The sequence below is a fragment of the Budorcas taxicolor genome, chromosome 13 (genome assembly GCF_023091745.1).
Source record: "Budorcas taxicolor isolate Tak-1 chromosome 13, Takin1.1, whole genome shotgun sequence".
NCBI lineage: Eukaryota > Metazoa > Chordata > Mammalia > Artiodactyla > Bovidae > Budorcas > Budorcas taxicolor.
This window is the reverse complement of record NC_068922.1, coordinates 12,534,141-12,605,255: the sequence shown is the minus strand read 5'-3', so window position 1 is coordinate 12,605,255 and position 71,115 is coordinate 12,534,141. Positions and strand designations below refer to the sequence as shown.

The window sequence follows — 71,115 nt, the reverse complement described above, 5'->3', positions numbered from 1 at the left end:
GTCATCCTGGCGCTCTGCTCACTCGTGGTGGACTCCTTCAGGGAATAGTAGATGATGTTGGCCAGGCTGTATTCCTGGTAATTCCGCAGCACATCAGCATCAATGTCATCGTAGATACTCATGCTCTCTGTTGAAATGCAAAGACTGATTTAATCAAGAAGCTTCCTGGTGCAAAAATCCTTTATGATCACAGAGAAGTCAATGTAAGACTGGTTAAAAGACACCGTTCTAAAAGCTTCATCTATTTTCATACTATAGATTATAGCAGATTTTCAGTAAAACATGATGTGTAAACAAAGCACTTGGTATTCTACTTGAAATGCTTAACTTCATAAAACCCAAGAGGCCGACATTTAAAGTAACAGCCCTACATTTCACGGGTATAAAGCCTCTGGAGAGCATCTAGCAGAGTGCCCTGGACTAAGCCAGCAGACAGTCCGGGACCGTGTTTTTCAATAGAGAAATTAATGAGAGACATGAGACTTGCATAGTGTGATATAAAAATCCCAACTCAACCATGTGGTTATTGGAGAAATCTGACAGTGTCAGGACAACGAGAGAGGAGAGTTTTTCTGAGAATATGAGTAGAAGAGTTAAGAGTCTGCTCTGCATTTCAGCAATTAGGCAGCAGAAATTTAGCAGCGCATTCAAAAAGTCTTCATTAGGGTAAAGTGAGACAGGGCTGCATTCTGTTGACTTAAGATGCAGAGGATCGTGTAACTCCTATTTTATATACCTTGAAGAAATAAAGTAACACAGCCAATTAAAAATGATGTGCTACTGACTGGTAGAAGCGCCTCAATTTTAGAGACATTATAAAGTGTACCTCTTAGAATAGAAGAAATATAATATATAGGAGAGGAAAATGAAATTGGTTCCTGAGTATTATTTCTAGAATGCTTCACTGAGCAATGATGACTTTCATATATAATGTTGGCCCCCAATGGATATTTATTTATACAATGAATGTTTTATGGTTTCATGGAAGCTGTTAATAGATGGTGATAGAAACAGCTCAACATTTTTGTTACTGCTGAAAAAAACCCACCGTGACAAATACTGTTTTCCTCAATCTGCAAATCTCTCATTTCACAGGAAAAATACTTGTCATACAAAATAAACTTACCAGCACTTGAAATGGTGTCAAGGGAAAAGATGGGCTTTTCTTCTGTCTTGTAGGAGATGACAGACCTAGAAATGGTAAAAACTAATGTAAATTCCAAGCTTATAATTTCACACTATTAAGGAGACATTCACTCAACTGAAAAAAATCTGAACATAAAAAAGCCTGGATTTCAACATTTTTCTTGCCTGAATCGGTTAAAGATGATAGACCCTTCATCAAATTCATATCCAGAATTTAACAGCTCAAGGGCAATGACTGATGCATCCCCAAAGGTAGGGGGTCTCCTCCCCACTTCTTTGAATGTCACCAGAAACTGGTCAGAATGAGTCCTATGAGAAAACGAAGAGATCACATGAAGCAGCTGAAAGGAATACTTCTGCATAGGGAACAAGGCAAAAATACTCTGAATCAAGTGTTTTTTGAGTGGAGATATTTATTTTGGAGTGTTTTTTCAGTGGTGTTCACTGAATTAAGGTGCCCCCTACCTTATTGTGATCACCCGTCCTTCAGCGCCTGCCCAAAGCTGAGGACTCACAATCAGCCTTTTTCGCCTTCTCTCTCTCTCTGCCTTTACTCCTCTCCTGACAATTCTAATTAACTGTTATTCATTTCTGGCATTTCCAGGCCATGACAACTCCTCAGAGTCCTCATTAAAAAAAAAAAAAAGAAAAAAAGCCTTGAGCTTCTGACACTCCTACTGTATTCCATTTATGGTTTGGAAGAAGGAGAAGCAAATGACAAGTAAAAAACAAGGGAAATCTACACATTCTAAGATATCCTGGAACAAAACTCGAAACAAAACAAAGCTTCTCCATGTGTATAAAATGGCAACCAAAAAGACACCTTGCTTAAATAAACTATCAAAGAAACTGCCCTTTACTCACGCCTGCAGCCTTCTACATAAACAAAAATAAACAATATATATTTATATTACCTGTGAAGTATACTCCTGATTTTATCACCAACTCCAATAATCTTAACTTCTTTCCCGGCTGCTGCAAGGCTGGCCGCCTCGCTTTTCATCTGTTTAGCAACCGAGGAGTGAATAGCACCACAGAGCCCTCGGTCCGAGGACACACCGATGATGAGGTGCTTCTTCTTGTCTTCAGGAGTCTTAATATCAGCCTTTTCATACAGAGCTTCAAAAAAAAAAAGGTGTAATTACACTAAATACAGCAATAACCCCTAACTCACAAAATGATGCCTTTACTTATCAAGTATCTTTGCACTTATTTACAAAGAGGCTGAAAATCATAACGGTCTAAATCTCTGTTAAGAGGTCTCTAGACACCAAGTTATCTTAAGTACTGACTAAAAGAATTCACTAGTACAATCAAACAGCTTGTAAAGAGGCCAGACTTAGAGAAGCGACAACTTATCTAGACTTACCAAATTTTTAAATAATTAAAATCTTCAGAGTACAACCAAGAAAGCAAAGAGTAAATATTTACTGAACTATTCATATAATCTGCACAGCGAGCTTTTATGAAAACTGACATTAACATAATGGATACCATTTTACTTTGGGTGTTACTTTTAACAGCCTCACTTTGTTGGCCTGATCTTCGAAGCAGCAGAAGCCAAGAGGGATTCAAATAGGGTTCAATACACGTGGATTTTACTGGGAAAATGCCTGAGAGAAGACACGGGAAGGTCAGAAGAGCCATCACATCGCGATGCCTGTCTGACTAGTGGGAAGAAAGGTGAGGCGGCAGCTTCCTGGCCTGCAGAGCAGTTGAAGGCAAGCTCAGCAAGGCTGCCAGAGAGCCCCAGGCCTCCACAGAACATGCAGCTGAGCACCCCACCTGTCAGGAGGAGCTCGTGGGAAGCATGTCTCAGGTGCAAACACGGGATGGTTTCAGCAGCTCTCTCTCTAGTTGCAAACTGCATCCTCATGGCTGCCACATGCCCCCACTTCAACCAAATTCCTATTACCCTTCTTCAGTTAGAGCAGGACTCTCAAATGTCAATACCTGAGAACCCTCCATAAAAGGCGGAGAAAGGTACATACTCAACTCCAAAGTTCAGGGAAGTGAAGAGAATACTCCTTTCAAGTCTCTTTTTATCTTTTATATTGTACAGCATAAATATAAAATTCCTATTCAAAGTTATCAAATATTTTAAAGATTAGCCATTTAATATCCAGCAGACAGCATTTTTTCAGTTTGAAGGACTTAGAAGTTGACTGGCAGCCTTGACTTGAATTTTTAATATTATACCACAAATATTCTAATCAGATATTCAAGTCAATTTCTTCATTAAGCCTGGCAGAGAACAAGACTCATAAGAGTAAACAGCTGGTGTTGTTAAAAATGGCTAAAACCTAACGGGACAAGTCTCTGCTATACTGCTAAGTGAAACTAAACACAGTATCTTTATTTTTAAAAAAATCTTTATTGATTTTTGTTATAATATTGTTTCTGTCCAATGTTTTGGTTTCTTGGCCATGAGGCATTGGGATCTAAGCTCTCTGACCAGGGACTGAACATACACCCCTTGCACAGAAGGTAAAGTCTTAACCACTGGACTGCCAGGGAGGTCCCAATATGGCCTTTTCAAACCAAGAAGTCATTTCAACTGAAGCATGGAACACTATCATTTTCTCATACAAAACTTTCGTTAGCAGTATGAATGCATGCTCAAGAAATATGAACTCGAGAAAACTCCTGCAGAAAGTAATTTCGATCTAACAGATTAATACAGATAATACAGATGTATCTTTTTTCTTCCTTTACAGCTGATCTTTCAACACTCTGTCCATATACTCAGTCATACCCCTGACTGTTCAAATTCCACTGCAGGGAACCCCCACCCCAACCTGCAGTCCTAGAAGATCACATCACATTGTAACAGGATAAAATCAAGCATCTGAGTCTGATGCACTAAACCCCACGTTCTTTTGATGGAATATTTAATAATCTAGGAACAATCTGATTTCAGAGTACTTTAAAAGGGAGGTGAACACATACAGTGACGAATAAGAGACAGGCTCGGAGGCCAAGCCACGCAGGTAAAGTCACAACTGTACTGGACTTGGGTTTTCTCCTCTGCAAAGCTGGGGCTCCAACAGTGCCCGCCCGCACAGGGCTGCCACGATCGTGAGTGCTTGTAGGTGCTCAGGACCGCGATCTCTAGCTTAAAAGGTCTTTGTAATCTGACTGCACACCCCTCTTACCCAAGGACCCCACTCCATACACTCGGGCCGGTTTCAGCTCCCTCTCAGCTCGGGCGTATTTCGCTGCTGCTACCATTTTCATAGACTTGGTAATTTTCTGGATGTTTTTGATTGATTTTAGTCGCCTGGTAACTGAAAAACAGAAGTGCTGTGTTAAGATAAAGGAATTGTGATTTCACTTGTGAATTTATGGAAATATTTTCCTCAACCGCAAGGCAGAATAACTAGCAGCTAGACCATCTGGCAAACGAGGCTTAATATTAGAGTTAACAGTAGAGCACCAGTAAGTCAGACCTCGCGCTATCTGGACAGCAAGCAAAACCAGCAACGGAACAGTAAATTATGCACGTAAAGCATTAAATGGTACTGAAAACGGCTTTCACCCAAGAACAAGCCCCGTGCCATTTTACACACCACACAGAGTGCAGGTTTTTCTATTTATCATCATTCTACAGGCAACAGAAGCACAGCCACCACGTGTTCCCCCACAGCGGTTTTTTCAACGCCACAGACACACGACGTAGACTCACTGTCCGTTTTAACCAAGTACGTAAATGGGCTAAAGCAGCACACTTTCCAAAGTATTATTTGGCAAAATTTAGTTTTTCTTAATTCACATATTGAGATAAAAGTACTTACTGTCTTTCAAAGTTGCCATATTTCGAACTTGGATCCTGAAAATAAAGATGGCAAAATTTTTTTTTTAATTTTTTGGGAAAAAGCTCCAGAAACTTCTAAAGTTAATATATGGACTTAAAGAGTGGCCCATAAAGAAACAATCTATCAAATATAAGAGTCTGAATATATATGGATATATGACTGAAGCGACTAAGCCGCAGCATAAACCCCCTAATACGGATATCAAGCCCTGTTTCAAAGGTCTCATTCTAGTTGCCCTAACATAAAGCTTCCACTGAGGTCACATGGCATTCACACAGGCTCTATTTCCCACTCCATGTCTTAGCCTATATTGTTTCCATGACAGACAAGTCCTTCCCCTTGTCAGGCTATCCAGTTATTCTTAAACTCAAGGTCAGCCACTTCTAAAAATGATTGCTCAGTTCCCAAGGAAGCTCCTACTTTCTCATTTCACCAATGAATAACCTAACACTTTAGGGTCAATCATACATTCTAACATGACCACATGTGTCAAAGTAGAATTTAAAAACCAGTTCTTAACTGTTCCAACTCAATCCAGTGAGCTTTTATGGAGCAGATCCTCTGCTCCAGGACTTGGTCTCTGACCACAAGAAGCACACTATTATCTCATAGACAAGATCCATGCAAACTTAAGATCAACATAAATTTTACACTACATATTTTTCTAGTCTTTAAAGCGCTAACACGTAAAAGTCAAAAATAGTGAGTTAAAGATAAATATGAGAGGCTCTTTCCCTTGCTGGTGAAGACAACATGTTATCGAACATACACCATCTTTCAGCTCTTCAATCCACCAAGCACCTGTTGGCCTGGAAAGCGCCAAGGGACTGAGGGATCTATACACTGCACAAAGGAGGGCCTTGGGGCACTCCTGGGAACTGTATGCAGTTTTGAGGCTGGAGACACGGCTTGCGTTATAAGTTTAAATATTATTTTATAGGTAGTGGGGAAATGATGAAACTTTAATTGTTCACTAAAGTCCTCAGATGGCAAGGAAAAGCACAGAATGATACTGAATCTTGATGACACAGAGGCCACAGGGGCAGCTGCTTGCAGTTTCCAGACAAGAGAAGGCAAGAGCCTGGACTGAGAGGCTGGCAAAACAATGGGACCCTAGATCTGAGAGCAAGCGGACCTAAAGGTTTCTAACTTAATGACCTGAGTGGACAGTGTTGTCATTTAACCAAGACAGAAAAGCTAGGTAGGGGGGATTCTCACTTGTGATAATGAGTTTTGAATGTGATATTGTACAAAATACTATGGGACCAGGTGGAAATGTGCTCCGGGTCTTTGGAAAATATGAGGTATTTTGAGATTAGAGGCAGATTTATAACTATCAACAGATATGATGGTTGATGCCAAAAAAAAATTTTAATAGAAAAACGAAATAAAAAGAGCTGATCTGAGCTCTCTTTAGGGAGAGCTTGCTCTACTGAATATAGTTTTTGCAAATGAAAAGATAAAGAAAGTTCTCAATCAGCTGTGTGTCCCAGAAAACTGTCTCATGTCCTGAGAAATCGTCAGGAGATTATCCAAGAAACCGGAAAGTTATCTAGTACAATGGAGGGCAAATTGCACAGATAGTGGACTGCCATGATCTCCTATGATCACATGGCAGTGTGAGAAAAACCGAAGGAGCCAGTACAGGATGGGGTCTGCGAGACTCACTGCAGACAGCTTGAAAGAATTTTAAGGAGCGTATAACGCTAACATAAAAATTAAGGAAGCAGCAGCATCCACTAATTCCTAAGGAAAAGAAAATTATGAAGTATCTGCGATTTGAATACTGAATGCCTGGGTGAAAAAGTCCAACCCCTGGCTCTCCACCAAATGACTTCCAGATCTTTACTACCACCCACGACCCATCGTCATTAGGCTTCTACCTTCTCACATTAGTTTATATAGATAAAACATGCATGTACAAATTCATTTTCATTTTTCAGTGGATACATCTGGGTCCTCACAAGCATTTCTCCCTCTACCCTCACTTCTTTACAAATACTCATTTAATCCTCACACCAATCCAATTAATGGGGCACTACATTACCCCCATCTAACAGATGAGGGAATGGTAGACACTGAGTCACCTGCACAAGGCCACACAGCAAGGCAGTCAGGACTCAAACCTGAGGGGAGTCAAGACCCCAACCCAGGCAGTCTGGCACCACTCCATCTGGCATACTACACACTGCTGCCTCATGCTTCTTACATTTAAAAGTAAGTATCTGCTATCTCAGTTTCAGATGAAGACCTGCCTTCTCTCCCCTGAAACGCCTTCTCCCTTCCTTTTCAACATCTACATTTCCACTTATGGCCATTGGTTTCCTAATATAAAATAGTTCCTCCATCTTAGAGAAGGCGGAACATTGAGAAATAGAAACATATCTTCCCTCTGACACAGAAAAATCAGAAACTCCCTCCCCAACCAAATTTCTTATTTCCATTTTCTTAAATGAGCTTTTAAAAAAAGGTCTAATTTTAAAAAATGTAGTTGTCATTTTACTGACACCCTAAACAATTAAAATAGTTTTAACTTACCAGTTAATATTAGTATGCTAACGTCTCTGGAACAATGACAAACTGCACATTAACCAAAACAGAACCCTGGTTCTATAAAGGCAAAGGTGTACTTCCTTTTCAGATTAATTCTGTGGAGTACGAAACATTAAGACGGCTTTAATTGCTGAATTCAAAAGGCGATTACAGTGACTAGGAAATGGCAGGAGCGAAACAGACACCAGGCACCCAGAGTGATGGAATATGTGTATCCAGAAAAAGGAAGAGGACAGAGTCTGCTCTCCAAGGTGGAACACTGATGTCTGATGAATATTCACAACCTATTTGATGAAGGTCAGGACTTCCACATGTATTTGCTGACTGGGGTTCCAGTTTAAGTTCCCTGCCCCCCACAGTAGTTATCTTAGACAGAACGTGAAAGTGAAGTCGCTCAGTCACAACCGACTCTTTGTGACCCCATGGACCTACCACGCTCCTCCATCCATGGGATTTTCCAGGCAAAAATACTGGAGTGGGTTGCCATTTCCTTCTCCATCTCAGAGAGCACACTCAAATGATCCTTTACTAAAGGATCCTCAAATGATCTTAACAGGTTTTAAAAAGTGATTTTGTACAGTTAAAGGTAAAATATTTTGTACTCATTTCAGAAACTGTCCATTTTTAAAAGATCAACTTGGCTGACTTAAAGTTCTAAAAATATTTACAGGTTACATTCATGCACAGCAAGATGGGAAGGAAGGAAGGAAAGAAGGAAGGAAGGAGAGTTGACATTTGCAGACCACTGCTGCATGTCAGACACACTGTCCTACAAATTTCATCAGGACCACGTCTGTCTGTTCTTCACATCTTAGCACTTTGCCCAGTGTCAACTTGGTGCCGGGCAAGCACCCAACCAATGTGTGCCAAGTGATGAAGAAATGGGGCAACCTATGAGTGAGATTCCAACTAAGCTGACTCCTTCATCCCCATGAATACTCTTTTCAACATTAGGGGAAAGAAAATTTGACTTCCAGGGCAAACCCACTAACATCTGTGTGTAGGTTTTTCACATCAAATTTAATTACTTCATTACCCTGAAATTATCAGTTCTTTGCTTAATGAAAACATACCTATTTTAATTAATGCATTAGAGTCCCTTCTCATAAATGAGGATACACACATCTAGTGCTGTGGCTTCTTAGAATTCTCCTATACTGTAAAACCAAGTAATTGCTAAAACACACAGTCGACAGCTAACAATCCCCTTAGCACCCTATCTGCAATCCTTCCAGACTGCCTAGCTTCAAAACATTTCATCCTATTACAGAGCACCACTACAAACCAACATTTATCTGCCTATTGCCAGGCCTTCTAACATGCCTTCTTCTGGAGATGGAGGAGAAACCAATGTTTATTAAAATCCTTAAAACTTGCATAGCAATGAACAGATAACGCTAAGTCCGTCTATCTCCTCCTCCTCGGGACCTTATGATGATGTCATGACCTTGCAGGGCTACTGTTTCGGCACAACGGTTTCGAGATAGTTAAGGTATCTTTCCCTTCCTCGCCTTAATATTTTTAAGGTCCCTTTTGCAGCCCACGAGGGCACTTATTTCATTCACCAGGGCCCAGCAAGGCGCCTGCTGCAGAATCGGTGCTCAACACGGGCTGGGAGTCAATGCCCTCTGCACCGCAGGGTTTCAAACGGCGTCAAGGACAAAAGCACACCTTAACCTTCCGCTGAACCTTCCCTGGGGCCCTTCCCAGCCCCCGCCCTCCAAAGGCCTCCCCGAAGCCGGTCGCCTGGCGAGCAGCAGAGGCTTCCGAAGCGTCTCATTAGTCGCTGAGGAGATCCAAGGCCGCTCTACAATTGACTGGGCCCAAGGTCCACTACCGAGGTCCCTGACGACCACTCCTCTCGGCCCTCACCCCGCCCCGGCCCGTCTCAGGAGAAGAGGCGCGACGTCGCCGTCTCCGCTGCCCTCGCGCGCCCTTCTCTGTTCCGAGCGCCTCTTGCAGCCGGGCTGTCCGGGCCTCCGCGGGACCCGGGCCTGGCCAGCCCTGAGACCCCGGTTCCGTCCCACTCGCCTCCCCACTCGCTTCCCCTACCCGAGCCTTCCCATCCCTCTCGTCCCCGCTCCGACCTGCCATTACCATTGTGGCTGCACGGTCCAGGCCGAGAGGCCAGCAACGCCCGCCCGAGAGAACATGGTGGCGCCGGCCCCGGTGAAGGTCGGTCAGACAGGCCTCACTGCGCATGCGCGGAAACTGCGTTATGTGCCCCGCCCACCCCGGTCTCCCTGAATCTCGCTTCTTCCCGCCGGACTGAAGGAAGCCTCGCGATTGTCCGGCGCTCAGCTTCCCGAGGCCCCGCCTCCTTCCGACTGGCTGGTGGTATTTGTCCCTCCCACTCCCGCTTGCCCTGTTCCGCTTCCGGTCGTCTAGGCGCTGGCCCCGGAAGGTTGTTGTGGTGGTCGCGATGGGGAAGTCAGATTTTCTCACCCCGAAGGCTATCGCCAACAGGATCAAGTCCAAGGGGCTTCAGAAGTTGCGCTGGTATTGCCAGATGTGCCAGAAGCAGTGCCGGGACGAGGTAAGCGGGCGCGGGGTGGCCCCGCGCGCACCCCCGCGCCTCTCCGGCGGGACCCCACTGGGGATGCAGGCTGAGGTGCCAGACGCCGCGGCGACCGCCTGGGTCTCCCGCCCCGAGGCGTGGGGGCTGCGCAGGGCGAGCCCGAGACTCCACTCAGTAGGGCTGTCCTTCCCTTCACCCCCCCCGTCCTGGCGGAGAAGCCGGCTTTGGACACCTCCTTCCTCCTCAGTCTGATCACCCCCAAAGGAATAAAGAATGAAAAGGTTATAACCCTCAAAGGAATAAAGAATGAAAAGGTTATAACCCCAAAAGTAATAAAGAATGAAAAGGTTATAACCCCAAAAGGAATAAAGAATGAAAAGGTTTTGCAGCCCCCTTGAGAAGCGACGTCAGTCCGGCTGTCACGAAATGCGGGATGAGCCGTGCGGCGCTGGACGCCCTGGAATAACACCCGTCTCAGACTTTGCTTGGCTGTTAGACATAATCAGGGTACACACTAAGCCCTTGCAAGCTAGTCACTTAACAAACCTTTGTCTAGCGCCTGCGACGTGCCAGGTCTGGGATGTGTTCTGCGGGTGAGATATGGACTCTGGAGTCAGAACCAGGAGGCGGAGCTGTGTTCCCTTATAAGTTACTTGCTTTCTCTCCACCTGTTTACTTATCTGAAAAGTGAGACTAGTAATTGTCCGTTCTTGTGAGACTGTTTGAGTTTTAAATGAGTAAATTATGTGCAAAGTGGCTGAGGGGCAGATATTGAGAAGCTTTGTAGACTGTGCTCTGGAGCAGTTTTTTCCCATTATTTAGGTGGATGATAAAGGCACCTGGAAAAATTGACAGCAGGCTAGTGATGGGATCCTATTTTTCTCTGGATGTTGAATTGGGTAGTAAAGGAAGAACAGTGGACACTTGGAATAATGTAATCCAGTGTTTCTGCAAGTGAGGGATGAGATACTTTAGATGGGACTCACGTTGAATGACACTGATGTCATTTCTCTTTGGTTCTCTTTACTACTACTCACGGTAAAATTCTCACACAGAAAACTAGTACAGGGAAATCCGTATACCCTTTACCCAGATTTAACATTTGAAGTATTTTGCTGTGTCCTTTTCCCTGAAATATTTTAAAGTAAATTACAAACATGAGGATATTTCACTTCTAAATGTTTAAGTCAGTTCAGTTCAGTTGCTTAGTCATGTCCAACTCTTTGCAGCCCCATGGACTGCAGCACGCCAGGCCTCCTTGTCCATCACCAACTCCCAAACTTTACTCAAACTCATGTCCATTGAGTCGGTGATGCCATCCAACCATCTCATCCTGTGTCGTCCCCTTCTGCCTTCAATCTTTCCCAGCATCAGGGTCTTTTCAAATGAGTCAGATCTTCCCATCAGGTGGCCAGAGCATTGGCGTTTCAGCTTCAGCATCAGTCCTTCCAATGAATATTCAAGACTGATTTCCTTTAGGATGGACTGGTTGGATCTCCTTGCAGTCCAAGGGACTCTCAAGACTCTTCTCCAACTTCACAGTTCAAAAGCATCAATTCTTTGGCTTTCTTTACAGTCCAACTCTCACATCCATACACGACTACTAGAAAAAGAATAGCTTTGACTAGACAGACCTTTGTTGGCAAGGTCTGCTTTTTAATATGCTGTCTAGGTTGGTCATAACTTTTCTTCCAAGGAGTAAGCATCTTTTAATTTCATGGCTGCAGTCACCATCTGCAGTGATTTTGGAGCCCCTCAAAATAAAGTCAGCCACTGTTTCCACTGTTTGCCCATCTATTTGCCATGAAGTGAAGGGACCAGATGCCATGATCTTCGTTTTTTCAATGTTGAGTTTTTAAGTCAGCTTTTTCACTCTCTTTCACTTTCATCAAAGGGTTCTTTAGTTCTTCGCTTTGTGCGAAGGGTAATGTCATCTGCATAAGGGTGGTGTCATCTGCATGTCTGAGGTTATTGATATTTCTCCAGACAGTCTTGATTCCAGTTTGTGCTTCATACATTTAAACTCCAAAAATGTTTAAATATGCTCCTCTAAAATATTAGGATATTTTTCTACATAGTCACAATATATGTCATGACATACAACCAAATTAATAAAAATTTCTTAGAGACTTCTTTGGTAGCCCAGTGATAGGGAATCCTCCTTTCAATGCAGGGGACACAGGTTCAGTCCCTGGTTGGGGGACTAACATCCCACGTGCCATGGAGCAGCTAAACCCATGCACCACAATCACTGAGCCCCCAAGCCAGAGTCCACATGCCTGTGATTAGAGAGTCCATGAGCCACATGGAAAAATATATCCCATGTGCTGCAACTCTAAGACCCAGTGCAGTCAAATAATAATTTATCACCTGATATATACTGCATAGTCACATTTTCTCAATTATTCCCATGAATGCTGTATAAAGCTTTTTTTTTTTTGGCATAAGAAACTGTATTCAGTGTCCTGTGGCAAACCATAATGGAAAAGAATGTAAGTGTATGTATAATTGAATCACTTTACTACACAGTGGCAATTAACACGTTGTAAATCAACTATACCTCAGTAAAATAAAAATACAAGCAAAAAAAAACCCCAGTTATTTTTTAAACCAAGATCCAGTCAAAAGTAGTACATTGGATTTAGTTATTAGAACTTTTTAAAAAAAGACTAATTTTTAGAGCAGTTTCAGGTTCACAGCAAAAATGAAGTCTATTTTTTGAAAGATACAAAGATCTGTCTTACCTACCCTGACCTCAGTATGTACAGCCTTCCAGACCATCAGCATGGTGCAACAGGATAGTACTTCTGTGACAATCAGTGAGGCGATTTGTGCATCATTAGCACCAAAGTGCATAGTTTGTATTAGAGTTCACTCTTGGTGTTGAGCATTCTGTGGGTTTGGACAAATGTATAGTGACTAATATCCACCATTATAGTGTCATACTAGTGGCAGAATAGTTTCACTGCCCTAAAAGTCCCAGTGGTGTGGTATACTAGGACTTTTAATTCTCTCTCAGTTTTAAATTTGAGATGGAGCAGCTTTCCTTCCCCCTGTTTGTTTTTCTTGACATTGACTTGAAGAGACTAGGCCAGTAGTGATCCTGGAGGATTCCCTTTTAACCATTACTTTTGCTTGTGGTTGTCTTTTGTCCTCATTCTCTAACCCTTGTAGTTTCTGTAAACTGGGTCCTGGCAAAAATTGTGTAGGCATCTGTGGATGACTAAAGATTAGGAAGCTGCCCTAAGCAAGATTGAGATTGGACTCAGGACTGTGGGAAGGAGGTTCAGCAGAGGGACCGGGTGAGTCATTAGGAGGGCTGAGCAGACAGAGTGCTGTGGAGGTGGAGGCCTCTGGGGCGCAGCGTCCTGCCTCCTGGACTGGGTGCAGGGTCAGGACGGCGCCATTCCCGAGATGGGGAGACAGAGAAGAGGCACTTCCTCATGTCTCTTACTAGTGAAGAGTTAGGTTCAGATGCTAAGCAGCGTACATACGAAGCCAAAACTGGTATTTTTTTTTTTTTAATCATCTGAAGAATATACAGATTTAGTATGATAGAGATTACGTATAATACAAAGTAGTGTCTTTTGGGTAATGAGCTAAAGTATAGGAGTAAAGTATAGGAAAGTGAGTGAAAATATAATAGTTTCCCTAATGGAAATTCACTAATGACCCATTTTAATTCATTATATCTCGAAATGCTTGCTTAATACTTTGTATGAAGTAGGTGCCCAATAGCAATTTGTTAAGAGTCAAAACATGAAATCATTCTTTGTTACTGTACCCTGTAATGTTTCTTGCTAATGTCTGTTTTCTAAAGCACCAATTTTCTCTCTTTAATCTTCGGGGATTCTTTGATTAGCAAGGTTGCAAAACTCAGTTTTATAAAGTTTTTTCTTTACAAAACAAAAAAAACAGGATGCTACAGCCAGTGACTTGATTATTTTTTATAATTTATCATCAAAGAGCAGTTATTTATGGTTTAATTGCTTGTTAATTTATTAATAAGTGTCATTAATGTTACTTATTAAATTATTGTTATTTATTATTAATTAAATTAAATACTTGTAATGACCTAAATCAGAATTTAACTACTGCCTTTGCATTTTTATAGAATGGCTTTAAGTGTCATTGTATGTCTGAATCTCATCAGAGACAGCTGTTGCTGGCTTCAGAAAATCCTCAGCAGTTTATGGATTATTTTTCAGAGTAAGTAACTCAACACCATCTTTATCTCATAAGCTTTATTCAGTTGGACATTCAAGAGATGTGTAATATTTTGTATATTGGAGGCTGTGTTTATTCCTTACAAATTAATGTGATAGCTGCATTAACTTTGTGCTCCATTTTTGTCTTCTTTTGACAACTTATCATTGTGTGGAATTGTTAAAAAAGTATTTCTCATGATTCAGTCTTTCCTTCTTTCCACATCAAACATAATGAAAAACTGTCTTTCATTCTAAAACAGCTGCGGCTGAGAGCACAGCTCTGGAATCAGACTGCCTGACTTTTAAGTCCTTCAAACCTGGGCTCTCCACTCAGGAGCTGAATGACTTTGGCTGAACTTCTAGAGTTTATCTATAGATATTATATCTTCTCAAGTATTGTCTTTCCTTCATAGGGTTTATGTGAAGATTCAGTTCAGGTCAGTTGCTCAACCGTGTCCAACTCTTTGTGACCCCATGGACTGCAGCCTACCAGGCTCCTCTGCCCATGGGATTCTCCAGGCAAGAGTACTGGAGTGGGGTGCCATTGCCTTCACCTATGTTTATCTGGCACTTAACATTGTGCTTAGCTCAGAGGAACACATTAAGTGCCAGCTTCACATGGAAAAGGCAGTTTTGTTATTGATAGAATGGTGTTATTATACTACATTTACTGAGACTTCATGAAGCGTGAAACTTCATGAAGAACCCTCTCCAGAGACCCATGGTCACCTTGTGCCTACTTCACCAAGACAAAGTTTCAACTCCAAACCAACTTTTAACTTTAATTGTTGAAGGCTATAATCTTTCAGGATTCTTCCCTTTTTCAATGTTTAAAAGTTCACAACAGATGTTCACGTAGATATTTCATATATCATTTGCTCATGCAAACTGTATGATGGCTTAAATTTCAGGAAGATGATGCTGTATATTTGTAGAAATTACCTTAATGCTTTCCCTTCTTGCTTTATTAGGGAATTCCGAAATGACTTCCTAGAACTTCTCAGGAGACGCTTTGGTAAGCACCCTAAGTCTTGTGCACACAGTGACTTTGTAATCTTATAATCTGCTCAGGGTCTGCATTTGTTGTATTTTGTTCTCAGGCACCAAAAGGGTTCACAACAACATTGTTTACAATGAGTACATCAGCCACCGGGAGCACATCCACATGAACGCCACACAGTGGGAGACACTGACAGATTTCACCAAGTGGCTGGGCAGAGAAGGTGAGAACAAGACGTGATGTGAGCGGCTGCTCCATGGCTGCGTGTGGGCGGGGAGAAGACGGTCCTGTATTCTACGTGCCAGTCGTTCAGTTGTGTCTGACTCTTGTGACCCTGTGGATGGTAGCCCGCCAGACTCCTCTGTCCACTTTCTGTGTAAATTTATGGAAAAGAGGTTGAGTAGGACAGTTAGAAACTGGTAGAGAGGAGTGCCTGCTGCAGGGTTGCTTTTGCGTACTGAGGGTGTGTAACGGCGTCTGCAGCCATTCTCTTGATGATGCCAAGGTTTGTCACTGAGGCATCCAATTGTTAGGTTGAATATCAACTAAGAGGTACCTGTCCTCTTCCAATTTTTTTGCCCCACATTCATTTCACTTTCACAAACTCTTGTTAACGCAATTTTTACATTTGCTGCCTCTTTTCCCATTTCAAATGGGATAAAAAGTTCAGGAAAAAAAAAAGATGAAGAAATTTTTTTATTGTTGTATTACTTATTCAGTGTGTTTCTTTATTCCATTTTTGGGGGAAGTTTTCTGCTAGTGAATTCAGCAGGAATATCATGTACTCAGTTCAGTTCAGTTCAGTCACTCAGTCATATCCGACTTGTTGCGACCCCATGAATCACAGCATGCCAGGCCTCCCTGTCCATCACCAACTCCCGGAGTTCACTCAAACTTAGGTCCATCGAGTCGGTGATGCCATCCAGCCATCTCATCCTCTGTCGTCCCCTTCTCCTCCTGCCCCCAATCCCTCCCAGCATCAGAGTCTTTTCCAATGAGTCAACTCTTCGCATAAGGTGGACAAAGTACTGGAGTTTCAGCTTTAGCATCATTCCTTCCAAAGAACACCCAGGGCTGATCTCCTTTAGAATGGACTGGTTGGATCTCCTTGCAGTCCAAGGGACTCTCAAGAGTCTTCTCCAACACCACAGTTCAAAAGCATCAATTCTTCGGCGCTCAGCTTTCTTCACAGTCCAACTCTCACATCCATAAATGAACAATGGAAAAACCATAGCCTTGACTAGATAGATCTTTGTGGGCAAAGTAATGTCTCTGCTTTTCAATATGCTGTCTAGGTTGGTCATAACTTTTCTTCCAAGGAGTAAGCGTCTTTTAATTTCATGGCTGCAGTCACCATCTGCAGTGATTTTGGAGCACCCAAAAATAAAGTGTGACACTGTTTCCACTGTTTCCCCATCTATTTCCCATGAAGTGATGGGACCAAATGCCATGATCTTCGTTTTCTGAATGTTGAGCTTTAAGCCAACCTTTTCACTCTCCTCTTTCACTTTCAACAAGAGGCTTTTTAGTTCCTCTTCACTTTCTGTCATAAGGGTGATGTCATCTGCACATCTGAGGTGACTGATATTTCTCCCAGCAATCTTGATTCCAGCTTGTGCTTTATCCAGCCCAGCGTTTCTCATGATGTACTCCCCATAGAAGTTAAATAAGCAGGGTGAGAGTATACAGCCTTGACGTACTCCTTTTCCTATTTGGAACCAGTCTGTTGTTCCATGTCCAGTTCTAACTGTTGCTTCCTGACCTGCGTATAGGTTTCTCAAGAGGCAGGTCAGGTGGTCTGGTATGCCCATCTCTTTCAGAATTTTCCACAGTTTATTGTGATCCACACAGTCAAAGGCTTTGGTGTAGTCAATAAAGTAGAAATAGATGTTTTTCTGGAATTCCCTTGATTTTTCCATGATCCAGCGGATGTTGGCAATTTGATCTCTGGTTCCCCTGCCTTTTCTAAAACCAGCTCAAACATCTGGAAGTTTACGGTTCACGTATTGCTGAAGCCTGGCTTGGAGAATTTTGAGCTTTACTTTACTAGCATTTGAGATGAGTGCAATTGTGCGATAGTTTGAGAATTCCATCACCTCCACTAGCTTTGTTCGTAGTGATGCTTTCTAAGGCCCACTTGACTTCACATTCCAGGATTTCTGGCTCTAGGTGAGTGATCACACCATTGTGATTATCTGAGTCATGATGATCTTTTTTGTACCGTTCTTCTGTGTATTCTTGCCACCTCTTCTTAATACCTTCTGCTTCTGTTAGGTCCATACCATTTCTGTCCTTTATCGAGCCCATCTTTGCATGAAATGTTCCCTTGGTATCTCTGATTTTCTTGAAGAGATCTCTAGTCTTTCCCATTCTGTTGTTTTCCTCTATTTCTTTGCATTGATTGCTGAGGAAGGCTTTCTTATCTCTTCTTGCTATTCTTTGGAACTCTGCATTCAGATACTTACATCTTTCCTTTTCTCCTTTGCTATTCACTTCTTTTCTTTTGATAGCTATTTGTAAGGCCTCCCCAGACAGCCATTTCGCTTTTTTTGCATTTCTTTCCCATGGATGGTCTAGATCCCTGTCTCCTGTACAATGCCACGAACCTCCGTCCATAGTTCATCAGGCACTCCATCTATCAGATATAGTCCCTTAAGTCTATTTCTCACTTCCACTGTATGATCATGTACTCAGTGGATGTTAAGTGCTTAGAGACAGTTGAATAATTACTAAGCAGGATAATCCATTTTTTAATGTTTCCCTTGTTTAAATGTGTTGGCGCAACCTAGTCAAAAATATTAGAGAGAAAGTATTCCAATTAAAATCTAAATGTCAGTAGCTGTGTGAATTTGTGTATTTGAACATGTTTGAATGAGTGTACTTGAATGAATAATTACTGCAGACAGATCACATCTATATTTGCTTTCAGCTTTGATTGTGTACAAAATTAATAATATCGGTTACTTTCTTAAAGGTTTGTGCAAAGTGGATGAGACACCAAAAGGCTGGTATATTCAGTATATAGATAGAGACCCTGAAACAATCCGCCGGCAGCTGGAACTAGAGAAAAAGAAGAAGCAGGACCTCGATGATGAAGAAAAAACAGCCAAATTTATTCAAGAACAAGTGAGAAGAGGTCTGGAAGGAAAAGAGCAGGTGGGCATCATCCAGAGATGCAACAGACGAAGGTCTGAAGAAGCCTAATCGCTTATTCGTTTACTTCTTGAACCACATTTTGTAGGAGAAAGCCCGTGGCCTGGTATAAAAGCCCAGGTTGTGGAGTGGAGACAAAGCTGGGTCACTTCCTGATTTCACATGTTTGTGTAACTGTGTACTCTTATAAACCTGTTTCCTCATCCCTAAAGTAGAGTCAGTACCTAAAGGTGAAGACGTGAACAGGTCAGTTCAACTAGCTGTAGCTAATGCAGTGCTAGGGAAGACTGCAGGGTGTGGGAACACAGAGGGCCAGCGCCTGCTCCAGCCTGGGGTGGCGCAAGAATATTTAAAGGCAGATACAGCCCCCAGGCTGAGGAGTCCTGAGGAGTCACTGGGCCACACCCAGGTGAACGGGGAGGGAGGCATGATAAAATTGTTTCAGCTGTCAGAATAACTAGATCAAGGCACTTATTTCAGCATATGGTTATTGGTCACCTCTGTGTGCCAGGCATTCTTATAGGCACTGGGGATCCAGTAGTGGAGAGAAGATGAAGATCCCTGCCTTCGAGGAGCTTGTATACTAGACGTGTGTGACAGCAGGAAAATACAGCCTAGTGTGTATGTGAAACTACTAGCCATTGAGTATTGTTAAAAGCTGCTTATTGTGATGCGTAAAGTGTATGGCAGGCGCGAGTCTTACGGCTACACTTCCATCAACTTTTCGTATGTATGTGTCTTTAGATGGGTTGATTGAACTACAGATAAGTAGGTAGTCCATGTGGCTCCCACCCAGATGAACATATTAAACATTTCCAGTATCCTAGAAGGTTCCCTCATGCCCATTCCTAACCAGTACCCCTTGTCCCCAGAGAAGGAAGCACTGTTCCAACACACTATTATTAATTATTGGTTACTTTAACCTGTCTTTGAACTCTGCAAGAATGGAATCATCCAGTATGCTGTCTTTTTGATTTATGTATTCATGCATTCATTTATTTTTATTGATGGTATGTTCTCTTTGTGTCTGGCTTAGCTCAACATAACGTTCTGTGTGTGTCGTTCACCATGTCCTTTCCCACTAGGGCTTCTTTCTCTTTTTGATTGATGTATAACCTTTCATTTTATGAATATAACTGTTTATCCATTCTCCTGTTGAGAACCATGTGGCTTGTTTCCAACTCCTTCCACACCCCCCATAGGATGTCTTATTGGAAGATGTTTATAATACATGTAATCTCTTATTTAATACCTTAACTGTTTTAGATAATGAATTATAATTTAGAGCTCTTGAATATTGTTAGTAAATGCACTGTGAACCAAACCTTCAAACTCTTTTTTTTTTTTTTAAGGAAGTCCCTGTTTTTACGGAATTAAGCAGAGAAAATGATGAAGAGAAAGGTACTTTTCTTCATGTTTGAAAATGGATGCTTTTATATTGGCCCTGCCCAAAACTAGCAACATGTTTGGGAACAGGACATATTAGCAACCTGGACTGCTTTATTCTTACTAGTAAAATGAGAAGGTGATAACAATGAATTAGATGGAATGCCCTCAGCAACAAATAACCAGACTGAGTAAAATTAGCCTAAACGGTAAGGAAATACTTTGCCATACCAAGACTCCGACTCCCAGAGATAGGGTGGTTCCGGATGTCACACTGTCAGCAGCTGGACACGAGGTGGTTGCCAACACTCCAGCCATCATATGCAGACCCAGCCTGTCCAGAGGAAAACAGAGCCTGTTTCTCTTCTGGAGTCCCCTATGGGCAAGTAAGCTTTTCCTAGAAGACGTTCCTCACAGCAGACTTCCTTTTGAATGTCGTTGGTCAGACTGTATCTCATGTCCCCCTCATAAACAGTCACTGGGAAAGGAAATGGAATGATTTTGATTGGCTTAGACCAAAGAACCATACTTATCCCCTCCCACAGGTCCTGCCTCCTAGTCCCATCCCCTTGGGTGTTTGGATTTGGGAGGGGACACACCCCTTCAGACCATAGCATCCTCCAAGCCATGTGTGAGGCCTACAGACGCCCAAACAAAATGGGATTCCTGTTACCAAAGGGGGAGGGGAGGTGGAGTGGGGAAGGGTCAAGGCCACATGCTCTATCCAGTGAAGGTCTCTCCCTGCTCTGTAAGCACCACTTCAGTATTTTTTACAGGAGTTTATGATCTCTGGGTAGCAGCATTCCAGCTCTCATTTATTCAAAATGTCCATGAATTTCTGTGTGGCTTCTTTGTGGTATTTACCTGATGTTTTGCTAGAATTTTCCCCAAATATATATCGAATACCAGTTCTTTTCTTCCAGTTACATTTAATCTGAATAAAGGAGCCTGTAGTTCAGGAGCAGCATCTTCCAGATCAAGGTGAGCCACGTGGACAGGTATCTTAGAACTTAAGAGTTTGGGTGGAATGTTGATGACTGTCTTAAAAGGTGCAGGATTGTGGGTTATTTTGTCTGGTTGTCATTTTCATCTCTTTGTTTTGTTTAATGGTTGATTCATTTTTTTTCTTAGAAACTGTTTTTTTCTTATCTGTCTGTGATGAGCAGATTCTGTTTTTTGAGGAAAGCTCATTTTCTATTAAAGTGCTTCGCATGGTAAACATTTACTACTCCCTGACTCCTTCTTCACTCAATGGTTCTTTCTATGCTATGGCAGTATTTATTTTTCTATCATAGCCCCTTTTTGTTTTACCTGCTCTGTTATGATTTTCTGAGAATAGAGACTTGACTTCTCCAGCTATCTCCTTAGCACCCGGTACAGTATAAATGCGTTAGTAGACGCTCAGTAGCAATTGCCTTCCCTTCTAAAGGGTGTGGTACTGAGCCGGAGCTGACCAGCCTTTTCTGTAAAGGGCCACATAGTGAGTGTTTTAGACTTTGTTGGCCGTGTGCTGGTCACCACTTCACTTAACTGTGCTGTCGGACTGAGGAAGCAGCCGCAGACAACACGTAAGCGAATGAGCCCGGCTGTGTTCCAGTTCCATCTCATTTATGAAGGCAGGAAGTAGACTGGGTCTGGCCCTCAGGCTGCCGTGTGTCAAGCCCTGGGATGGCCCGTGGCCGGGTATTTGTGTCTGCCCTTCATGTTCTCTTTTCTCGAGGACGTCATGTTCTTCCGTCAGATACGCACGTGCTGCTTGTCATGTGCGGTGCACTCAGTTTTAGTCATGGAGGTTTAAACATGGATAGGTATTCAGGAGGATACCGGTATCTGGTGGAATTTATCTTTTGAGCTGGGTCATGTTTGCTGTTTTCCTCATATTCTACATGATGCTTATTTCTGTGCTATGCTTAGTCACTCAGTCGTGTCTGACTCTCTGCGACCCCATTGACTGTAGCCCCCAGGCTCTTCTGTCCATGGGGATTCTCCAGATAAGAATACTGCAGTGGGTTGCCATTTCCTTCTCCAGGAGATCTTCCCAACCCAGGGATCAAACCCAGGTTTCCCTCATAGCAGGCAGATTCTTTCCCAGCTGAATCACCAGGGAAGCCCAATGCTTGTTTAACCCAACTCAATTTTTTGTTTGGGAAGAGGGTTTTTTTGTTGTTGTTGTTTGTTTGGTTGGTTAATCACAATGGTATATAATTCAGTGGCATTAAGTAGATTCACACTGTGGTACAACCATCACCACCATCCATCTCCATGACTTTCCATCACCCCATACTGAAACTCTGCACTCTAAAAAATAACTCCCTACTGCCCCTCCCCTCAGTCCCTGGTTACCTTTGTTCTGCATATCTGTCTTTGTGAATCTGAGCAGAATCATACAGTATTTGTCCGTTTGTGTCTGGCTTCTTTCACTTAGCACAACATCTTCAAGGTATATCCACGTCTTGGCTTGGATCAGCATTTCTTTCTTCTTTAGTCTCGATGGGAATGTCCCCTTGTACATGTAGACCACATTTTGTTTATCCAGTCATCCGTCGTGAGCGTTTTGAGTTGTTTTCGCCTTCTGGTGCTTGTGGTTAATGCTCTTCTGAACATCAGTGTACAAATATCTGTTCACATTCCTGCTTTCAGTTCTTTTGGGTGTTTATCCAGAAGTGGATTTGCTGGATTATATGGTCATTCTGTGTTTAATTTTTAAAAGGTTTTCTACAACAGCTGTACCATTTTACATTCCCACCAGCATTTGCACAAGGGGCTCGAGTTTCTCCACATCTGTGCAAACATTTGTTATTTTCTGTTTTTTTTAATAGTAGCAGCCTAATGAGTGTGTTTCATTTTGGTTTTGATTTGCATTTCCCTAATGGTTAGTGATGGTAAGAATCTTTTCATGTGCTTTTGGCCATTTATAATCTTTGGAGAATCACTTATTGCCCATTTTTTAACTGGGTTTGTTTATTATTCAGCTTAGTTTTAAGAAAAAGTAACAGCTTTAGTACAACTCAGTTTCATATTTTGTAAATATGACAAAATAATTAATTAGACTGGTAGAGTTCAGTGAGTCAGCAAATATTAGTGGAGCATGTATTTGAGTCACAAGATAGTTACTGCTACTTTACGGGGGGGGGGGAAATATATATATGTATATGGATATATGTAGTCTCTCCCCTCCTGTGAGAGAGGAATCATATATACAAAGGGTTTTATATGAGGTGGAGTGGGGTGCCTGCCCCAAAGTGCTCTGGCAGTTCAAAAAAGGACACAATCCATGAAGTCTCATGAAGAATGGATCTTAAAGAATTTCAACAAATGGAAATAAATGGAGAGACTATTTTAGGTACAAAGAGACATGTGCAGAATTACAGAGGCTTGGACAGGCATGGCTCAATCAATAGCAAATTGTTTAGAATGACAAGTGTACATAGTAAGTCGGGGATGGTATTCTGGGGCCAGTGGTGACGGTTGTATAGTAGCACTCAAAAGTTAAGAATGTGTGCTGTGAAGACCTCAGGCAATCAGGAGTAATAAAAAAAATTCATACTGAATGTTGAAATCTTTGTTTTAAGGAAGTGGAACCAACAGCACTGTGCTGGACTTCCGCTGGCTGTTTTACAAACCTCTCACCTGGTTGATCCTTGAGGTCCAACTAGAGTTGGGCCACATTACAGTCCCCGTTTATAGCTAGGAACTGAGGCGTAGGGAAAATTGCTGAGGGTCCTAGCAGAAGTGGAAAGAAACCCTCGTGGCCCCAGCCCTGAGGCTGATGCTGTTGTCCATGGTTGGGTCACACGGGTAGAGTGGCGCTGACTTGGGGCGGGGACAGGAAGGGCTCCGTGCTCCCAGTCCTATACGTGAGGGACATGCCCGTCATTGTTTTGACTAATCTGTAGCAGAAGGATCTATGTTGTTCCTTTCACCCATTATAAAGCCTGCACGTTTGCACAGTTTTTAACAGCGCATTCCTCTTCCCCTCAGTTCTTTGGGACCAAGTGCCCTGAAAACGATTGGGACTGCAGCATCAGTGAAGCGGAAGGAGTCCTCCCAGAGCTCGGCTCCATCAAAGGAAAAGAAGAAGAAGAAGTCTGCCCTCGATGAAATCATGGAGGTGAGCTTTATGAACTGCTTGTCCACTCTAGCTATTCGGTGAATGATGTGATTCCAACCGAGGAGAGTTAAACAGTTTCACCAATTATGAGATTAATACAAAGGGAGGAAAATGTGCTCAGGCTAGATTAGGGGCGAAGAGCCCAGATGCAGTTCCATCTGAGTGGAGCTGGAACCTCCCTAGATAGTTGCCTCAACTGCTGTCTGCAGAACTCTTCCTGAAATTGTGGTCAGTAGATTTCGTTTGGAAGGACCATCGTGGTGATTGACGCCAGAAATAAAAGCTCTGCTCACCTTTGGTGGCTCAGAAAATTGGCATCCTCCAGGGATCTCTTCCATGGCCTCTTAACTTCCACTTAACACCTCCTAGCTGGGAAGAGAACATTTAGACATATTTTTAATTTGATTAAACCAGATAGCCAAATTTATGTGACATCATTGAAAACCTGTGATTATCTGACTTAGAGCTATACTTCTGCTTTAAATTTACCTGAAATCCTGGAGTCATTCTGCAGAAGGTTCTTAATATATCCTTAAATACACATTTCTCCCTTTCACCCCACCACCTTCCCTGATAAATAAATTTATGAAATTTTCAAGTTATTTATGGAGAGGAAGAATAAATGGGTACAAGAGACTGATTATTTTCCCTCTTAACCTCATTTCCCCTGGGCTCCTCAACCTTTTTCCTTCATTTGCGAAGGGATAGGATGAAACTGGTCTTCCCTATTATTGGAGAAACAGAAAATGCAGGGCAGTCAGAACAGCCTAAAGTATAACATATTGCGTGTACACCGTGAGATGTGTTCATTCTAGCATTCAACCCATGCAGAGTTGCTCTTATGTGCTGGGCATCATGCAAGGTCCTACGTGTGTGGAGTAGGGAGAAAAACATGGACCCTGCGTGTCATGGAGCTTTGGCTCTAGCAAAGGAGATATCCCAGACAAAGTGAACCAGTGGACAAGGAATCACAAAAGGTGAAGCCCTGAGGAGGCGTGAAGGCAGGGAGTGGGGAAATAGTTTGTTCCCTAGCTGAGGCTGGGAAGATCGCTACTTCAGCCTCTGAAGGGAAGATCCACGTGGCTGGAGCCCAATGAGCACTGGAGTGGTGGCATCTGACGTTAGAGAGAAAAGGGGCAGCCCCGCAGAAGTCTTAGAGCCCATTTTGAATTTAATTAAGTGAAACAGAAAGCTGGATCTACCTGCTTAGAATATAACATGCCAAGTTTATAGAGTATTCTTTGTTCACATTGGGAAGTCGGCAGAATTAAAATGAAATTTCAGATCAGCCAAAGAATGGCATTGTTCACTCCCTTTGAGAGTTGGTACTTAGGCTTAACTAAGCAGTTGAGAAAGAAAAAGGTGTGAGATGCAGTTGTGCTCCTGGTCAGCATGTTTCCTTTTGGTCACCCTTTTGTTTACATCTCTCCCGGATGTGTTTTCCTTCTCCTTCATTTGACAGCTTTATCATCCTTGTCAAACAGGGAAGCTCCTTTTTGCCACCAAACTGTATACCCAAGCACACTGTGCTAGACTGGTCCATAAGAGCTACATTTTTACCCCTGAACACATCACCTGTTTTCCGCCTCATGACGGTCTAGGGAAGGAAGGAGGGGTGGGACTGTGTGATGTTGGCAGGCAGCCTCGCAGTTTGACTTGATAGAGGCTGCTTATCTTCTTGGTCAGTTGATTTGCCTGGTCCTTATTTTCTTAGAGTTGCTTTTTTTCAATCAAAAATTAATTGCAGAAAATGTTTATCAGAGTTTGCACATTATATCAGTCTTCTGTGAAGTGTGTTTTATGGAATTCTTTTGCTAAATAGAATATTAGAAATAAACTGAATATTTTAAAGAGGTAATTGTTTGAATGTCTCATGTGTCCTTCAGATTGAAGAGGAGAAGAAGAGAACTGCACGGACAGATGACTGGCTGCAGCCTGTACGTTTCCCATTGAGCCTTCTTACATCTAAGTGTGCGCTTGCATGTGTGCTAAGTTGATACAGTTGTGTCCAACTCTTTGCGACCCCATGGATGGTAGTCTGCCAGGCTCCTCTGCCCGTGGGATTCTCTAGGCAAGAATACTGGAGTGGGCTGCCATGCCCTCCTCCAGGGGATCTTCCTGACCCCGGGATCAAACCCATGTCTCCTGTGTCTCCTGAATTGCAGGTGGATTCTTTACCACTGAGCCTAGTGCTCTTATGTGAATGATTTAAATGGTCTTTGATATAAATGGCTAAATTTCTTAAATATCTGTCACTCCTGGAGATACATTTATAGCTTTAATAACTCGTCTGTGCATCTGCTCTGTAAAGTCCTGGTTGTACCTTTGTTGGAGGGTGGCTTCCTGTTCTTGAACCAGTAATGTGCCTTGAATTTAATGCCAAATTTTTGTAAGGACCCCTTGAATTTAAGCCTAGAATTATTTTCTGTTTTTGCGATCTGAAAGACCTAGACTAATTGAGATTGGTAGGTAGAAGTGCTAGATTTCAGGGAACCTTCCCTGTGGAAATCAGCCATGAGATATGCATTTTTTCTCTTGGTAACCAATTGTGTTGAGTTAAAAAGAGAAAGAAGAAATGAAAGATTACTAAGAAAATGTCTTGCCACTGTGCTGGGAAAGCTTCCAACTCCAAAGGGTCTTAACTTCCCTGGTGGCTCAGAGGTTAAAGCATCTGCCTGCAATGCGGGAGACCTGGGTTCAATCCCTGGCTTGGGAAGATCCCCTGGAGAAGGAAATGGCAACCCACTCCAGGATTCTTGCCTAGAGAATCCCGTGGATGGAGAACCCTGGTGGACTACAGTCCACGGGGTGGCAAAGAGTCGAACATGACTGAGTGACTTCACTTTCACTTTCACTTAACATTTTGCTATGATTTTTTGGTGAAAATGGTTGAAAATGTAGGATCAAAAGAGGAAAGGTAATTTATATTGTTCCTTCCATCTTTTTTTTTTTTTTCTCATAGGAAATCATAGTGAAAATTATAACCAAAAAACTTGGAGAGAAGTATCATAAGAAGAAGGGGATCGTAAAGGTAGGACTGTGAAGTTAGGGATGAAATTTGGGAAAGGAGCTGCTGGGGGGCTGAGTAAAGCCATCTTGATACTCCTCAAAAACCAAATCCTAGCAGCAGAAGCAGTGTGTCTAAAGGTTTTTGATGGCTGACTGCACAGTGTTTCCACCCATAGTACAAACTGTGGTTTGCTTTCTTACTGGAGCAAATAGTATAGATGCCCATGGCCATGTCTTTAAAAACTTCAGTGAGTACACCTTATGCATTCCCATTGTTGTTGACAGGCAATGAAATGATGCCTCAGAGTTGTAAGGAGGACTTTCTTGTGTTTAACCTGAGAGGCTTATCTTGATTGCCCTAGAATTTTAAAATTTAAAAATCAGCTCTGTAGTCTTTTTCTTTCTTCTGATTTTCCTAAGTATAGTTTCATGCTAGCAGCCAGCCCTTGTGCCTACATAAATTGCCCTCCTAATGTATTTAAACAAGGCAGAATTGTTCCTCTCGCTATATGTCTTAAAGACTCATGCTAAGATGGCCAGCCTTTTCCTTCCAAGTGAAAACCTCAACTAAACTTTGAATTGAACCGTTTAAGGACCACAGCCTGATCAAATATGGCTTCTAGAAAATAAACTCCATTGATATTAATAGAAGGAGTTACTCTTAAAACAAGTTGCTCTTACTCTTTGATTAGAATTTCATTTGTTTTCATTTATTTATTTCTTTCCCTGGACTTCATATTGGCATCTCTTTTCTGTTATAAAAGTGTTGGTTTTACATGACAGGAAGTAATTGACAAATATACAGCTGTCGTAAAGATGATTGACTCTGGAGACAAGCTGAAACTTGACCAGACTCATTTAGAGACAGTCATTCCAGCACCAGGTAAATCACTCTGCAGACCCTTTAATACATATACCATGGAAATAAGTGATTCCATTCCTACTGGACATTACTCAATAGTTCCAGATATGCGTTTCCTCTTTAGAAAAATGTAATCGCCTATTACAACCAGCTCCTGTTTGACTTGCTGATGTGGATGTTTACCAGTCCTTTGAGGAAGCTGTTTTGTGGCATGAATAAATTTTCCCTTCCTAGAATCTATTTGGGTTTTTTTTTCCCCGAGAAGCAAATCATAGACATATCTGGATAAAGTCAGTCGTGTTAGGATGATTATTAATGCCTTTGTTTAGCCATCTGAGATAGTATAGTAAAAGTTAGCATTTTGCTTTTTCTGTTCCTTAACCATCTTACACATTTCTAGTGTCAATGCCACTGTGGTTAGGTTGTCTGCCTCTGACCCAAAACCCTTCATGGTATTATCGTTGCTGGCACAGTGATAATGTTAGTCTCTCAAACTTGGGTTCATCAGATCAGATCCTGTTACTCTTTCCTCCCTAAAACAAACTTCATTTTATGGATTAGGAATTGTGGACTCTTTTCAAAAGCTTTAGTGAGGTGTAACTGACATAAACTACATCCGTGTATAAGGTATATAATTTGATAAGTTAGAGCACATACCTACTCTCATGAAAACCATCGCTACCATCACCCCCCCCCCCCCGCAAAGTTTCCCCATTTCCTTTCTAACCCTTTGCTCCCTGCTCTGTCTCCCCTCTCCCCCAGGCAGCCACTAGTGTGCATTGCATCATATAGATTAGCTCCTATTTTCCTAGAATTTTATGTAAATAAAATCATATCATGTGTCCTGTGTTTCTGTCTGGCTTCTCTCACTAAGCACATTCATCCATTATTCTGGATTCATCCACATTATTCTGGAGTAATGAATCCAGAATAATGTTGTGTGCATCTGTACTCCATTCCTTTTTACTGCTGAGTATTTCATTATGTGGACATGCCAGCCTTATCTAGTCACCTACCGATGGACACTGGGGTTGTTTAAAGTTCTTGGCCATTATAAATAAAACTGTTGTATGAACATTCATGTACAGATTTTTATATAAATATAAGATTTCTTTTCTGAGAAAATTCTTAGAGATAGAATGGTTCAGTAGGCATATGTTTACATTTTTATGAAACTAACAACCGTCGTGTGATTTTAAAAAGAAACAAAGTAAGCTGAATTTTTTCTGGTTACTTATGGGCTCTGGGCATTCCCTCCAAGAACCTTATGCTCTTTGGTCTTAAATTAAGACATCCCCTAACAAGTAAGTGGGAAAAATGAGGAGTCTTATAATGTGATGGTGATCAAAGTATCTACAAACTGTACTTTAGAATCATACAGATAATACATGATCAAGAACTTGCATTGTGTTGATGCAGTGCAGTTATATTTGGCTGTAAGAAAGTAGAAGAAAGTGGCATTTTCTTTGTATTAAGTGTTAACTCTTTTTCTGTTGCAGGAAAAAGAATCCTTGTTTTAAATGGAGGCTACAGAGGAAATGAAGGCACCCTAGAATCCATCAATGAGAAGACTTTTTCTGCTACTATAGTCATTGAAACTGTAAGTATGTTTACAGAAAGACAGATTTCAAAATGCTTTTAAAATATGCCATGGTTTCTGTCATTGATTTGGTGTTTTATGAGTTTGGGTGTTCTGTTTGTATTCTCTCCTATTTAGAAATCTGTAAGGTTCCACCCCCGCTGCCCCGCCCCTTATTTTTAAGAGTTTTTTTGAAGTGGAACATTTTTTTAAATGTTTACTTAATTTGTTGCACTATTGCTTCCGTTTTATGTTTTGGTTTTTTTGGCTACAAGGCATGTGGGATCTGGGCTTCCCCAATAGCTCAGTTGGTAAAGAATCCACCTGCAATGCAGGAGTGAAAGTGAAGTCACTCAGTCATGTCTGACTCTTTGCAACCCCATGGATAGTAGCCTACCAGGCTCCTTTGTCCATGGGATTTTCCAGGCAAGAATATTGGACTGGGTTGCCATTTCCTTCTGCAGGAGATCTTCCCGACCCAGGGATTGAACCCAGAGCTCCCACATTGTGGGCAGACACTTTACCGTCTGAGCCACCAGGGAAGTCCTGGTTGGCAATGCAGGAGACCCCAGTTCAATTCCTGGGTTGGGAAGATCCCCTAGAGAAGGGATAGGCTACCCACTCCAGCTCAAATGGTAAAGAATCTGCCTGCAATGCAGGCGACCTGGGTTTGATCCCTGGGCCGGGAAGATCCTCTTTAGAAGGGAGTGGCAATCCACTCCAGTATTCTTTCCTGGAGAATCCCATGGACAGAGGAGCCTGTTGGGCTACAGTCCATGGGATTGCAAAGAGTCAGACATGACTGAGCAACCAACACTACCCACTCCAGTATCCACTCCAGTATCCACTCCAGTATTCACTCCAGTATTCTTGGGCTTCCCTTGTGGCTCAGCTGGTAAAGAATCTGCCTGCAGTGTCAGAGACCTGAGTTCGATCCCTGAGTTGAGAAGATCCCCTGGAGAAGGGGAAGGCTAGCCATTCCAGTATCCTGGCCTGGAGAATTCCATGGACTAGTCCATGGGGTCTCAAAGAGTCAGAAGTGAATGAATTTCACTTCACGTAGGGTCTTAGCTCCCGAACCAGGGATCGAACCCACAGCCGCTGCCTTGGAAGAGGGTTTCTTAACCACTGGGCCACCAGGGAAGTCCCTGTATAAGCCTGTTTTCTTTAATAACTGGCATTGCTGAAGCAGTTTATCTTCTGATCACAAAAGAAATACCATACATACTTGTCTTTATGTGTTCACGCTCCTATAACAAAATACCATAGACCAGGGTGACTTTAGAAACAACAGAAATTTATTGCTCACATTCTGGAGGCCAGAAGTTTAACACCAAGGCGCAGAGAGAGCTGGGTGTCTGCTGAGGGTCTGTGTCCTGGTTTGTGTTCTCTCATGTGCTGGAAGGGGCAGGGAGCTCTCTAGGGTCCCTTTTTAGGGGCACTAATCCCATCCTCAAGGGCTCAGCCCTTGTGACCTCATCACCTCCTAACACCATCACTTTTTAATGTATTGAATCAGTTTTGGGCAGGACACAAACATTCAGTCTGGAGCAATACTCTTGTATAAAAGCTGAAAATTACAATTTAATATAAATACTTTTTAAAAATTGCCCATAAGCCTTCAGGCAAATGGTAATCTCCACTAATATTTTAGTCTGTTTTTTCCCCCATCTTTGTATTTTATACAATTGTGTATAATATGTATAGTTTTGTATCCCAGTTTTTTCCCCCTCATATCTAATATAAACTTAATCTGCCAGAGTGTAATTAGTGAGGAATGTATAGTCATGATTAATGGAGGAAAGCCACAGAAATCAGTAATTTTTCAGTGTTCTTCCTTCTTTCATAAAGAATTTCAGGCAGGCGAGATCAATAAAGTAATTCATTTACAGGAATCTGACATTTAAGTAAAATTGCTGATTCATTTAGAGTTGGTCCACTGACAGTTCTGCTCACAAGAGTGAGACCTGACCTGTCTTCAAAGGAAGGATCTGAGATGGGGTTCAGATCCTCGCACTGCTGCACCATGTCATCGTTATCACGGGCAGCGTGACGGGCTGTGTGTGGAAGGTGCGTGGCCTGGGCCTCGGCAAGCCCCGTGCCACCCCTGTCATGGGGGGTGCATGGCCTGGGCGAGCCCCGTGCCACTCCTGTCCCGTGGGCTGCATGTAGAGGGTGCATGTGGAGGGTGCATGGCCTGGGCGAGCCCCGTGCCATCCCTGTCGTGGGGGGTGCGTGGCCTGGGCGAGCCCTGTGCCACCCTTGTCGTGGGGGGTGCATGGCCTGGGCAAGCTCCGTGCCACTCCTGTCCCATGGGCTGCGTGTGGAGGGTGCATGGCCTGGGCGAGCCCCGTGCCACCCCTGTCGGTGGGGGGGTGGGTGCGTGGCCTGGGTGAGCCCCGTGCCACCCCTATCCATGGGCTGCGTGTGGAGGGTGCATAGCCTGGGCGAGCCCCCTGCCACCTCTGTCCCGTGGGCTGCTTGTGGAGGGTGCATGGCCTGGGCGAGCCCCGTGCCACCCCTGTCGGGGCGGGTGCGTGGCCTGGGTGAGCCCCGTGCCACCCCTGTCCGTGGGCTGCTTGTGGAGGGTACGTGGCCTGGGTGAGCCCCGCACCACCCCTGTCCATGGGCTGCATGTGGAAGATGCATGTGAAAGGCTGCCTGTGGAGGGTGTGTGGCCTGGGCGAGCCCCGTGCTACCCCTGTCTGATGGCTGTGTGCAGAGGGCTGCATGTGGAGGGTGCGTGGCCTGGGTGAGCTTCATGTCACCCATGTCCATGGGCTGCATGTGGAGGGTGTGTGTGGAGGGTGCATGGCCTGGGCAAGCCCCACGCCACCCCTATCCGTGGGCTGTGTGTGGAGGGCTGCCTGTGGAGGGTGCATGGCCTGGGCGAGCCCTGTGCCACCCCTGTCCATGGGCTGTGTGTGGAGGCTGCATGTGGAGGGCTGCCTGTGGAGGGTGCATGGCCTGGGCGAGCCCCATGCCACCCCTGTCCGTGGGCTGTGTGTGGAGGCTGCATGTGGAGGGCTGCCTGTGGAGGGTGCATGGCCTGGGCGAGCCCCGTGCCACCCCTGTCCGTTCCGTGGGTCGGAGCGCCATCTCACACCACGCCTGACCAGGGGGAGCGGGAGGGGGACAGGAGGTACTGACCAGCCAGCAGGTCTCCGGCACAGCGTCTAGTGGTAACGCATCCCACCCAGCATGAAGAAAACACGACCAGTTCCTGACGAGGACGCTATAGGGTATTTTTTAAAAATTCAGAGTCATGAAGAACTGTCAGCCACCTTAATGGTGTCTTACGGATGTGAAGGAGGCACGCTGGTGTCCAGCAGCATCTGTCCTTTTCTTGTCTTGTAAGTGCATGTGTGTTTTTAACCACTTCTTCAATTATTTTAATTTGTAGGGCCCTTTAAAAGGACGCAGAGTTGAAGGAATTCAATACGAAGACATTTCTAAACTTGCCTGAGTTTGAAAATTTGTTAGCATCACATTAAAATCTTAAAGCATCAAATTGGTGTTCACCAAGACATTACAAGACTCTACTGTGTTAGGGTGTTTCTTTTGTATAAAACAAATGGATTTATTTAAATATTACCGTAGTTGTTTAGTCTAACTTATAGAAAAATCTAATTATGTCTCGCGAAGTATCAAAATTATGTAATTTTGTCCTTGTTGTTTTTGTTGCCTTTGTAATACTTCCTTGATTTTTTAATCTACATTAAAAGAATATTATTGTAAAGTGTTGTATATAGGACAATGTAGAACTATTGTAGAGCAAATCCTTCATATACTCTAAATTTTTATTTTCATTAGTAAAGTAGTAAAGTTGGATGTAATATAATTACACTTTTAAGAGTCAAACTATAAATAGAATAGCTTTATTGAGATGTAATTCACACACCATGCAATTTCACCCATTTAAAGTGGACATTTCAGTGGTTTTTAGAATATTTACAGTTGTTTGAAAATCACCATTGTCTAATTTGAGAATTTTCATCTTCCCAAAAGTAACCCTGGATCTGTAGTCACTCCAGACTATTGGCAACTACTAATCTGCTTTCCATCTCTGTGAATTTGCCTGTTGTGGACATTTCATAGAAGTGGAATCATATGGTATATGGTCTTTTAAGACCAGCTTCTTAAACCAAGCGTAGTGTTTTCAAGGGTTATCCATGTTGTAGCATAGGTCACTACCTCATTTTCGTTCAACGGTAATCTTTTGTATGGATATATAACACAGTTTTAAAAAACTGTTCATGAGTTGCTGGAACTGGATTGCTTCCGCTTTGAGGCTGTGATGAATAAGCGCTGCAGTGCGCATGCATGCCCGGGACTTTTTGTGGCCATGCCTTTTCCGGTTCTGGGATTGGAGCCCCTGCGTCACACTGCAGCTCACTCACGTTATACTCTGTCTAACGTTTGAAGAGCCATTTCCATAAGGCATGGCTCTCCCTGATTACGGTGCAGGGATAAAACATGATGCTTTCCACAGGCCTCCCCTAAATCTGTAAGTTTGGAATCAGCTCAGTAGTTTTCACAGAAAAAAGTTTCATCCCTACCTCTCAACATTCTTTTCTCCAACATCTTCCTGAAATTATCGCAAAATAAAGTAGTGTTATTGAGGTTACATTTAATTTTTAAAAAAATCAAGCATAAAAATATGCTTCTATACTATAGAATTGTTTTCCCTATAAGGTTTTAGAGGCCAATATGGTTATACTAAGCAGAGTAACTGCAGACACCTAAAATCAAGTCTTATATTGACCTTTTTTCTTTCTTTTTTTTTTTGGCTGCACCAGACAGCTTGCAAAATCTTAGTTCCCCGACCAGAAATCGATCCCCAGCCCCCCTGCAGTGGAAGTACAGAGTCCTGATCACTGGACCACCAGGGAATTCCCTGACTTCTCTTTTTAAAACATTGTAAGCTATTATCCTTTTTAAAACACAGACTTTATTTTTTAGAGCAGTTTCAGGTTCGCAGCAGAATTGATGAACCTCCACTGACCAGTCATCAACACTGAAAGTCCGTGGTTTCCATTAGGGTTCCCTCTTGGTGGTGTACGTTCTGTCGGCTTGGACAAGTTTGTGATGACATGTATCCACCATTATTGGATCGTACGAAATGGTTTCATTGTCTGCAAATCCACCTCCTCACTTCCCTCCCTCCCCTCCCTCCTTCAGTCACTGATCTTTTCACTGTCTGCATAGTTCCTGCCATGGTTGGGCTCATACAGTGTGTAAGCCTTTGCAGGCTAGCTTCTTTTACTTAGTAGCATGTGTTTAAGTTTCCTCTTCGCATCTTCTCACGACATGACGGCTCATTTCTTTTTAGTGCTGAATAATATCACATTATCTGGATGCACCACAGTTTACTTAGCCATTCATTTACTTAGTCTGAAGGACATCTAGGTTGCTTCCAAGTTTTGTCAACTATGAATAAAGATGCTGTAAACTTCCACGTGTAGATTTTTGTGTAAACACAAGGTTTCAGCTCATTTGGGTAAATACCAAGGAGCGTGGTTACTGGATTGAATGGTAAGAGTGACTTCCAAAGCCTCTGTTCCAGTCTGCATTCCTACAGGCAATGAATGAGAGTTCCTGTTGCTCCACAGCCTCACCCACATTTGGTATTGTCTTGATTTTGGCCATTCTAATAGGTGTGTAGTAGTATGTCATTGTTTTAATTTGCAATCCCTAATGACATAGGATGTTGAGCATCTTTCTGTTTGTTTATTTGCCATCTGTATGTCTCCTTTGGTGAGTTGTCTAGTCAAGTCTTTTGCCATTTTTAAATTGGGTCATTCACATCCTTACTGTTGAATTTCAAGAGTTCTTTGTAGATTTTGGATGATAGTCTTATACCAGATATGTCTTTTGAAAGTACTTTCTCTCAGTTTTTGGAAAGCTATTCTTTTTCACAATCTTACTTGAGGTCAGATAAAATCATTGGCATTGGTATCTTAGGAAACCTAATTCCTTGAGGTTTCTTCATTAGGAATGCCATTGGGTCCCATTGCTCTATTTGCTCATGTTCCCCTTACGTACTTCTTTTATTTTATTACTTATTTACTTTGCTTTTTTGCCTGTGCCCCGTGGCTTGTGGGATCTTAGTTCCCCAACCAGAGATGGAACCCGGGCCCCCTGCATTGGAAGAGCTGAGTCCTAACTGCTAAGGAAGTTTCCTCCCCTTATGTGCTTCTAACCGCCTATCAGTTTTTGCTGATATCTTTGAGTAAATTTATTCAACAAACATTTACTAAGTGTCTCTAGAAGTAAACCATTGCCATAAGTGCTGGGGATAAAAGGGTGAGAAGCAGGTATAGGCCCAAGGTGGGTGTAGCATAGAAACTGACCATGTTCAATGAGTTGATACTCAAATGAAATGATTGGCTGATAGAAATGAGCTAATCTGGAATAGCTGCTTAAAAACCCACCCTGACTTTGCTGTGCCTCAGTGAGAAACCTATAACCCCTGCCAGCACACACCTCGGTTCCTACTCTGGTAAAATGGGGTCCCAGGATTCAAATATGGGGCAGCTTTCATTGCAAGGTCACCATTCGGCAGACTGAAGTACCCCTGAAATGTTAACTGAGTAATTAAATCATGCCATTAAAGGAAGCATCCCTGATTTTCCTTCCTCTTACAGTGGTTATTTCAGAAACAGTCACCCATGTAGACTTTGCCAGTGTGAAAAAATGTTTGTTTGTTTTTGGTGTTCTTTTGTTTCCCTGACCAGGAATCAAACCCAGGCCCCAGGAGCCAAGTCTAAACCACTGGACCACCATGGAATTCCCTGAAAAAGTGTTAAGGAAAGAATAAAAAAATACTATTACAGCATATAGGCATTTTTATGTATCTAGGCAGCCAGGTAAACTTCTACTTCGCTCTTACGGGGGTCTTTGGGGTCATTTATATGTCTTTCAGTTGGGATAAGGCTGAAGAGAAGATGCCTCTTATGGCATTAAGTGATCCTTTAAAGGAAATAGAAGGATTTGCATAAGACTTCATAGCCTTAAGTACTAAAATAACTTTTGATTCATTGTTCATTTTTACTATACAATGAGATACTTTAATTCCCCTCCCCCCTTTTAAAAAGTTGTTTCTTTGGATTATTCATATTCCAACTCTTAAGAAACCTTGTTTAATTTTCAGTAATTGAACAACACAGATTTATGACAGGTATGATATGAACCCAGTGTCCACTTTTTCTCAAAGGGCTTCAGTTCTGACAGTAAGACATAGGTATCTAATTGATTTAATGGTAACTAGGTTGATATGTAGGAAAAGCATTGAAGACAGGCTAACCTTTGTCTGAAAGATGAATATGTCTGACAAATACTATCCCTGTATTGGGCTTCTCAGGTGGCACTAGTGGTAAAGAACCCGCCTGCCGATGCAGGAGATGCAAGAGACACAGGTTCAATCCCTGGGTTGGGAAGATCCCCTGGAGGAGAGCATGGCAACCCACTCCAGTATTGTCTGGAGAATCTCACAGACAGAGGAGCCTGGTGGGCTGCAGTTCATGAGGTCACAAAGAGGTGGACATGACAAGCAACTTAGCATGCACACACACAGCCCTGTCATACCCTAGCTCTGTTGTGGTTGTTGTTTAGTTGCTAAGTTGTGTCCGACTCTTTTGTGACCCCATGGGCTGTAGCCCGTCAGGCTCCTTTGTCCACGGGATTTCCCAGGCAAGAATTCTGGAGCGGGCTGCCATGCTCTCCTCCAGGGGATCTTCCTGGCCTAGGGATCAAACCTGCATCTTCTGGATCACCTGCATTGGCAGGAAGATTCTTTACCACCAAGCCACATACAAAATTAAATATTGACCAGTTACCAATGGGTTCCAAGGTGCTTCCGCGAATAAACAAACATAGATCATTACCAAGTTGTTTTTCTTCATCACTGAGAGCACAGTATACTTTCAGAGACTAGTCAAGAGATAGTGGCATAGTTCCTTTCTTTCCAACGATTCTCATTTATTTGGTTTCTTCATTTGAAATTCAAAACTGATTATTATAATTCAAAGTTAATTATATAGAGAAGGCATTTTTCTAGTCTCGAGGGTCACATGAATAGTATTAATAAGATTATAGGCAATTAATTTTAAAATACCAGCTATTAATAGAGGTTTGATAACTTTTAAGTTTTTAATAACATCGGTTCAATTTTAAATCTAGTTTCTTTTGCTAGGACTGTGTTGCTAAATACACTGCATGTAAATTTACACCCCAAGATTTTCGTAATTATTTGTAAAACTACTGAGCACATGTAAAATACTAGGACTAGAAGTAATCTTATGTAGCTAAAGCAGCGGTTTTAGAGCAAAAATTCTTTACAAAGTAGCCATGGTAAGAACCCACTTTTGAAGTTTGTGTTGAATATTAGCATTTTAAGATTCATATTTTTGAAATGGAATGGAAAAGATATAGTAGATTTAAAAAAAAAATCATAGATGGCATAGGTGTCCAGTTTTTATAGATGATTGAAACTAAAAGGCAATGCTATTTACCTCTTCAGCACTGAGGTTATCTTTAGGTTACAGAAATAATCACATACCTTTCATAGTTTGCAATTATGTCCAAAGATAATCACCTGCTTTCTCAAATACTGGTTGAGTATCTCCAAAAAGGTAGCTTTGTCAGCTTTCTAAAATGAAAATGCAGAGAAAGCTTCATAAAAATGTAGATATAAATTTTTTTCTGAAGTGCAGTTTTATCACTTTGGCCTTTGAACACATACCCATTTTCAGAATAGATTTAAAGGAAGATTATAAGCAAAGGAAAGTACAGAATGACAATAGATCAGACTTGGACCAGCCTCCATAATCACATGAGCCAATTCCTAATAACAGAGCTCTTCAAGTTGAGCCTTGAGCAACACGGGTATGAACTGCATGGATTTTTAAAAACCAAATATAGTACTTACATTTTCAACTTACAGATCTTTAAATGAACTAAGTGTGGGGAGAAGTTTGTGTCAGATTAGAGATCACACTACATGGAATCAAAAGAACTAGTGTTTGAGTCCTGGTTCATTCCAGACTGTTTCCATCTCCTGCCCTTGGGTAAGTCATCGGATGTCAATTCCTTTGTTTTTGAGACAGAGATAAAGGTTTGTAGGTTTTTGACTGGGATTTTGGCAGCCCCAAGCCCCACATTGTTCAAGGGCCAACTGTATATGTATGTGTGTGTATAGTGGTATATATATGTATATATGATACAGCCATCCCACCAGTTCTCTTTCTCAGCAGAACCCTGACTAATACAGTCTTCCCAGACTAAAAAGGGTCTCTGAGGCCAGTACTAACGAGGGAATTTTGATTAAGCATGATGGACCATCATAGATATCTTAGCAAGGTTGGGTGACAGATATATCTATATATTTATATTTATATTTATGCCTACAAAACAATTAAGGTGAGTGACTTCTTGTTCGAAATTCCCCAGATAACCTCATAATTGAACTTCCTGTGTAACTGACCACCTAAAAATATATTCGGTTGTAAAGCCGAGGACCTGACATTCAACCATCGTGACGTCCTCCCAGTAAATGCCGAACCCAGGACTCTGTCCAGATGGTGGCTTGACTCACCAAAGCAGCTTTCCTCTGCGCTTCAATTAACACAACTTCACATCTGCAAACAACAACATCCTAAAACTTCTTGGCAAAGTTATTTATTTTCTTCAGCTGTGTTAATAGGTTTTATCAACCACCTTGGTGTCTGGTTAGGTTTTGATTATTCAGACTCAAGAATGACTACAAAGGTGGCAGGGAAAAAAAAAAACTTTATTTTTTTACCGAGAATTTCCCCAGCTATAAACTTTTTAAGGCCGTCTGAGGAAGCTATAGAGTTGAGGCACAAAGTAATCCTTGTAATCCCCGTCGATGAAGCCTTTCCCACTGTTGTGCACAAACCAACAGGGAACATCCGTTCCAAACACTCTGTCTGTCCGGTAATCCTTTTGCAGGCCCCTACAAGAGAGCGTGAGCATGGTTAGGAAACAGACCAGGGTGGGGCCAGCCTGCACGTCCAGAAAAGAAACACGCTCTCCCTCTCTGTTTTCTGCCCCCTTCTAGCACCATCTCTGGGCTTCCCAATTGGCTTGGTGGTAAAGAACCCACCTGCCAATGCAGGAGACACTGGAGACTCAAGTTCCATCCCTGGGTCGGGAAGATCCCAAGGAAATGGCAACCACTCCAATATCCATGCCTGGAAAATTCCATGGACAGAGGAGCCTGGCTGGCTACGTCTATGAGGTCGCAAAGAGTCGGACACACCTGAGTACACATGCAGCACTGTGTCTGATAACACCCCTCCCATCCCCATTCCCCAAGTCGTACAAAATAAGAGTCTGGGACTTGGTTTAGAAAGAGAATAAGCAGTGTGTCGTTAGAAATTCAAGTAGCCTGTATAGAGATTGACCAATATAGTCCCAGGAAGGTAAGGAGTGCAAAGTCACTTTTTTCCCTTGTTTTTCACCTTCTACCTCTGCAGAGGGGAGGCCCAAGGATTCAGGGCCAGTCTTCTTTCTGGTCATGGGGCACACAAAGGGCAAGGAAGCAGTGAGAACTGGCTGGCGGCTGTGTTCTCAAGGTCAGTTATGGCTGGTATAGTCTCCAGAGTAGCTCAAAGCAAGGAAGAAGCTGCCAGATTTAGCAAATAAGAACCCAGGATGTCAGGGACTTCCCTCGCGCCCTCATGCAGGGGGTGCAGTTTCCATCCCTGGTGAGGGAACTAAGAGCCCACCTGCCATGGGGCATGGCCAAAAAAAAGGGGTATAAATAAAAACAGGATGCCAGTTAAATTTGAACTTCAGATAAACACAACTAATGTGTTTACCTCTTCTATTTTGCCCTGTGAGTCCAATCCTCACAGAAGCCCCTTCTGATCCCGTCCTACGCATCTGAGACCTACCTGGTGACAACTAGCTTTTGTCCCTTCACCTCCATGCTTGCTTCTGGCTTCTCAGGGTCCTTTCCTGGTCGCTCATTGAAGACATGGATCTTTGGCTCATTCATGAACTGGCCTATGAGACAAGGTCTAGATGTTTATTTACATGCAACTCAAGGGGCGACAAAAGGGCAAGCTGGTCACGTGATCCGAGCTGAATTTGGGTCCCTCTCAGACTTTCTGGGATAGAAAGACGTGTTAAGAGGAAAAAGATTCAGATGGAAAGGGGTGGGTCCTTCCTGAGGGCAGACCCATGCCGCTCACCTTGCTGTCATTAGACAATGAGGCTGATCACCCGGACCCTAAGTAAATGTGAATGCCCTGAAGGTCAGCACCTGAGAGCACTGCTCAAACCGAAAAAACAAAGTTGGTTCGCGATGCTATTTGTTGTTCAGTTGCTCAGTCTTGTCTCACTCTGCGACCCCGTGGACTGCAGCACGCCAGGCCTCCCTGTCCCTCACTATCTCCTGGAGTTTGCTGATGTCCATGGAGCCAGTGATGCCATCCAACCATCTCCTCCTCTGACGCTCTCCTCCTCTTGCCTTCAGTCCTTCCCAGCATCAGGGTCTTTTCCAGTGAGTCAGCTCGCATCAGGTGGCCAAAGCAGCGATGCTACTATACGCTTAAATTTCCATAGTTCTTTGCAAAGTAGGGAAGGTTTACCTGGATGCCCTGTTCATTATCACAGACTTCCTAAGCCAGTTCACTTCTCTTTAGTGAGAAAAAAATCTTCAGCATAAAATTTAAAGTGTGTTCATCTGTTCTCTTTATCTGCCCAGTTGGTGATGAAAGCCCAGCCCTGGTAAAACCTTGTCTGGAGCAGCAAGCAGTCCTGGCTATAGCATGACTGCATAGCGGTCGCCCTGCACTGCTTTGTTAGAGGAATCATGTGTTTCATTCTCTGTATCTTATGATGTTTGATATCTTAAACACTCCATCTACCCCTCCCTGGGAAAGCCAGCTATGAAAGATAACAAAGGACTCAGCCAGGAGCCCAGCTGGAATCTTCAAATGAACCGAGCCAGACCTCTTCTCTCTGGCCTGTGAGACCCAGAGGAATGATTCCTGGGCAAGGTACCATGCAAGGAAAGACATCCTGTAGCTTAACGCCTGCTGCAATTACCAAGCCAACCAACCCCACACCACCTGCTCTCTCTTGTCTCTGCCACAGAGTAAAGGTCCTAGCCCAGACCTTGTTTCTGCTTCTGGTTCCTGACCCAAACCTGGCTTTCTCCCCACGGCCCTGCATGGCAAGATGCACTTCGTGTTTCTATGGAAACTGTGAACAGTGACAAACATATCTCTCTCAATGACACTGAACTCTTTCTGTGTTGCTCAGGCACCTTCATAAATTAAGACCCAGGTGCAGAGTGTGGGTCCTCCTGAAGCCTCCACTCCACACCTGTCACTTTTCCACATTCTACCCAAACGTTCTAACCTTGAGGCAAAGTTGCTTAAGACCTAGGATGGTCGGTCCCACACCAGCCAGACGGTCCAAGGACACTTTACCTATCAGCCCATGCACATTAGGAGAAAACTTGTTTGTAGGGGGGATGTAGATTCCCAAAAAGTCAACGTTGATCGGGTGCTTCTTCCAAACGCGATGAAGTAAAACAGAGAAGAACATCTCTTTATCCAGGGTGATAGTCACAGTTTTCTCTTTCTTCACAGAGACGAGCACCCTAGTGGGAAGGCAGAAAAGAATTAATGACACAACATTGTAAAACAATTATCCTCCAATCCCTGGTTCCATCCTGGGTCGGGACAATCCCCTGGAAAAGGAAATGGCCACCCACTCCAGTATTCTTGCCTGGGGAATTCCATAGACAGAGGACCCTGGTGGGCTACAGTCCATGCGGTCACAAAGAGTCAGACACAACTGAGCGACTTTCACTTCACTCAAAAATTAAAAAAGGAATGAATGTTTCTAGAACTGACTTGCTTTATTTTTTATTTTTATTTTTTTTTTAAAAAAAACACTAATATTTATTTGGCTGCACTGGGTCTTAAGTTACAGCTTGCAGGATCTGAGATCTCCACTGCAGTGTGTGGAATCTCAGTTGCAGCATGTAGCCTCTAGTTCCCAGACCAGGGGTCGAACTCACGCCTCCTGCGTTGGGAGTGTGAAGTCCCTAGAACTGACTCATGTAGCAAATCATTCCTCTCCCACCCCTAACATGACTTCATTCTGTCAGTACAACCCCCCTCAACCCCACCACAGTTTTCTAAGAGCCTTAAAACGTTTTCATCACAGAATGTTGATGTGTCTCCTAGCACTGGGATTCTGTCAGTGTATACGTTTCTGTATCAACAATGAACAGATACTCATGGGAAGATATTACTCTAAGACAACGTCCCAGTGTTTCTGAGCACACTCTGACACGGCTGATTGGCTTTCAGCTGATGGCTTCATTCACTTGTCCAACACGTCCTTATTGAGTCCTTACTGTGTGCCAGGTGCTAGGCTAGTACTGAGACATACCATGACCAAAACACACAGACTCTACTGCCAGGAGCAGGGGCAGGAAGGAACACAATTTTTTCTGAACCTCGACTTCCTCACATTTAAAATGATGATTTTGAGTTCTCTGTATCACGGACATCTGGGTTTGTTGATGGGATCGTGGGTCGAGGTCACATCTGGGTCCGGATGTAAAAGTACTTGCCTCTGACTAAGCACGTGGACCGTGTCAGACCAGGATAAGACAGATGTTCGGGAGCCCCCGCTCAGGGAGATGGTCTCCGTGCTGATTTCTACCTTCACATCTTCACGTTGGAAATAAAATCCCAGTTTCCCAAAATAGGTGCTGAGTTTTTTATTCTTGGGCTTCTTGGCACCAATGAGCTGTCCATTGACCAAAATCCCTGCAGGAAAAGAAACAAGTGTTTTTCTGTCCCATGTGCTATTTTTTTGTTTTGTTTTTGGCACGTGGGCACGATAACTCAAACTTATAAAACATGACAACATGGGAACTTATTGTTTTATTTTGCTTCAGGATTTACACACCATTTTTTCCTTTGTAATTTTCATTTTATAATTTTTTATGGTTTGAATTATATCACAACAAGTTGTGCTAGTTTATACTCAGAGTATTGTCTCTATAATAGTTCAAAAAATAATATAATTTCTTACTATCAGAGCTTGAAAAATATGCTGTGTTGTTCTCAGTCATGTCCAACTTTCTGCAACCCTATGGATTATAGTACTCCAGGCTCCTCTGTCCATGGAATTTTCCAGGCAAGAATACTGGAGTGGGTTGCCATTTCCTCCTCCAGGGGATCTCCCTGACCCAGGGATAAAACCCAAGTCTCCTGCATTAGCAGGGGGTTCTTTACCACTGCACCACCTAGGAATTCCTATATATAATATAAAACACTTTTATTAAGGTGGGAAAGAAAGAAATCCAGATAAAAACAATAGGGAAGAATGACTGTGACCTAGTAGTCGAATTCAAATATAGTATATTTTCATCTTACCTAATTCTGGATCAGAAACAAGGTTGAGGATTTTTCCAGGTTCTGAGTCGATATTGAAACAAATATTCTTTTGGCTTTTTGGCAGGTAGATGATGAAGTGTGGGTCATTTTCAACTGGAAAAATATACAAAGAAAATGAAACTAAGCAAAATCATAGAAAAGATTATTTTGGACAGTATTTTATTGCTGAACATCTCACAAGAACAAATGTGTTTTGGGCTCCTATTATATGCCAGGTGCTCTTCCAGGCACCAGGGACCCAGGGTCCAAGCACTGTCCCCTCCTCATGGAGCTGCCATCAAGTTTTAGGTTATGTACAGAGCGGATGCTCATTCTGTAGCCACGCCATATGTTTCTGGCTAGAGAGAAAAATGAATAAGAAAGACATAAGGGGGACTTTCCTGGTGATCCAGTGACTAAGACTCTGCCCTCCCAATGCAGGGGACCCGGTTTGTATCCTTGGTAAGGAAACTAGATTCCACATGCTGCAACTGAGACCCTGTACAGCCAAATAAATAATAAATAAAATATTTTAAAAAGAAAGATATAAGGAAGAAGAAACACAAGCACACACACATACACTATATATACACTATATATACACTACATACATATGCATAGAAGGAGGCGGCAGAGGATGAGATGGTTAGATAGCATCACAGACTCAACAGACATGAATTTGAGCAAACTCCAGGAGATAGTGAAGGACAGGAGCCTGGCAGGCTATAGTCCATGGGGCCACAAAGAGTTGGACATGACTTAGCAACTGAAGAGCAACATATGTGTGTATAGAGTGAATGTTTATATAGCTAAAGTGCCTGTATTTTTAAATAGTTATACACAGTGCATACGGAGAAGGTAATGGCACCCCACTCCAGTACTCTTGCCTGGAAAATCCCATGGATGGAGGAGCCTGGTGGGCTCCAGTCCATGGGATCGCTAAGAGTAGGACACGACTGAGCGACTTCACTTTCACTTTTCATTTTCATGCATTGGAGAAGGAAATGGCAACCCACCCCAGTGTTCTTGCCTGGAGAATCCCAGGGACGGGGGAGCCTGGTGGGCTGCCGTCTATGAGGTCGCACAGAGTCGGACATGACTGAAGCGACTTAGCATCAGTAGCAGCAACACACAGTGCATAAAATAAAAAAGACATATTACCTGTTGGCATACAAATTAGTGTCGATCAATTCCAAGAGCAATCAAGGATCAAGCTATTTCCAAGAAAGTAATCCTTTGTTACCAGACACCATTATTTTGGCTGATCTTTTTTGTTTGTTTGTTTAACCACTCAACAAATATTTAGTGAGAAAAAAACAAATTATGTGCACAGCTTTGAATTAGGCAATGTTTGGTGTAGCTATAAAAGTCATGGTCCCTACCTTCAAGAGAGGGACAATTTAATGGTGTGACAAAGATTCTCTCTTTGAATAAACTCAGGTTTCCCTGAACTCTTCAAGTTCAACCTCAAATTCTGGACCTCTGTGTTCATCTCTGCATTGTCCAATTTTAGCAAAAATCCTACTAAGGAGGTTTAGCTAGAATCCTCCACTCTCCAAATCTGATCACCTTTGTATCTTAATCAGGTTCCTCCCCTCCTCTGTCCCCCAACTAGGTGAGGTCCGATCACTCGGCCTACCTTCAGCAAGAATCCTGTTGAAGTGAAGTGAAAGTTGCTCAGTCATGTCCGACTCTTTGCAACCCCATGGACTATACAGTCCATGGAATTCTCTAGGCCAGAATACTGGAGTGGGTAGCCTTTCCCTTCTCTAGGGTATCTTCCCAACCCAGGGATCGAACCCAGGTCTCCCGTATTGCAGGCAGATTCTTTACCAGCTGAGCCACAAGGGAAGCCCAAGAATACTGGAGTGGGTAGCCTATCCCTTCTCCAATGGATCTTCCCGACCCAGGAAATTGAACCGGCTTCTTCCACATTGCAGGCGGATTCTTTACCAACTGAGCTATCAGGGAAGCCCTGTTAGGTCAGTTTAACCAGACCTCCTCTTTCCCACTGATGCTTCCTCTTAGTAATCTTCCATCCTCTGACCCTAACCTGTTTTTGTCTATAAATGCCCAGTTTCCCACAGTGTGTTCAGAGTTGAGTCAAATCTCCGTACCCCACTGCAATACCCCAATGTAGTGGTACCTACATCCCCTTGAATAAAATCTTCCTTACCGTGCTTTCACAAATGTCATTCATAATATCTTTCCTTTAACAGAATATCAGTTTTCCTTTCATGAAGGCAGAACCAAGCACTCATATGAGATGGAATAAAGTAAATGATAGAAAAATGACCCAAGCACAACGCTCTGGGAATGAAGATGAAAGGATGATCAATTCCATTCAGGCAAGTGGAGAAGGACCTTATGAAAGGGTGAGCGGAGACTTCCCTGGTGGGTGAGTGGTTGAGAGTCTGTGCTTCCACTGCAGGGGGCATGGGTTTGATCCCTGGTTGGTGGCAGGGGGCGGAGGGTACTAAGATCCTGCATTTGGCAGGATCCTGCATTTGGTACTAAGATCCTCTTTTTGGCCATGGTGTGGCCAAAAAGAGAAAACAATTGAAAGAGTTGGCTTTTGAGCTAAGTCTTGAAGGTACGGGAAGACAGGTAGGTAAAAGACACAAAAGAGAGAGAGATTTTATCCTTGAGTGGACAGAATGGGGAAAGATATGAAGGGAGAGAAGTTGATGATTTGTTTGGATAGTAACTCAAGGTACCGGGAGAATGGGTTTTTGATAAGACCAAGAATGTAGGTCATAGAGACCATGAACCGCCATGCTACAGAACAGACCTTTATTCTGCTGGGGAGCTTTTAAAGGTTTTGGAGAATAAATGTAATATGATTTGACCCCATTTCAGTGGGTTGGACAAAACATTCATTCAGGTTTTTTGTACGATATTATAGGAAAACCCAAACAAACTTTTTGGCCGACCCAATATCACAATTCCTGGTCTCAGTATGAATTAAGTATCAGAAAGTACACACAGGAAGATCATTTACTAGCTAAGACAGCAGTCATTCGAGCAAGAAATGTTAAATTCAGGAACTAACATGGTGAATTGGTTTGGGGAGGGATGGGGGAAGAAATTCAAGAAACATCTGGTAGAATCCACAGTGTCTGGTGATCGAGTGGAGAGGAGTAATTTCACACTGTCAGGCTTTGAGCCTCAGAACTGAAGGGATTGAAGAGGAAGGTCTGAATTAGGAGCTGCAGCGGTTGTGTTCGGAGAAGGCAATGGCAACCCACTCCAGTACTCTTGCCTGGAGAATCCCAGGGACGGGGGAGCCTGGTGGGCTGCCATCTATGGGGTGGCACAGAGTCGGACACGACTGAAGCGACTTAGCAGCAGCAGCAACAGCAGCAGCAGCAGTAGCATTGTTTGTGTTCTCCAGAATAAAATTGAAAGAGCAGGGTACCATCCAGCGAAAGGCCACTGTTTTCCAGATACTGTCACAAAGCTCTCTGCAAATATTAACTAAGTCTCACTGTGGTCCTGCAGAGGACAAGTGACTTGCCCAAGGTCACATCACAGAGTTAGTAAGTGGCACAGCTATGACTTAAAGCCGCACTGTCTGATTACGCACTGATTCTCCCAGCCATCCTGATGTGCTCCTTCAAGTGTGTGTGGGAGCAAGACGTGCAGGGTCAACTCAAGCAGAGCACAGAGTCTTGGCCTGCTCTGCACTCCTCACACCATCAACCCCTTGCTCTGTCATCAGTAAATACTTGGTTAATTTATTTTGTGTAGGAGCTGGGCACAAGAGGGCATCATTAAAACACAGAAGCAAGGTCCCTAGCTCTAGATTTTTAAACACTGAGCAAAACTAGGATTTTCAAATACACTTAAAATCAAGCAAGCAAATTAACAAACAGTCCTACAAATAATGTGATGATAATGTAGTTTTACAGGCTCCTCAGGTGGCTTCCAGTAGCCATGTATGGGTGAGAGTTGGACCATAAAGAAAGCTGAGCACCGAAGAATTGATGCTTTTGAACTGTGGTGTTGGAGAAGACTCTTGCGAGTCCCTTGGACTGCAAGATCAAACCAGTCAATCCTAAAGGAGATCAGTCCTGAATATTCACTGGAAGGATGTGAATGGTGAAGCTGAAACTCCAATACTTTGGCCACTGATGCGAAGAGCTGACTCATTTGAAAAGACTCTGATGCTGGGAAAGATTGAAGGCAGGAGGAGAAGGGGACGACAGAGGATGAGATGGTTGGATGGCATCACCAACTCGATGGACATGAGTTTGGGTAAACTCCAGGAGTTGGTGATGGACAGGGAGGCTTGGCGTGCTGTGGTCCATGGGGTCAGAAAGAGTCGGACATGACTGAGCGACTGAACTGAACTGAACAGGTGGCTCAGTGGTAAAGAATGTGCCTGCCAATGGAGGAGAGGCAGGAGATGCAGGTTCCATCTCACGGGCAAGAAGATTCCCTGGAGAAGGAAAAAGCAACCCACTCCAGTATTCTTGCCTGGGGATTCCCATAGACAGAGGGGCCTGGCGGGCTATACTCCATGGGGTTGCAAACAGTGGGACATGATTTAGCCACTAAACAATAACAACAGTGCAGTTCTACAGGAAATAGCATTCAAGTATTTTTGATCCCTAAGATGGACAGCTTCTCGTCTTTGATAATACCTGCTTATTGAGTGGCTATTACATGCTAGCTCTTTAAAGATGGTTTCACATTTCACCAACAGCCCAGTCATGTATAGAATCATGATGCCTGTTTTCACAATAAAGGAAGTGAAACGCAGACTGTTAAGTAATGCACGTTCATGTGAGTGTTGTGAACAATCTCCAAAGAGAATGTCCTTTCCACAGATACCCACCAGTCCTCCCCACACAGGAGGTGCATCTCTTCCATCCCAGAGGGTTCATCCTCTTACCTCTCATCACATGTGGAGGAGGGGTTGACTCAAGCACCTGAGCACCGACAGCAGGCAGCGGGGGCACTGGCGTTGGCGAAGGGTTGACCCAGGATGGGACTGAACTTGGGCTCACTTTGCTGCCGTGATACAGGGCGCCTGCGTGGAGAACACTGTATCCATTAGTTTCTGGGTTTACTTTTCCATAGAAGCTGCTTATAATTTTAAGAATCGGGTTTATGCAGACCAACGCCAGTGGTTCTCAGGTAGGTTTTTCTAGAATTATTTTTATTCCTCAGTTCTCTCTCTTTCAGCCCCATGTGTCATCATGAATGAAATTTGTTGTAACTATTTAAAGAAGGTGAGAATTTTTTAATGTTGATTTAAACAATGTGTGAGGGGAGTACACAGATTTCAGAATTCCTTTGGAAGACAAGTGAGCAAACATGTTCAATGATGGCAGCGAAGGTCAGCTGGCAGGAAGGTCAGCTGGGGACACAAGACTGGGAAGAGGAGACAGGCTAGCCATGGAGAGAGGAGGGGATGGAGGACCTTGCTGCAGGATAAGAAAACCGGCCGGAATACTTCTTCTCCAGGTAGGGAGACTCACCTGAACAGCAGGAATGGTCCTGCGGAGGGGAGTCTGCCAGCATGCGTTCGTCCCCGGCCTCATTCTCAATCACCATTGCCGTGAGGGGGGTCACTATGTGGTGATCCAAAGACATCTGCAGGATCGTCTTTGTAATTTTCCTTTTCTCGGCAGCTGTAGGAGCCAGGCTCCTGTGTTCAGGAAACAGAGACATTGGACAGCATCACAAGACCGAACTCTGCCACTTCTGGGGTCAGCCAGGACTCTGGGGGCCACGACGGAAAACAGAACGAGCTGGCTTCGTGAAGCTTAGTATTTTACCTAGTTATGTAGCCTAAAGGAATTTTACTGTTTGTTTCTTCTTTTATTTTTTAATCGGTGGAAAATTGCTTTTCTACGCTGTGTTTGTTTCTGCGTACAGCAATGAGGATGAGTCATAATGATATTAATATATATATGTATCCCTTCCCTTTTGAGCCTGCCTCTTGGAATTTTTTAAACAGATTATGATTATGATTATATTTTTTACTGAAGTACAGTTGATTTACATTGTTATTTCTTTTGTTTGATGGATCTCAAATTTATTTTTATGAGTGTTCCTCATTAAATTAGCAATTACAACAAAAATACATGTTTTTTTTAATTAACAAGACTTGTCCTTATGACAGTCATTTTTTTTTTTCAGTTTCCTGGAAATTATTTATTTTTATTCTTTTTTAATGTAGTTTTTAACTGGTGCATAATTGCTTTACAATGTTGTGTTAGTTTCTGCTGTACAGCAAAGTGATTCAGTTATACAGACAAATATACATATATATGTATAGATATATTTTTTTAGTATTCTTTTCCATGATGGTTTATTATAGGATCTTGAATATAGTTCTCTGCACCATACAGTAGGACCTTGTTGTTTATCCATTCTATATGGGACAGGTTACATCTGCTAGCCCCCACCTCCCAAACTCCTCCTCCGTCCCCATCCCCCCTAACCCCCCTTGGTAACCACACATCCAAACAGACTTTTTCAGAGCAGTTTTATAGTCACAGTAGAATTGAGCGGAACGTAGAGATTCTATGTTTACTCCCTGCCCCTCCCCCACCCGACAGCCTCCGCCTTCTCAGCATCTCCCATTAGAAGTGGTCCATGTGTCAGACTGATACGTCTACATCTGCGCGTCATCATCACCCAAAGTCCCCTGTGGACATTAGGGTTCATGCTTGTGCTGTGCATTCTGTGGGTTTGGACAAGTATATAACGACAGGTATCCATCATTACAGTGTCAAGCAGAGTAGTTTTACTGTCCTAACCCTCCCAACCCCCATGCAACCTTCCTGTTCCCCACATGCTGACAACCACTGATTTGTTTAAGGGATTGTTCTTTAAAAAAATCAATATTTAACTTCAGCACCAATTTGCTGTATATCTTTAAATTACCCAGTTGCCTTTGTAAAGGGGAGGAGACATTGCTCACTCAGTCTAAAGCCACAGCTTACAATCTTTTGTCTGTTTTATAATATTACTGACATCATGGATTTTCTGAGTATAGTTATACGACTATGTTTCATTTTTCCCAACTCCATTCAGACCAGTCTGCTCCCCCTTCCCAAGAATCTGATCAAATAGGTGGGGGGGACTAAGGAGCAGTCATGTTCCTCTCCAAAGACCAGCCCCACCCCCGCCCCATAATCCTGATGGTGGTCAAAGAACCATATATTGCTCTAGAAACATAGTTTTTGTATTGGGCATTTAAACACCAGTCAGCTGAGAAGACAGAGATGAAACAGTATCTATAGGAAGTCCTTAGGTGATATCAGAATTGTATAACCTTAAATTTCTCTTTGGACATTAACTATTTTCAGGAGTGAATGCAAATGAATTCATGATACCCACTGCAATGAGATGGATGAACCTCACAGACATCATATGGAGTGCAAGAAGCCAGAAACAAAAGAATACAGTTTGTCTCATTATAAGAAATTTTGTCATAGACAACTAATAGTGACATGCCAGAAGAGTGATTTCTACTCAAGGCAAGAGGTAGGTGTTGAGTGTGAAGAAGAATGAAGGAGACTTCAGAGATGAAAGAAGTGCTCTAGAGCTGGATGCAGTACTGATGACATGGGTGACGTAGTTAAAATTCATTAAACTGTACATTTTAAATGCGTGCACATCACGCGCTTTACTGTATGCTTGTTATCCATCAAGAAAAAAAGAGAGTGAACCCAGCTTTAGTTAAAAGTGCTCGCACGCACGCGTGCCAAGTTACTTTAGTCATGTCCGACTCTGTGATCCTGTGGACTGTAGCCTGCCAGGCTCCTCTGTCCATGGGATTCTCCAGGCAAAAATACTGGAGTGGGCTGCCAACCCAGAGATCGAACCCACGTCTCTTATGTCTCCTGCATTTGCACGTGAGTTCTTTACCACTAGTACCATCTGGAAAGACCCAAAAGTGCTTGAAACCAGTGGAAATGAATACTCCAAACCCTGAAATAATTTGCTGCCTTTCTTGGTTCCAAACTCTTTCTGTCTGTGACACCAAGTAACCTCAGCAAACCTTTTGCAAATCCCTGTGGCATATGGTCTTCTTACCGTTCAGCTAGCAGTTGGTTGATGGTCAAATAGGCCCACAATTTCTTGGTGAAATCAGGGTCTGCATGCTTGTCCTTGGATAGAAAATCCTCCAAGCCATCCATCTCGGCCAGGGTTTCCAAGACTAACTCTGCGTTGGCCTGGATGATGGAAGGACATCAGGGGAGTGGAATTGTAGTTAAGCAGTTCACATTTTCTAAAGAACCTACTGTGAGTGATTCAGGGTAGCAGGCAACTTGCAGGCGGATGCAAAATAATCCCAAAGAACACACAAGAGGAAGTAAGTGCCAACCTCTAGGGTCTGGGCTTGGGTTTCTGAAGAAAAAGGTAAGGATTTACACCATAGTTGGGAAGATGGCACAGGTGTTCTCAGGAACTTCCCTTTCACTTTTTGCTTTTATTCTACCTATGTGATTCTCGGAATTCTGCTATCAGCCTGTTAATATACAAGATGTACCCAGGAGACAATATTTTTAGAATTAAAGCAAAAGTACCGAAGTTGCAGTGATAATGCTCTGTAACTGCCCCAGTTTCTCAGGGTCCACTTTTCCAGCCACCACAATCTCTGAGCCTCCAAAATAGTTATGGAAACTGTTCTGAGTGACGTCTGTGACTGACGTTTGGGGATAGTTAAACTGAACATTCCGGAGCAAGGGAGTTGAGACCTGGTTGTAGAATTTCTACAATTCATTAAAAAAAAAAAAAGAAACAGAAAAATCATTACTTTCATACCACATTACAAATCCGAAGCATTTTTCTCTGAGATTCTTCAAGTGCTTAGTATTCTTTCAAGATCTCTGAAAAGCTATGGAAAATTCTCATAGTTATTACATGAACTGAAATAGAGACAACCAGGGCTTGTGAAGAAGATTACAAGAGTTCAAGAGCTCAAGTTCAAGAGCCCAGCACTTTTTCTGTTATGATGAGCATGAAAAGCTCGTGGACACTCATGTAAGATAAGTCATCTGGGTGGATATCCCTAAATTAGAACCTGTCTCTTACCTGTCCCCAGGTTTATATACAGTAGCTCCTATTGATACATGGTACTTGGTACCAACAGAGGGTAGGGTAAAATATATTCTTCTTCTCCTTAATCTTTTCTTGGTCCATTTAGTCAAACAAGTGATGCATACATATCCTTTATATTTAAGGAAACGAACAGGCCATAGTCTGCTTTGTGTTGTATTAAAAACAGTTGATTTTCAAAATGCCAATATACTTTTCCTTTTAAAAAAAATTTTTTTTCTTGGCATGTAGGTTATTTCCCCAACTAGGGATTGAACTTGCACCCCTTTCATTGAAAGCACAGAGTCTTAAGCCCTGGACTACCAGGGAAGTCCCAATGCCGATGTACTTTCAAGGAAGAACAGTTCCCATGACAAGTAGTGGGATTGGAGAGATTCAAGAAACTCTGATGGTGCTTCCCAAGACCTGTTCAGGGACTAGGGACCTTTGTACCCATCAACTACTGCCTCATCTCACGGTTACTGCAGATATACAAGTGGGGGTGGGGTGCATGAGAAAGGGACTGAACACTAACAGAGCTGAAACAATGACAATTTTTACTGGAATTCAGCCATCTTCTTTTAGGCATCAGTTATTGCTAGCTGAATGATTTCGAGTGAACAATGACCAAAAAAGGCACAGAATACAAAGTCACCTTGAGTTGGACAGAAGTGTCCTGGTTTCCGTAAATCCGTTGTGCAATCCCACGGTTGTCGTTGGAGAGTCTCTTCAAAAAGTCGTAGTCCACATCAAATCCTATCCCCAAACTGAATAAGGAGATGTTGTCTCGTATGTTCTGCCTCACATTCTTCTGGATTTTTGACAATTTCAGTTCACCTAAAGTTGATGTCCAGGAAGGAAAGGAATGAGGAGGCAATGGCACAAAGTTTTGGGAACATCCGGAAGGTGTTTTGGCAAAATTCGTCCCAATTAAAAATGTACTTATGCTTCAACATAGTTACATTGAGGAGTTAAGACACTGCACTAGTATGTATGAGCAATCCTCATAGCATAGACTCAGATTCAAATGCAAGCTTCCGCAAATTGTGGAGGTGAAGCTGAGGCATTCAGCATCCCCCTCGCAAACATCTAGAGGCTGTTTTAAGTGCAGTGAGTGTTTCAGGGACAAACTCTTCTTTTAGGAAGCATGGGTTTAAGCTGGTGTAGTGCTGTCTGTATGCTCAGTTGCTAAGTTGCGTCCGACTCCTTGCAAGCCCCCGGACTGTAACCCGCCAGCCTCCTCTGCCCATGGGATTTCCCAGGCAAGAATAGCAGAGTGGGTTTGCCATTTCCTGGTCCAGGGGATCTTCCCTACCCAGGGATTGAACTTGTGTCTCTTGCATCTCCTGAATTGACAGGCGGATTCTATACCACTGTGCCACTTGGGAAGTCCAAGCTGGTTTAGACACTCAGGCAAATGCCATTCAAATTCCCATTTTAAGCCAATCACGTTCCCAAGAAACAACAGGAAAAATATGTATCACTAAAAATGAAAGGAGTGCTTACCTACTGTTGGATCCCCATCAGACACCAAGATGATCAGCGAGACAGAGTTGGGGTCCAACATTCCCAAGTTATTGGCTTCATTCAAAATAAAGATGGCTCGCAGCAAGGCTTCATTGATATTTGTGCCTGGGAAAGCCAGAGAACATGCTGTTCTGTGATATACTCTGATTTTCCATAGAAACAACCACGTCTTGAGCCCAGGTTCATCTGTCTGGGGATGACTCACGTGTAGTTCATTCAGTATCCAAATTATTCGACTGTTTTCTAAATTTTACCCAGGCTGGTCCAGATCCCCCAGAGGAGTAAAATATTCACTTTGTATTAACAGTGAATAGTTCCCTTAGAGATGAAGTAACGCTTTCAAAGCACTAGTCATTTTGTTAACCACCAACTTGAAGTTGCCTATTCAGCCTTGCTGATGTACTTGGATACTGTTCTGCAGACAACTGTGTGTTATTCTATGTGTTTTTTCCCCTTTTTCAAATTGAAGTTTAGTTGACATACAATGTTGTGTTAATTTCTGCTGTAGAGCAAAGTAATTCAGTTATATATATATATCTATATATAATATATATATAAAATATACATTCTTTTTTGTGTTTTGAATATAGTCCCCTGTGCTATACAACAGGCCTTGTTGTTTATCCATTCTGTAGATAACAGTTTGCATCTGTTAATGCCAAACTCTCAATCCATCCCTGCCCCCCCGCCCCCACTTCCCCTTGGCAATCACAAGTCTCTTCTCTGTGTCTGAGTCCGTTTCGTAGATAAGTTCATTTATGTAATATTTTAGTGATATCACACGGTATTTGTCTTTCTCTTACTGTGTGAGTCATAAGAAAGCTAGTGTCACTTATTGACACCGTTTTCTGAGGACAGAATGGTTAAAAATGTGTGTGGGATGGGGTATGCACTGTTTAATAATAAATGTATTATTAAGGCAAAGACCACTGGGGTAAGGAATCATATTTCTCAAGTGATTCTCATATTTCTCAGGACTCCACTGAATCCTGTGGGAGTTTCTCACTGGGCTTTAGGCTAAACCCACTCACCTCCGCTAGGCTGGATTTTCTCAATGTAATTCTTGGCATCCACAACCTGTGTTTTAGTAGCTGAGACTAAATCGTTTCTCCAGGTTCGAACATTGTGGTTGAAATCAACCACGGAGAAATGGTCTTCAGCTCTCAGGTCATCCAAAATGGTCTTCATTGCCTCCACCGTCTATTTCGAGAGAGAATGGAGAAGGGTCTTACTACATACTCTCTGACCCTAAGAAGAAATGAGGAAGCCCAGTTATTCATCATTCTAAGCCCTGTCTTGAGCTCTAGTTCTCCCACAAGCCTCATAAACCCACCCCGTCGACACGGATCTAACACTCTCCTATTCCGTCCGGATGGACAGAATTGTCTGCATTTTGATACTGAAAGTTTTACTGTCTTGTTTTGTCTCACCAACCTGAGTTTACACTGAGAATCCTGAGCCTCAGATGTCCCATTTGTGGTGCCTGAAAATCAAATGTATTTCTCAAGTCCCTCTACTCAGCCTTCTCATGCATTAATTCCTGCTTCTCATCCTCAAACCACCAACACCTCCCTCTTCCTGTCTCAGCTGATGACCTGGAATCCTACTTCACTGAGAAATGGAAGTCATCAGAAGAAGATTTCTACAACCCCTGCCACCATAAACCTCCCCCCTGCCAGGATTTGTGCCCATACACTTTTCCCTGATGCCTGGTAATGCAGAGCTAGGAGAAGCATTTCTGCCTAATGCAAATCCATCTGCTGGTGACCTAGGTTGGGCTCTGTCTCAGCTACTGGTGTCTGCCCTCTGCCTCTCCTGCATCATACATTTCACTCTATTGGTACATCTCCATACATATAGTAACGCTGTCATTTCTCATGCCTTTAGAAACCTTGAACGTATCCGTTTCCCCCATTTCTCAGTTTCCCTTTGCATTAAAATTCCTCAAAAGAATTGTAAGCACACTGTCTCCAAATCTTCTTTTCCTGTTCTCTCTGAAGCCTGCTCTGTTCAGGTTTTCACCATCATCCCTCCACTGAAACTATGCTCATCAAGGCTGTTGCTAAATCCAATGGACTCTTCTCATCTCATCAGACCCAATCTGAGCAGCATTTGGACCAACCGGTCACATCGCTGTCCTCATAAAACTTCCTCATCATCTTCCAGAGCCTCAGCCACTCTTGGTTTTCTCCTCCTCTCACTGGCTGCTTTTTCTTTTCTTTTCTTTTTAAATGTATGTATTTATTTCGGCTGCACTGAGTATTAGTTGCAGCGCATGGGACCTTAGGTCTTCACTGTGGCATGTGGGATCTTCAGTTGCAGCGTGCAGGATGTAGTTCCCTGATCAGGGATCGAAGCCCAGCCGCCTGCACTGGGGGCACGGAGTCTTAGCCCCTGGGCCACAAGGAGAGTTGCTGGCGTGGTCTTCTTGGCTGATTCCTCCTCGTCTCCCCGAAGTATTCTAGTTACTGGGTAGTGTAAGGTTCACTCTCTGTTTTCTTCTCTTATCTAGACTTCCTCCTTGGTGTTCTCACCTGGTCTCATTGTTATGAGTATCTTCTACACACTGGTGGCTCCTAAGTGCATATCTCACTCAACACCTCACTTCTGAACTCCAGACCTGGAGAGCCAATAGCCTGCTTGATGTTTCAGGTCCACTGGGTGTGTAACAGTTATCTCAAACTTCAGTGATGAGCTAAGTGCCTGACACAAGGCAGGTGCTTAATAAATACTTGTTAAATGAGCGAAGGAAGGAAGAAATAAACTGTTGTATTAGGGCAGTGGTTCTCAAATGATAATTTTCTCCCCAGGGGACATTTGACAATGTCTGAAGACACTTTTGTAAATGTGGAGGGGGAGAAGACCACCTTCTTTCTCATTCTTTTTTTTAACTTTGAATTTTATTTATTTATTTTAGCCATGCTGTGCCTTTGTTGCTGTGCGCAGGCTTTCTCTAGTTGCAGTTCGCAGGCTTAGTTGCCTCGCGGCACGTGGGATCTTCCCAGATCAGGGATCGAACCAATGTCTCCTGCACTGCAAGGCCGATTCTTAGCCATTCTTAGCCACTGGACCACCAGGGAAGCCCTCTGTGGCCATCTTTGACTGTCATGACCAGGAGGGTGAGTTCCATGGCATCTAGTGAATAGATGTTGCTAAACATCCTAGAACGTACAGTGTGGTCCCCACGACACGGGTTCATCAGCCCCAAATGTCACAAGTGCACTGCTGAGAACCTCGTGATAGATGTAGGCAGGGCCAAGTCTTTGCCGTCTTTTGGATCCTAGAACAGTAGTGAACACTCGGGTGGTCATAAGTGATTGTTGAATGAACAGAGATTCACTGATTGGTTCACACTAGATGAATGGGTGGACTAGGAATGTCCTTGTTCGCAACTGCACCTACACCATTAACACTGAAGGGGCCATGTGGAACTCCAAACTGGGAAGACATGAGACGGAATGAGCACCCTCAAGGAATTACAACATAATTAGAAAAACTGTGCATTAAACGTTTTCAAAGTTATTCATGCACAATGGCAAGATATTCGTCTAAAATGTCATGCAGGAGAACAAAAGGAATATGAAGCAGAAGCCTGAGCAGAGTGAGAAAAGGTTATATGGAGGCGAAATTTTTCAAAAAGGCGAGTTTTGAGATAAATTTCTCCTGTTCAGAAGTCACCCAGCCTCTGTTCCTTTGTGAGCAGCCTGAACTAAGACTAGCTCTAGGGGGAAGGGGTCTCGAACCCCTGCACCATCACGAGGGGATCAGAGAAGGCATGGAGTCCTGGGTACCACTGCCGCCCAGGGCTACTCACCTGTTTCATTTTAATTCCCCACATTGAGCCACTAACGTCGATGACAAACAGGATGTTTTTGGGAATTGGGTCCATGTTCTCGGGAGCAAAGAAGTGGACAAAATATCCATTAAATACCTGAAAAACAGGACATATTTGTGAGCCAAACCATTACCAGTGTTTGGCATGGAGGAGGATTAGGGTCTGGGGACTGAGAGGGGAGAGGAGACCACGGGGGGCAGGAGGCATGATGGTCGTAAAGAAGAGAACAGAGGCTTGGCTAGGTCCATCTCTCCCTTCTTCCTGTGCCCGCTCCGTCCTTTCCTGAAAGGGCCCAGCCTCTATGCAGTTTACCTCCCAGGGAAGTTCCCTGGGGCATTATTCAACAAGAAACAGATCTTTGGCTCAGGCAGTGCTGGCCTCTGAGAATTGTTTGTACCCACCTGAAGTTCCCCAACCTTCTCCTCTCTGTTCACATCATACATCACCACCAGCTCACCGTCCACCGTCGTCTCTGAGCAGTTGAGGCATTTTCTCTGTTGTGGGACCGTGGGCTTGAAGGCAACATGTGCCTGGAAAGAGCAATGGTGTCAGACCCCGGTCTCTTCCCCCTCCCTGTCTGGGGGGAACACCTTTTCATGCACACAGGGGAAGGTCCAGGGCCACTCTGCACCCAGGCAGCATCAGTGGTCCTATCAGAGGCACATCTAGCAGCCTGCAGATGCTGTTGGCCAGGCTCCGGTCCTTTATAAGAGATTCGAAGAATTCCTCCCTCCCCCTTACCCCCACCCCATGGAAGAAATGGCCACCAGCTCTAGAAAGAGTTGGCAAAAAGTTCTTAGAGGACTTTGACCCCTCCAAAGGTGGTTACTATTGGCCATTGAGGCAGAGAGAATTAAGCTGAGTATCTCTTGCAGTGATTAAGGAAAATTCTCTATATATTATGTGAAGACTGTCTTTTAGCTACCAGTCCAGTGGGTGACTTGGGGGGATGGGCTTCAAAATGGACAGACACTGGTCACAATGCAATGAAACAATTGGTTTCATTCTGTATGTCGTGTGGGAGGCCCAAGACTTTGCTCAGGGATCACAGTTCCTAAGTTCCCTGAGCTCAGCACCTGACAACTCTTCCATCCCCTAGGGCAGAGAGGGAGAGGAAAACCTTCAAACCAGTGGCCACTCAGACTCTGTCACGTCACTGCTTGTGGTACCTTCTGGTGTCCTTTAGATATAACGGGAACGCCATCAAAATGCCCATCAAATGTGTCCAGAACATGAAGAGATCTTAGTCCTTGAGGTTCGATAATCCACACATCTACCTAGAAGTGGGAAAGTTACTTAAAGCATTAAAACATCTTTCAAGACTTTTTGAGCAAGAAGTATGATTATCAATTCTAAGTCCTCTGCTGCTCTTTTCCTCTCCAGATCTCCCATAGATGACCTAGCATGGCTCCACCATCCCTTCTGCAAGTTCTTTAAATCCTGTGTGATATGATGCATCTCACCAGGGGGAGGCTGAAAGACCCTCTGGGCAACTCGGTGCTCCCTTTCTATTGCTTCATTCCTCTGGAATTTAATTCTCCTTCTTCTACTCCATCCCATTCTTATTTATAAGAAAATTTTACATGATCCATTCATCCCTTTGAATCTTCTCCATCTACGGACAATTTTCAATCTGTCTGCTTCACCATCATCTGTGTCAAACAGAGACCAGGTGAATTGTGTTCTTCCCTGGGTTTCTTCCAGCCAGCCCTCCTCTGCCTCTTACACAAACATTCACATGATGTTAACAAGTTTAGAGCCAAGAAAAGAGCAGCTCAGTTCTCAAGGCAAGAGGTGAAGACTACAGCAGAAGTGAGTTCAAGTGGCCCTGCACAGGCACTGCTCTCTAGGTGATGAGAGTTGGGGTGCAACGGGGGGAACGTGGAGCAAAGACAACAAACTCAACCTTCGCTGACCTCCTGTTATTAGCCACCTATTTCCAGAAGTTCATTGCACTTAGAACCAAGGAATCTAAGATGGTACTCTTCACAGATGAGAAAGTTGAGGATCAGCATTAGTTGGAAGGTCAGTGTAGAGGGTTGAATGGTCCCCCCACCCCCACCCCCCCCCCCCCCCAAAGGCATGTCTACATTAAATCTTTGGAAGCTGAAACTGCTGCCTGATTTGGAAAAAGGATCTTTGCGGATACAGTAAAGGATCTTGAGATGTGATCATCCTAACTACCCGGTGGGCCCAAAATCCATGACAAATATTCTTACGAGAGCAGAGGGACATTTGAGACACTCAGAGGAGGAGGCGACATAGTCAGGGAGACAGGGGTCAGAATGACGGGCCACGAGGCCGCAAGTCAAAGAATGCCACCTGCTTCCAGACCATGGAAGCAGCAAGGGACAGACCCTCCCCAAGAGCCCTGCCAACACCTTGACTTCGGTCCGCACCCCCAGAACTGTGTAAGAAGACATCTCTGTTGTCATAAGCCCCCTGTGTGCAATCATTTGCTACAGCAGCCACAGGAAATTGACACAGCAAATAAGGAGATGAGCTAGCCTTGAGATGTGTTAGGAAGTGGCACTTCCTTCCTCCAAACCCAGAGTCAATTTCCATACACCACCCTGTCCTGCAGTGTCAGGTGGCATGGAACACCACGAAGAGAAGATGAACAGAAAGCACAGATGGGGACCCAGCTCGAGGAGGGAGGGCTCACCTCCAGGTGCTTGGCCAGTCGTCCTGGCTTCAGGTGGACTCTGTGCTCGTAGGACCCCAGCTTCCTCCACTTCACTTCCTGGTAATGAAGTTCAAACTGCACCTTTGCTCCAGGGGCAATGCTCACTTCGGTTTTGAAGTCCTCCATATCCAGAGCTCTGCTCCTAAAGGTGTGAGCCCGCCCCCAGAAGTCATCACATGTAGAATCTACACAGAGGGCGTCCAGGCTGCCCTGGGCTAGCCACCTGCTCATTGCTTAGGAGAACGAACAGTAGGTCCAGTGAGATGACGGCAACTTCTAGATCGATTTCCTTCCACTAGCCTGGGATTCCCCTCCCCTCTCCTACCTGATCTTTCTCTTGCAGAGCTTCTTATAGATCTGAGTGTCGCCTGCAAAGAGCTGCTGGTTATTGATCCCCTATTACCTGCCAGGAACTTGACACATACCACTGCTATTATAGCCGCTCTAAAAGATGGACACCAAGACCTTCATTTAGCAGGTGATGACAAATGAGGTTCATAAAGGGTAAGTAATCCTCTTGAGATCACATGCGAGTCAGTTGTAGGGTCGGAACGCAATCCCAGTTTAGATGATCCGAAGGACAGCACACCTTTCCCCTACTGCTGGTGAGACTCATTCTAGGGATTCTTTACATTTTTAAAAGCCTTCATAAAGAAGACATCTATTATATCAAATTGAATATGTATTTCCAGCACTAATGCCTTATTTACTCCCGTACGCACCAAGTCCAATGTGATCACTCATCTTGAAGTGTTTATGGTTTTAAAGAGAAAACAGCAGAGTTGTCAAATGAGGGTGATTTGAGCCTTAGGAGAAACAGTCAGCAATTTAAAAAAAAATTTTAATGGTAAACAAGCAAGGTGAGATTGTGGGTAATCGGATCGTGTGGGATCAGGGAAGTACCACAAAGAAGCGACCTAGCAGAGGACGAGCTTCTCTGCCTTCCTGGGGGCTGGCTTGCCGTGCAGGGAATGGGCTTGAGCACAGGCAGCAATGGATGGGGACCCTGCCCTTACCTCACCAGTCCTGCCGTCTTGCCTTTCGCTCTCGCCTGTGCGTAGAGGGCTCGGCCCACGGTTTTCTCCTTAATAGAACTAGTAAAAGTTGTGCCATCCACAGTCCTAAAAAATGACAGAAGGCCCACAGTTGGTCTGAATAGAAGCACAATGAACAAACAAGCCAACAACCCAACCGGGTGGACTTACTGAATTATTTATCATTTTGCACCTGGAAGGAAACTTCAAGTAGAGAGACATTTGCAGGTTTCATAAAAGGAGTTTCTTTATCCGGTAGTGTGATTTAAGATAGATGAGGTAGGCTCCTGTACTAGAAGCTTTCTCTCCCATGTTGTTACTTGTGTTTAAGATGCTTCTTCCCCAGCATTCAAAGCAGCACTATTTACAACAGCCAAGACATGGAAGCAACCTAAGTGTCCACCAGCAGAGGACTGGATAAAGATGCGGTACAGATACACACTGGAATAGTGCTCAGCCATAAAAAAGAATGAAATAATGCCATTTGCAGTAATATGGATGGACTCAGAAATCATCAGACTAAGTGAAGTTAGTCAGAGAAACACAAACATCACATAATATTACTTAGATGTGGAATGCCCCCCAAAATTGATACAAACGAACTTATTTACAAAACAGAAACAAACTTTGAAAACAAACATATGGTTACCAAAGGGGAAATGTGAAGGGGAAGTGATAAATTAGGAGTTTGGGATTAACACACACACACCACTATGTATAAAATAAGTAACAGTGAGCTACTGTATAGCACAGGGAACTTTACTCAATATTCTGTAATAACCTACATGGGGAAAGGATCCGCAAAAGGATGGACATATACAGCTGTATAACTGGATCACTTTGCTGTACACCTGAAACTAACACAACACTGTAGGTCAACTATACTCCAAGGCAAAATTCCAAAAAATGTTTCTTCATTTTCCAGATTCACCCTTTGGATTAAGGGTTGTTCTCCTGTGCATCCCTTTGGAATGACAAATGTGCCTAGGGCTGTGACTGGTAAACCAGCTATCTGGCTGACATGTGGTTTATAGGATCATTCTTCCATGTATTAAGGATCCTTCAAGATCCTTCCACCCTTCAAGGGTGGAAAAGAGCAAAGAAAGATGGAGAAAAGTGCTGCTCGGTCCCTGCCAAGTTTGTGTTTCTCTTTCTAACATCTCCCGGGGCAACTCTGTCCTCCCTTGTCACCTCTGTCTCTACCTACCTTCCTATTCACTTGCTGTCACCTAATCTGTCCGAACAGTGATTAGTCAGAACAGTCTGATTAGAGGTTTTGAAGCAAAATAGAACATATGGCCTCTCCCTAAGGAAGTGGGAGATTACTGCCATAGAGACAGGCTTAAGGATGTTTTCACTCATTAGAAAAGAAAACAAATCCTTTGCAAATTCTGTTACTCTGAACAGAAGCAAATTATTGGGTCCCACCCCAAGATGATTCAATGTCCAGTGGGTCCATAACTCTGAAAGCGAGAACTCCTGGAATTGCTGACCACCAGGGTCCACTCTGGGCTTCCCTGGTAAATTACGTGGTAAAGAAATCACCTGCCAATGCAGGAGACTCAAGTTCAGTCCTTAGTTCAGGAAGATCCCCTGGAGGAGGAGATGGCAGACCTGTTCCAGTATTCTTGCCTGGGAAATCCCATGGACAAAGAAGCCAGGTGGGCTACAGTCCAGAGGGTAGCAGAGAGTCAGATAAAACTTAGCAATTAAACAACAACAACAAAGATGCTGGGTACAGAGCCATGAAGAGTTGAGGCACTAAAAGTCCACTCTGAGAGGGGTTTGATCCTGAGAGCAGAGCATATCCAGTTTCCGGTTCTGAGTGGGAGTTACTCACATGGAGAAGTTGGAGATGAAGGCTCCTTTGGGAATCTGCACGTCAAACACAACATTTTGAGGCTGTGGAGAGTGGTTCACCACTTTGGTCTGGATAACAGTGTTGGCCACTCGAGAAGTAATAGTAGACTGGACTTTATAACTATAAAGAGTCACTTGATCAACATCTTCCTGAAATCGGCAAGAAAAGACAACTGTACTTGGAGAAAAATGACAGAACGTCAGTGCATATTTGATGATAACAGTGCAAAAAATTCTAAGGCATCATTAAGTATATAACTCAGCTTTTACTAAGCGTTCTCCTAAATTCTTGGTATATCCTGCAGGCAGAAGCTCGCTCTTGTTTTAAGAAATCTTGAGATGCCTCTCCAGCACTGTGAGTCTATTAACACTGATTCTGAAAGTTAGACTATGAGGAGGAAATGGTTGTGGGGAAGCAAGATTGGATTATGAAAGTGCAGGAAATAACTCTGAATACAGGGCCAGAGGGCAGGAAAGGATGTGGGTGTGCAGTGTAGAAAGGGGACCCAGGCTCTTCCTGGGGTACAGTGGGGTGGAACACACAGGTGGTCCCCAAAGCCCCACACTGCTACCTACCTTCTTGAACCTCATCTATTGCAATTTCACCTTTTCCCAGTCCTCCTGTTGTTTCCCCAATCAAAACAAACTATGAGATATAGTTTGAACAGGAGAGCTAGGCTTCCCTGGTGGCTCAGACGGTAAAGAACCTGCCTGCAATGTGGGAGACTCGGGTTCAATCTGGATCGGGAAAATCTCCTGGAGAAGAGAATGGCTACCCGCTCCAGTATTCTTGCCTGGAGAATCCTGTGAACAGGGGAGCCTGACGGGCTACAGTCCATGGGGTCACAAAGAGTTGGACACAACTGAAGCAACTTAGCACGCACGCATGAGAATGCTGATGGGTATGAGTGAAGAACAGAACATCTTGCAAGGAGCATTTTGATGCGGTGACTGGTCCAGCACTCTGGACCTGGTTCCCAACCCTTCTCTATTGATTTAAGGCAGTTCCAGTATCCATATGCTCAAAGATAAAGCACTGAAAACATGCATCTTTTAAGAGGTGCCTCTAAACTGCCAGGATTGTGGCAGTGATGGGACCCACTGGTTTCTGCTTTGTTTTTCAAAGCGTTTTACTTATTTCAACGAAGCGAAGTCACTCAGTTGTGTCTGACTCTTTGCGACCTGTGGACTGTGGCCCACCAAGCTCCTCTGTCCATGGGATTCTCCAGGCAAGAATACTGGAGTGGGTTGCCGTTTCCTTCTCCAGGGGATCTTCCCGACCCAGGGATTGAACCCAGGTCTCCCACGTTGCAGGCAGACGCTTTAACCTCTGCACCACCAGGGAAGCCCATACTAGGTGTCATTTTCCCCAAACTTCGTCATCCAAGATTAAATCTTTCAACTTGTTAACATCCAGCTCACCTCAAGCAAAGATAAAACCCAGGCTAAGCTGTTTGTCCTTCCTCCCCCTTCACCCAGAGCTTCTCACAGCTGCTGTCCGTTCAGACCATGAAGCCAAGGAAACAACTTTCCTTTTGATGTCTTCCTGCCACAGGAGGAGCTACAGTAAGCCCCTACATACATACGGACCTTCGAGGTGCAGCTGCAAATTTTCAAAGATGCGAACGAGCATCTGGTTCCAGCAAGGAACTGGAGCATGCGCCATCAACATCAGACATGAGTGAAACCGCAGCTTGCCCTCTGTCTCTTACTGCTGACGGCCCTTCAGCCCCACCGTCTGCCACCCCCCCTCCCTCCTCCATCAGTAACTCCTCTGTCCTGTTCACTCCACGCCAGTCCCTGTATGCCAGCAGTTGCGCTGGACTACTGTACTTCTCAAGGTACTGTACTGTCCGATTAAAAATGGTCTTTATGTTTTTGTGTCAGTTTTTTTATGTATTCTTTGTATGGAAGGTATTCTAAACCTACGACAGTACAGCCACATATAGCTGATTGTGTTGGTTGTGTACTTAGGTTAACTTTGTTGGACGTACAGACTCACTCTTGGAATGGGACTTGTTTGTATGTAGGGGATTTACAATACACCAAACGGCTCAGGGAATCAGGCCATTTCGTGTTTAAGAGTGCCTTTTCCACACTCACTAAAGCTGTTAGGTGTCCTATTTTAAATCAAAGCCATTATATTGGAATCAATATACAGTTTATATTCCAAAAAAAACACCAAAAACCTGTGCTGTGGGCAAAACTTGCCAAAGTAAAGAGAAGGGACATTTTCAGCTCCTGGGGACATCTCTCCTGGTTGCTTACACACTCCACCCTCTCATACTGAATTTTAGACACACTTCCAAACAGAATTGGGCAAACAGGTATTTCGAAAGTCAGGTAAACGCTCTTGGTGCAGAAGAAAAAAGGCAGCCGTATTGATTTCTCAATAATAGGTAACAGAAAAGTCATTCAGAAATCAATTTTTAACAAAATCAAGGTACACTTACCATCCTTTCTCCAGATTCTCCAGAAATACTTCTCTGTGAAAGGAAGTTGGATAAAATCATTCTTCAGAAGCGTGTTGCTTACTACCTTGACGGCAAAAACTGTTTTCTCTCAGTCAAGAAATATTTTCTCCTTCCATACTGAACTCTGATTGATTCACTGGAACCGAGACATAACTATCAAATATTCTTAAATGCTAGTTTCCCCCTGGGGTGCTACCATAAGTGTCTCAGTGTCTCGGCTGTCTTTTGGTGGCATGCCCATCATTCTCTGATACAATGTTAAAACCAACGTTTTTAAATGAAAATATTCAACTGAGCTCATGCTGAGTAGCACAGATCACCTTTATCCTGTAAAAACCACCTCATTAATTCAAATAAAAACATCTGTTTGTCTGAGTGTTTTCATAGCAGCAAAATTCCTTCCTTCAAACCCAGATAGTGGGAAAGCATGTCTGTCTCTTCCATTAGACGCAGCAACACGGGAGCTGAAATGCATGCGTCTTCTCCTTGGCGTAGCCCCTGAGTTAAACATGGTAATTGGCAGATGGAAAATCCTGTATTCTAACTGCCGTGCTACAGATTTATCCACATGAATGACTGTCCTGTGGCATGGAAAGCGGGCTGGCTTTAGAGTGATGGGTGAGCATTTAATGTCAGATGGATTTTAAAGTAATAATTCAGATGTGGGTTAGTAGAGCTTAGCTTGCCTGCTTTGGGGTGAGCTGAAATTTTCAGGAGTGTTATATGACATAGTAAGGCCAACAGTTGCCTTCTTTTAGACTTTGTTTTTTTAACTGAAGCAAGGTTGATTTACAGTGTTGTGTTAGTTTCAGATGTAGAGCAAAGTGATTCAGTTATTTCTACGTATCTATTTTTTGTCAGATTATTTTCCCTTATAGGTTATTACAAAACACTGAGTATATTTCTCTGTGCTATATAAGTCTTTGCTGGTTATCTATTTTCTTTTTTGGCCATGCTCCTCGGCTTCCAGGATCTTAGTTCCCCAACAAGGGATTGAACCTGTGCCCTCTGCAGTGGAAGAACAGAGTGCTAACCAGCAGACATCCAGGGAATTCCTGGCCATCTATTTTCTATACAGTAGTGTGTATCTGTCAATCCCAACCTCCTAACTTATCCCTCTCCCCCTTTTCTCTTTGGTAACTATGAGTTTGTTTTCTATGTCCATGGGTCTTTTCCAGATCTTTGAACGCAATTCTCAACAGCTCTTTAAGTTTTGTCTTTTAGATGAAGACCCTGACATGAGGATTTACCTATGGGGTTTCTTTTTTTTTTTCTCTTAAATCTTTTTGATGTGGACCACTTTTAAAGTCTTTATTGAATTTGTTATAATATTCTTCTGTATTATGTTTCGGTTTTTTGGCCACAAGCCATGTGGGGTCTTAGCTCCTGGACCAGGGATTGAGCCCACGCTCCCTGCGCTGGAAGGTGCAATCTTAACAACTGGAGACGGCCTTCAGAGTGGCTAGGTTCCCTGTGCTCTCTGAGCGGCTCCCCAAGACAGTAGTGACCGTGACCAGTGGGGTAGCATGTGTGGCCCCACGAGGAGGCCACAAAAAATGTCCTCCTAGGAGGAAATCCTTCCATATATGACAGTAAAACCATCCCATAATCTTAAGCTTTGAAGAAAACACGTAGTCACATATAGTTTAAGCGAACAACATGACCACTGCATTCAGAGATGGACAGTCGTGTGGAGGTTTCCCTTAATTTCGGCTGAACTGTGTTTCTCCCGAGTATAATACTACTGGACTCTTTGCTGCTAAGAAAAACAAGCTCCTGAGAAAATGTAGCAAAAAGCGTCTCAGTCCTTTTCCTATTTTTTCATTCATGATCTCTTGCACTTATTTTCCCTTTCGGAACTGAGGTCTGCTGTACCTGATACCTCCGATGCTCTGGCACAAACTGGAATTTGCCTGGAGCCGACTCCGCAAGGTCTCCATAGCCTGCAAACTTAAATCAGGATGTGTATTTCCATCAGTGAAAAAAAGGCAGCTGGTGACAGGCAAAAAGTATTTAATATATTATTTTTTCTTGTTTTCTATGTTTCTGTGCAATCTCATTTTTTATATGTCTTTTTTAAAAAAATTAATAGCTGACTTGCAATGTTTCCGGTGTGTAACAGTGATTCAGTTATATATCCACACATATAACTACTCTTTTTCAGATTCTTTTCCATTATAAGTTTCCGCTGCTGCTAAGTTGGTTCAGTCATGTCCGAGTCTGTGCGACCCCGTAGACGGCAGCCCACCAGGCTCCCCCGTCCCTGGGATGCTCCAGGCAAGAACACTGGAGAGGGTTGCCATTTCCTTGTCCAATGCATGAAAGTGAAAAGTGAACGTGAAGTCGCTCAGTCGTGTCCGACTCTTCGCGATCCCATGGACTGCAGCCTAGCAGGCTCCTCCATCCATGGGATCTTCTAGGCAAGAGTACTGGAGTGGGGTGCCATTGCCTTCCCCAATTATAGGTTGAATATTACAATGTATTGAATATAGTTCTTATGCTATACAGTAGGTCCTTGTTGTGTATTTTATACATAGTGTGTATCTGTTAATCCCCAACCCCTGATTTATCCCTCTCCCCTTTTCCCTTTGGTAACCAAAAGTTGTTTTCTCTGTCTGGTACAATGATTTCTTTAATCTATTTGTTTGCTGGTTATATCTCGGAGGTGAGTAACTAGGAGTTAACATCTCCAAGCTTGGTGGATCCAGGAATTCATTTTCTGCTTTGCCTGAAGATGACAGGGAGGTACCTGGGGGAAGAGTTGCATAGCCAGAAGTGTCTAATAAGATGTTAGAAACGTCGATATGAAAGGAATACCTGTAAGTGACTGAAAAAGCACAAGCACCTTTGGAAATCTTGCCTCCAATTCCTGGCTCCATCAGTGAGGCTTCCAACACACTCTGGTGGTTTCTAAAGTGTTGGAAAATATGATAATTTCTAGGCAGACAGTGATTTTTTTTTTCTTGCACATATGCCATCTTGTTCTTTGGCATTTGTGTACATAATCCACCCTGTAAGTATCACAAGCCGCTGCATCTTCCAGGATATTCCCAGAATACATGTAGCTTTTCTAGTATCAGAATAGCTCTTCTGTGCCTTTCAGTCCAAGACTTTCATCATGCTGAGGATGATCAAGGGTCTGAAGGGAAAACCTTAAGCTCCTTGGAAATAATTCCTATACTCTGCCTGCTGCGTCATCCATCTTCCCCTTTAACAGGAACATTAAATGCCCTTAACTTGGAAATCACTGTTCACTTAGGTATGACAAACAACAGTTGGCTGTTCTGGGTCTTAGTTGCAGCATGCAAGACCTAGTTCCCTGACCAGGGGTTGAACCCAGGGCCCGTGCGTTGGGAGCTTGGAATCCCAGCCACTGGGTCATCAGCTGCTTGGTGTTGTCCAGTCACCAAGTCATGTCCGACTCTGCAACTGCATGGACTGCAGCGCGCCAGGCTCCCCTGTCTCTTACTATCTCCTGGAGTTGGCTCAGATTTAGGGCCGTTGAGTCAGTCGTGCCATCCAACCATCTCAACCTCTGCTGCCCCTCTCTCCTTTTGCCTTCAGTCTTTCCCAGCATCAGGCTCTTTTCCAGTGAGTCGGGGAAGTCCCTCAACCAGAGTGCTTTGAAAATGACTTTTCTTATACTCTTACATAAAAGAATAACAATGGTATTTTATAATAATAGTTACGAGAGCTAATAATTATCAAGTTCTTGCTCAGGTTTGCACTGTGCTGGGTAGTTTACAAATGTCACTTAAACCTTATAACCATCCTTTGGATTGGATCAATTAATATCCCCAGTTTCTGAGATAGGGAGAGGCAGCTGTACTCCATAAATGCTACACTATGGGGCCAGCCCATGAACTCAATTCTCATGAAAAGCCCATTAATGCTTTAAAGGGTAAATACACATTTGAGTAATTTCAACAGCGAACACTTCTACTCAGATGAACTTTATCATAAATTTCTAACCCTCTCAGGATACAGTCCTTGAACAGCAACAGGTAACAGGCTTCGCTGGTGGCTCAGATGGTAAAGAATTCACCTGCAATGCAGGAGACCCAGGTTCAATCCCTGGGTCGGGAAAATCCCCTGGAGAAGGGAATGGCTACCCACTCCAGGATTCTTGCCTGGAGAATCCCATGGACACAGGAGGCTGGTGGGCCATGGTCCATGGGGTCACAAAGAGTCAGACACGACTGAGCGACACTCTATTTACCAAACTACCACAGGGGGCCTACAGCAAGGAGTCTTCTGGAAGTACTTACTTCTGAAAGTCCGTTGGTGGGGATTTCAAAGCCTGTCGATTCAGAAAGGAAGAAGCAGAGGAAAAAGCACGCGAGCCCCTTCATCGCGCCGGGTGCCTCTGCCCAGCTCTCAGGCAGGGGCTCTGGGGAGGAGCCCAGTGTCCCCTGAGCCACGATCAGACAGGGACAGCAGAGCAGTACAGTTGGGCTTTAAAAAGAAGAAGAGAGAAGAGAGCTCTCAAACTTTGCTCCAAACAGGACAAATATTTGTTCTGGAGTTCAAACTTAAGCTCTAGGGGTGGATCAGATGCCCAGAGGTTATTCAAACAGCGAAGCCAGAGGCAGTCCCTGGGCTGTGAGAGTATGTCAGGGTCAGATGAATGTGTGGTATTTTTATTTTCCCTTTCTGCTGATTTCTGTTCACCTTAAAATCAAAGAGATCTAAAGGTCAGTGCCATCCTCTTTGAAAGACCAGGTGAGGAACTTTCCCGAGAAACTGAGTCAGATGGGAAAAACCTAAAGTTAAAAAGTTTCTGGAAACAAAACCCTTTGGTTTAAATGAAAGCAGGAGGAATTTAGGGAAAGGAGAAGAAGAAACCCCAGAGTTTCTGAGCAAAGCA

The 71,115-nt window shown here is 43.4% G+C and overlaps 3 protein-coding genes across 4 annotated transcripts in view; 1 reads left to right on the top strand and 2 right to left on the bottom strand.

The window, feature by feature from the left end:
- Positions 1-9,728, bottom strand: part of ATP5F1C (ATP synthase F1 subunit gamma) — a 13,375-nt gene extending 3,647 nt beyond the window's left edge. The window contains exons 1-7 of one of the 2 annotated variants that reach the window (XM_052650965.1): positions 9,612-9,728; positions 4,941-4,975; positions 4,302-4,433; positions 2,061-2,265; positions 1,312-1,455; positions 1,127-1,191; positions 1-127 (exon numbers count right to left, since the gene is read on the bottom strand). The exon at positions 1-127 is cut by the window's left edge and continues 29 nt beyond it. In XM_052650965.1, the coding sequence (XP_052506925.1) occupies positions 1-127; positions 1,127-1,191; positions 1,312-1,455; positions 2,061-2,265; positions 4,302-4,433; positions 4,941-4,975; positions 9,612-9,667 (764 nt within the window). In that variant the 5' untranslated portion in view covers positions 9,668-9,728. The remainder of the gene's footprint in view (positions 128-1,126; positions 1,192-1,311; positions 1,456-2,060; positions 2,266-4,301; positions 4,434-4,940; positions 4,976-9,611) is intronic. The other variant, XM_052650964.1, reaches the window with a different exon arrangement.
- Positions 9,729-9,918: 190 nt separating this feature from the next.
- On the top strand, positions 9,919-32,924 carry KIN (Kin17 DNA and RNA binding protein). Its single transcript, XM_052650831.1, has 13 exons — positions 9,919-10,050; positions 14,147-14,241; positions 15,212-15,255; positions 15,341-15,463; positions 18,215-18,396; positions 19,746-19,794; positions 20,703-20,760; positions 23,761-23,890; positions 25,777-25,827; positions 26,853-26,921; positions 27,683-27,782; positions 29,261-29,361; positions 32,744-32,924. The coding sequence occupies exons 1-13, from the start codon at positions 9,937-9,939 to the stop codon at positions 32,804-32,806; spliced, it is 1,179 nt and encodes a 392-aa protein (XP_052506791.1). The 5' UTR covers positions 9,919-9,936; the 3' UTR covers positions 32,807-32,924.
- A 6,244-nt stretch (positions 32,925-39,168) lies between these two features.
- ITIH2 (inter-alpha-trypsin inhibitor heavy chain 2) lies at positions 39,169-70,600 on the bottom strand. The gene is made up of 21 exons (XM_052650830.1): positions 70,517-70,600; positions 68,124-68,198; positions 66,228-66,260; positions 63,755-63,924; positions 61,897-62,001; positions 60,860-61,022; positions 59,364-59,471; positions 58,596-58,724; positions 58,174-58,290; positions 55,391-55,559; positions 54,339-54,464; positions 53,488-53,669; positions 52,322-52,507; positions 51,828-51,967; positions 49,259-49,428; positions 48,670-48,807; positions 43,773-43,886; positions 42,962-43,160; positions 41,805-41,977; positions 40,260-40,371; positions 39,169-39,316 (listed from the first exon to the last, which is right to left on the bottom strand). The coding sequence occupies exons 1-21, from the start codon at positions 70,598-70,600 to the stop codon at positions 39,169-39,171; spliced, it is 2,841 nt and encodes a 946-aa protein (XP_052506790.1).
- Positions 70,601-71,115: the final 515 nt, after the last annotated feature.

Coding starts and splice junctions, on each gene's coding strand:
- KIN (XM_052650831.1), top strand. CDS start 9,937: ATGGGGAAGTCAGATTTTCTCACCCCGAAGGCTATCGCCAACAGGATC. Junction 14,242..15,211: donor TTTATGGATTATTTTTCAGA/GTAAGTAACTCA, acceptor TTGCTTTATTAG/GGAATTCCGAAATGACTTCC. Junction 15,256..15,340: donor ACTTCTCAGGAGACGCTTTG/GTAAGCACCCTA, acceptor TTTTGTTCTCAG/GCACCAAAAGGGTTCACAAC.
- ITIH2 (XM_052650830.1), bottom strand. CDS start 70,600: ATGAAGGGGCTCGCGTGCTTTTTCCTCTGCTTCTTCCTTTCTGAATCG. Junction 66,261..68,123: donor CAGAGCATCGGAGGTATCAG/GTACAGCAGACC, acceptor TTCCTTTCACAG/AGAAGTATTTCTGGAGAATC. Junction 55,560..58,173: donor GGGGAATTAAAATGAAACAG/GTGAGTAGCCCT, acceptor CTCTCGAAATAG/ACGGTGGAGGCAATGAAGAC.